Source organism: Glycine max, chromosome 13, assembly GCF_000004515.6.
Source record: "Glycine max cultivar Williams 82 chromosome 13, Glycine_max_v4.0, whole genome shotgun sequence".
Lineage (NCBI taxonomy): Eukaryota > Viridiplantae > Streptophyta > Magnoliopsida > Fabales > Fabaceae > Glycine > Glycine max.
In genome coordinates, this window is record NC_038249.2 from 7,827,311 (window position 1) to 7,891,408 (window position 64,098).

General features: G+C 42.2%; 1 protein-coding gene across 1 annotated transcript; it reads right to left on the bottom strand.

Moving 5' to 3' along the window:
- Positions 1-54,253: 54,253 nt before the first annotated feature.
- On the bottom strand, positions 54,254-60,748 carry LOC106794152 (linamarin synthase 2). Its single transcript, XM_041008588.1, has 2 exons — positions 60,127-60,748; positions 54,254-55,432 (listed from the first exon to the last, which is right to left on the bottom strand). Exons 1-2 carry the CDS (start codon positions 60,638-60,640, stop codon positions 54,492-54,494), a joined length of 1,455 nt encoding a protein of 484 aa, XP_040864522.1. The 5' UTR covers positions 60,641-60,748; the 3' UTR covers positions 54,254-54,491.
- Between the last annotated feature and the right edge of the window lie 3,350 nt (positions 60,749-64,098).

Genomic DNA, 64,098 nt, shown 5'->3' on the forward strand with positions numbered 1-64,098 from the left:
AGGCCCACAGCTCAATATGACACAAGAAGGTTCCACTACTTCGAGGCCTGGACCAGATATACGGATAATGTGCTAGGAAGATATATACTAGCTAAGAGGAAGGTACAAATATACCATATGGAATTGGATGAGTTCAAGGCTGAATTGGAGAGGCATAACTTCCATAAGCGCCTCACCAATTTTGCCGACAGCAGCATCGACCTAGCCTTGGTGAAGGAGTTCTATGCCAACCTCTATAGCCCCAAGGGGCCTTCACCAAAACAAGTCAGAATATGAGGCCACTTGATAAAAATTGATGCAGACAGCCTCAACACTTTCCTAGAGACACCTGTGGTATTGGCTGAGGGAGAATCCTTACCCGCTTACTCCAGATACTACAGGATGCCCACTGATATTAGAGAGATTGAGGCTGCTTTGTGTATACCCGGCGGGGGGTGTGTTTTAAATGCTGAAGGCCATCCAGGGAATATCCTCAGGAAAGATCTAACAACTCTTGCTCAGGTTTGGAGTGTTCTCTCATACTCCAACCTGGCTCCGACTTCCCACACCTCAGATTTGACTGTAGATAGAGCTAGGTTAATCTTTAGCCTAGTCTCTCAGATAGACATGAATGTAGGAGCTCTCATCTCTGGCCAGATCACATCTATGGCCCAGTCTAACTCTTCTAGACTTGGGTTCCCTGCTGTTATCACAACTCTATGTAGGTCCAGAGGGGTTGCTTCTGACAACCTGGTCTTCGAACGCTTGAGCCCGGTCATTAACTTGGCTTATATCAGGAAAAACTATTGGAACCCTGATGATCTGACAGTTATTATTAGAGGGGCCAGGAGAGCGAGGGCAAGGCCTGCTGAGGCTCCTTCCACATTTGCAGCTCCTCCTCCAGCACGTACCTCAGCAACTCCTTCTACCCCACCTTCTGCACGAACCTTTCACTTAAAGTTCGTAGACCACGTCTTTTCCAGTTTTTCCGAAGTTTTTCTCAAATAAACGTTGATGGTGACTCCGCGCGTATTCCTTTCTTGGAAGACGCACCCGTGAGTCATGCGTCGCCCTCCCGTCGAAGGGTAGGTTGCGACACGTAACGATCCTTGTTTTCTTTCCGTAATGTCACGAAACCTTAACGATTACGTACCCATCCCTTCTTTGGCTTCCGGAATGTCACGGAAATTTACGGATTGTGCATTAACACTTCCTTTTGACTTCCGGCATGTCACAAAACTTCACGGATTGTGCAACAATGCTTTTTTTTGCCTTCCGGCATGTCACAGAGCTTCACGAATTGCCTAACGATGGGTGCCAAGTACCTCGAAGCGGTCAAACGAGAGTCGCATCCCAACAAACGGGTGGTCCTCGGACAAAATTAGGGTATGACAATGTCCTCATCATCAGAGGGCTACACGTCCTCGCCTTTAGAGGACTACACATCCTTGCCTTCAGAGGACTACACGTCCTTGCCAACAGAGGGCTGCACGCCCTCACCTTCAGAGGACTACACGTCCTCACCTTTAGAGGAATGCACGCCCTCACCTTCAGAGGACAGCACGCCCTCGCCATCAGAGGGCTGCACGCCCTCGCCATTAGAGAGCTACACGTCCTCACCTTCATAGGACTACAGGTCCTCGCCTTCAGAGGACTACACGTATTGCCATCAGAGGGCTGCACACCCTCGCCTTCAAAGGGCTACATGTCCTAACCTTCATAGGCTACACGCCCTCACCTTTAGAGGACTAGACTTCCTCGCCTTCAAAGGACTAGCCGTCCTCGCCTTCAGAGGACTACACGTCGTTGCCTTCATAGGACTACACGACGTTGCCTTCTGAGGACTACACATCCTCGTCATCAGAGGACTAGACGTCCTCTCCTTCAGAGGGCTACACGTCTTCACCATTAGAGGACTACACTTCCTCGCCTTTAGAGGACTGCACGTCCTCGCCTTCAGAGGACTGCACGTCCTCACCTTCAGAGCACTGCACGTCCTCACCTTCATAGGACTACACGTCCTCACCTTTAGAGGGCTACACGCCCTCGCCTTCAGAGGATTACATGTCCTCACCATCAGAGGACTACACGTCCTCACCATCAGAGGACTACACGTCCTCGCCATCAGAGGACTGCACGTCCTCGCCTTCAGAGGGTTGCACGCTCTCGCCTTCGGAGGCCTACACGTCCTCACCTTCATTGGACAACACGTCCTCGCCATCAGAGGACTGCACGTCCACACCATCAGAGGGCTACTCGTCCTCGCCATTAGAGGCTACACATTCTCGCCATCAGAAGGTTGTACGCCGTCGCCTTCAGAGGGCTACATGTCCTCACCATCAGAGGACTGCACGTCCTCGCCTTCAGAAGACTACACATCCTCGCCATCAGTGGACTACACGTCCTTACCTTCATAGGACTACACGTCCTCGCATTCATAGGACTACACGTCCTCGCCTTTAGAGGACTACACCACCTCGCCATCAGAGGACTACACGTCCTCGGCTTCAGAGGGCTATACATCCTCACCATCATAGGACTACACGACCTCACCTTTAGAGGGCTACACGCCCTCGCCTTCAGAGGACAACATATCCTCAACATCAGAGGACTACACCTCCTCGCCATCAGAGGGCTGCATGCCCTCGCCTTGAAAGGGCTACATATCCTCACCATCATAAGGCTTCACATCTTCGCCTTTAGAGGACTACACGTCTTCGCCTTCAGAGGACTACACGTCCTCGCCAACAGAGGGCTGCACGCCCTAACCTTTAGAGGACGACACGTCCTCACCTTCAGAGGACTGCACGTCCTCACCTTTAGAGGACTACATGTCCTCACCTTCAGAGGGTTGCACGCCCTCATAATCAGAGGGTTGCACGGCCCAGCTTTCAGAGGGCTACACGTCCTCACCTTCATTGGACTAGACGTCCTTGCCTTCAGAGGAGTACACGTCCTCGCCATCAGAGCGTTGCACACCCTCGCCTTCAGTGGGCTACATGCCCTCACCATCATAGGGCTACATGCCCTCACCTTTAGAGGACTAGAATTCCTCACCCTCAGAGGACCAGACGTCCTCGCCTTCAAAGGGGTGCACGCCCTCGCCTTTAGAGGGCTGCACGTCCTCCCCTTTAGAGGGATGCACGCCTTCGCCATCAGAAGGCTGCACGCCCTCGCCTTCAGAGGGCTGCACGCCCTCGCCTTCAGAGGGCTACACGTCCTCGTCATCAGAGGACTACACGTCCTCCACTTCAGAGGGCTACACGTCCTCACCTTCATAGGACAACACGTCCTCACCTTTAGAGGGCTACACGCCTTCGCCTTCAGAGGACTACACGTCCTCGCCATCAGAGTACTAAACGTCCTCGCCATCAGAGGGATGCACGCCCTCGCCTTCAGAGGACTGCATGACCTCACCATCAGAGGACTACACCTCCTCGCCATTAGAGGGCTGCATGCCCTCGCCTTCAAAGGGCTACAAATCCTCACCATCAGAAGGCTACACGTCCTCGCCTTCAGAGGACTACACGTCCTCGCCTTCAGAGGACTACACGTCCTCGCCAACAGAGGGCCACACGCCCTCACCTTCATAGGACTACACGTCCTCGCATTCATAGGACTGCACGTCCTCACCTTTAGACGGCTACATGCCCTCGCCTTTAGAGGACTACACGTCCTCACCTTCAGAGGATTGCAAGTCCTTTCATTCAGAGGGCTGTACCTCTTCACCTTCAAAGGGCTGCACGCCCTCGCCATCAGAGGGCTGCACGCCCTCGCCTTCAGAGGGCTACACATACTCACCATCATAGGACTACACGTCCTCTACTTTAGAGGGCTACACGCCCTCACCTTCAGAGGACAACATGTCCTCACCATCGAAGGACTACACCTCCTCGCCATTAGAGGGCTGCATGCCCTCGCCTTCATAGGGCTACATATCCTCACCATCAGAAGGCTGCACGTCCTCGCCTTCAGAGGACTACACGTCCTCGCCAAGAGAGGGCTGCACGCCCTCACCTTCAGAGGACTACACGTCCTCACCTTCAGAGGACTGCACGTCCTCACCTTCAGAGGGTTGCACGCCCTCACCATCAGAGGATTGCACGGCCCAGCTTTCAGAGGGCTACACGTCCTCACCTTCATTGGACTAGACGTCCTTGCCTACATAGGACTACACTTCCTCGCCATCAAAGGACTACACGTCCTTGCCATCAGACGGTTGCACACCCTCGCCTTCGGATAGCTACATGTCCTCACCTTCATAGGGCTACATGCCCTCACCTTTAGAGGACTAGAATTCCTCACCCTCAGAGGACCAAACGTCCTTGCCTTCAAAGGGCTGCACGCCCTCGCCTTTAGAGGGCTGCACATCCTCCCTTTCAGAGGGATGCACGCCCTCGCCATCAGAGGGTTGCACGCCCTCGCCTTTAGAGGGCTACACGTCCTCGTCATCAGAGGACTACACGTCCTCTCCTTCAGAGGGCTACACGTCCTCACCTTCATAGGACAACATGTCCTCACCTTTAGAGGGCTACACGCCTTCGCCTTCAGAGGAATACACGTCCTCGCCATCAGAGTACTAAACGTCCTCGCCTTTAGAGCACTCCACGTCCTCACCTTCAGAGGACTGCACGTCCTCACCTTCGGAGGGCTGCACGTCCTCCAATTTAGAGGACTACACGTCCTCGCCTTCAGAGGACTACACGTCCTCACCTTCAGTGGATTGCATGTTCTCACCCTCAGAGGACTACACGTCCTCACCTTAAGAGGACTACACGTCCTCCCATTCAAAGGACTGCACGTCCTCACCTTCAGTGGGCTGCACCTCCTCACCTTAAGAGGACTGCACGTCCCCACCTTCAGAGTGCAACACGCCCTCGCCATAAGAGGGCTACACGTCCTAGCCTTCGGTGGGCTGCACGCCCTCGTCTTCAGAGGGCTGCACGCCCTCACCTTCAGAGGACTACACGTCCTCACCTTCAGAGGACTGCACGCCCTCGCCATCAGAGGGCTACACGCCCTCGCCATCAGAGGGCAGCACGCCTTCACCTTCAGTGGACTGCACGTCCTCAGCTACAGAGCGCTGCACGCCCTCATCGTCAGAGGGCTACACGTCCTCACCTTCATAGGACTACACGTCCTCGCATTCATAGGACTACACGTCCTCGCCTTTAGAGGACTACATATCCTCGCCATTAGAGGACTACACGTCCTCGCCTTCAGAGGGTTACACGTTCTCCCCTTCATAGGACTACACGTCCTCACCTTTAGAGGGCTGCACGCCCTCGCCTTCATAGGACTACATTTCCACGCCTTCAGAGGATTACATGTCCTCACAATCAGAGGACTACACATCCTCGCCATCAGAGTGCTGCATGACCTCGCCTTTAGAGGGCTACATATCCTCCCTATCGGAGGGCTACACGTCCTCGCCTTCAGAGGACTACACGTACTCGCCTTCATAGAACTACACGTCCTCGCCTTTAGAGGACTACAGATCCTCGCCTTCAGAGGGCTACACGTTCTCACCTTCATAGGACTACACGTCCTCACCTTTAGAGGGCTACACGCCCTCGCCTTCAGAGGGCTACATTTCCACGCCTTCAGAGGATTACATGTCTTCACCATCAGAGGACTACACGTCCTCGCCATCAGAAGGCTGCATGCCCTCGCCGTTAGAGGGCTACATATCCTCACCATCAGAGGGCTACACGTCCTCGCCTTCAGAGGACTACACGTCCTCGCCTTCAAAGGACTGCATGTCCTCGTCTTCATAGAACTACACGTCCTCGCCTTCAGAGGAACACACATCCTCGTCATCAGAGGACTACACGTCCTCTCCTTCAGAACGCTACACATCCCAACCTTCATAGGACTACACGTCCTCATCTTTAGAGGTTCTACACGCCCTCGCCTTCAGAGGACTACACGTCCACGCCATCACAAAACTACACGTCCTCGCCATCAGAGGGCTGCATGGCGTCGCCTTCAGAGGGAAACATGTCCTCACCATCATAGGACTACACGTCCTCGCATTCACAGGACTACACGTCCTCGCCTTCAGAGGACTACACATCCTCGTCATCAGAAGACTACACGTCCTCGCCATCAGAGGGCTACACGTCCTCACCTTCATAGGACTACACGTTCTCACCTATACACGCCTACACACCCTCGCCTTCAAAGGACTACACGTCCTCGCCTTCAGAGGACTTCACGTCCTCGCCTTTAGAGGACTTCACGTCCTCACCTTCAGAGGACTGCACCTCCTCATCTTAAGAGGACTGCACCTCCCTACCTTCAGAGGGCTGCACGCCCTCGCCATTAGAGGGCTACACGCCCTCGCCATCAGAGGGCAGCACGCCCTAACCTTCAGAGGACTACACGTCCTCACCTTCAGAGGACTGCACGTCCTTGCCTTCAGAGGACTACCTGTCCACACCTTCAGAGGGCTGCACGTCATCCCCTTCAGAGGACTACACGTCCTCGCCTTCAGAGGACTACACGTCCTCACCTTCTGAGGACTACACGTTTTCACCTTCAGAGGACTGCACATCCTCGCCATCAGAGGAATACACATCCTCGCCTTCAGACGACTGCACATCCTCGCTATCAGAGGACTACACGCCCTCGCCTTCAGAGGGCAACACGTGCTCGCCTTCAGAGGACTACACGTCCACACCTTCAGAGAACTACACGTCCTCGCCATCAGAGGGTTGCATGTCGTCGCCTTCAGAGGGCTACACGTCCTCACCTTCATAGGACTACACGTCCTCGCATTCAGAGGACTACAAGTCCTCGCCTTCATAGGACTACACATCCTCGCCATCAGAGGACTACACATCCTCGCCATCCGAGGGCTACATGTCCTCACCTTCATTTGACTATACGTCCTCACCTTTACAGGGCTACACGCCCTCGCCTTCAGAGGACTACACGTCCTCAAATTTAGAGGGCTACACGCCCTCGCCTTTAGAGGACTACACGTCCTCGCCTTTAGAGGACTACACATCCTCAAATTTAGAGGGCTACACGCCCTCGCCTTTAGAGGACTACAGGTCCTCGCCTTCAGACGACTACACGTCCTCAAATTTAGAGGGCTACACGCCCTCGCCATCAGAGGGCTGCACGCCTTCGCCTTCAGAGGGCTACACGTCCTCACCTTCATAGGACTACACGTCCTTGCCTTAATAGGACTACACGTCCTCGCCTTCAGAGGACAACACATCCTTGTCATCAGAGGACTACACATCCTCTCCTTCAGAAGGCTACACATCCTAACCTTCATAGGACTACACGTCCTCACCTTTAGAGGGCTACACGCCCTCGCCTTCAGAGGACTACACGTCCTCACAATCAGAGGACTACACATCCTCGCCATCAGAGTGCTGCATGACCTCGCCTTTAGAGGGCTACATATCCTCCCTATCGGAGGGCTACACGTCCTCGCCTTCAGAGGACTACACGTACTCGCCTTCATAGAACTACACGTCCTCGCCTTTAGAGGACTACAGATCCTCGCCTTCAGAGGGCTACACGTTCTCACCTTCATAGGACTACACGTCCTCACCTTTAGAGGGCTACACGCCCTCGCCTTCAGAGGGCTACATTTCCACGCCTTCAGAGGATTACATGTCTTCACCATCAGAGGACTACACGTCCTCGCCATCAGAAGGCTGCATGCCCTCGCCGTTAGAGGGCTACATATCCTCACCATCAGAGGGCTACACGTCCTCGCCTTCAGAGGACTACACGTCCTCGCCTTCAAAGGACTGCATGTCCTCGTCTTCATAGAACTACACGTCCTCGCCTTCAGAGGAACACACATCCTCGTCATCAGAGGACTACACGTCCTCTCCTTCAGAACGCTACACATCCCAACCTTCATAGGACTACACGTCCTCATCTTTAGAGGTTCTACACGCCCTCGCCTTCAGAGGACTACACGTCCACGCCATCACAAAACTACACGTCCTCGCCATCAGAGGGCTGCATGGCGTCGCCTTCAGAGGGAAACATGTCCTCACCATCATAGGACTACACGTCCTCGCATTCACAGGACTACACGTCCTCGCCTTCAGAGGACTACACATCCTCGTCATCAGAAGACTACACGTCCTCGCCATCAGAGGGCTACACGTCCTCACCTTCATAGGACTACACGTTCTCACCTATACACGCCTACACACCCTCGCCTTCAAAGGACTACACGTCCTCGCCTTCAGAGGACTTCACGTCCTCGCCTTTAGAGGACTTCACGTCCTCACCTTCAGAGGACTGCACCTCCTCATCTTAAGAGGACTGCACCTCCCTACCTTCAGAGGGCTGCACGCCCTCGCCATTAGAGGGCTACACGCCCTCGCCATCAGAGGGCAGCACGCCCTAACCTTCAGAGGACTACACGTCCTCACCTTCAGAGGACTGCACGTCCTTGCCTTCAGAGGACTACCTGTCCACACCTTCAGAGGGCTGCACGTCATCCCCTTCAGAGGACTACACGTCCTCGCCTTCAGAGGACTACACGTCCTCACCTTCTGAGGACTACACGTTTTCACCTTCAGAGGACTGCACATCCTCGCCATCAGAGGAATACACATCCTCGCCTTCAGACGACTGCACATCCTCGCTATCAGAGGACTACACGCCCTCGCCTTCAGAGGGCAACACGTGCTCGCCTTCAGAGGACTACACGTCCACACCTTCAGAGAACTACACGTCCTCGCCATCAGAGGGTTGCATGTCGTCGCCTTCAGAGGGCTACACGTCCTCACCTTCATAGGACTACACGTCCTCGCATTCAGAGGACTACAAGTCCTCGCCTTCATAGGACTACACATCCTCGCCATCAGAGGACTACACATCCTCGCCATCCGAGGGCTACATGTCCTCACCTTCATTTGACTATACGTCCTCACCTTTACAGGGCTACACGCCCTCGCCTTCAGAGGACTACACGTCCTCAAATTTAGAGGGCTACACGCCCTCGCCTTTAGAGGACTACACGTCCTCGCCTTTAGAGGACTACACATCCTCAAATTTAGAGGGCTACACGCCCTCGCCTTTAGAGGACTACAGGTCCTCGCCTTCAGACGACTACACGTCCTCAAATTTAGAGGGCTACACGCCCTCGCCATCAGAGGGCTGCACGCCTTCGCCTTCAGAGGGCTACACGTCCTCACCTTCATAGGACTACACGTCCTTGCCTTAATAGGACTACACGTCCTCGCCTTCAGAGGACAACACATCCTTGTCATCAGAGGACTACACATCCTCTCCTTCAGAAGGCTACACATCCTAACCTTCATAGGACTACACGTCCTCACCTTTAGAGGGCTACACGCCCTCGCCTTCAGAGGACTACACGTCCTCGCCATCAGAGGACTACATGTCCTCGCCATTAGAGGGCTGCACGCCCTCGCCTTCAGAGGGCTACGTGTCCTCACCATCAGAGGGCAACATATCCTCCCCTTCATAGGACTGCATTTCCTTGCCTACAGAGGACTACACGTCCTCGCCTTTAGAGGGTTCCACGCCATTTCCTTTAGAGGGCTGCATGTCATCAACTTCATAGGGCTACACGCCCTCACCTTTAGAGGACTAGACTTCCTCTCCTTCAGAGGACTAGACGTCCTCGCCTTCAGAGGGCTGCACGCCCTCGCCTTCAGAGGGCTACACGCCCTCACCTTCATAAGGCTACACGCCCTCACCTTTAGAGGACTATGTGTCCTCGCCTTCGTAGGGTTACATGCCCTCACCATTAGAGGACTACACGTCCTCACCTTCAGAGGACTACACGTCCTCACCTTGAGGGAGCTACAGGTCCTCGCCTTCAAAGGACTACATGTCCTCACCTTCATTGGGCTACACGCCCTCACCTTTAGAGGACTAGACATCATCACCTTCATAGGACTAGACGTCCTCGCCTTCAAAGGGCTGCACGCCCTCGCCGTTAGAGGGCTGCACGTCCTCCCCTTCAGAGGGTTACACGCCCTCGCCTTCATAGGGCTACACGCCCTCACCTTTAGAGGACTATGTGTCCTCGCCTTCGTAGGGTTACATGCCCTCACCTTTAGAGGACTACACGTCCTCACCTTCAGAGGACTACACGTCCTCACCTTCAAGGAGCTATAGGTCCTCACCTTCAAAGGACTACATGTCCTCACCTTCAGAGGGCTACACGTCATTACCTTCAAAGGACTACATGCCCTCGCCTTCAGAGGACTACACGTCCTTACCTTCGGAGGACTACACGTCCTCGCCTTCAGAAAACTACACCTCCTCCACTTCAGAGGACTACACGTCCTCGCTTTCAGAGGGCTACACGCTCTTGCCTTCAGTGGGCTCCATATCCACACCTTAATAGAATTTAAGGTCCTCTGCCCGTAAATGCTTAACCAAGACTTGCGCTCTCGGTTAAGGGGCCAGTAGTTTCCTTTTATCAGTTCCTAGGCCACCCCCTGATATTAGAGGGCGCCAACTGTGCGAATACAACCAGAGAGAGAGGCTATCACGCAGCTACTATGCATACCAGGGCAAGATTTCACCCGTGCCACTGCAAAGAGACGAGTGCGGATCATGCGCACCAACATGACCACTCTTACATAGATAATGACGTTGCTACTTAGCAACATTCTGCCCTGCGACCGCAATGCCGATCTCCCCCTACGGAAGTATCAGTTGGTTTTTGCCGTCCCAACATAGGTAAGTATGCATATGGCTCAACTAATTTCTGATGTCATCTATTATTTGCAGGGGTCATGCCCACAAGACACCCAGTGGACCCGGAGGAGCCCAACAGGGCCCTGGGGTTTCCAGCTCTAGTTTCGGGCCTCTGTCAGTCCTACAGGGTGCCCGTCCCCCCAGCAAGGTCATGCCATCGTGACATAGGTAAATATGCACTTCTCTCAACTGATTTCTGATGTCATCTATTGTTTGCAGGGATCGCGCCCGCAAGACACCCAGTGGACCCGGAGAAGTCTAACGGGGTCTTAGGGTTTCCAGCTCTGGTTACGGGCCGCTGCCAGTCCTATAGGGTGCTCGTCCCCCCCAACAAGATCATCAGGCCCCTTTTAATAGGGCTTTCATAGAGAAGTACTGCACCCCCAGGTAGGCGCAGGGCAAGGCATCACAGTAGTGGGTAACAGGCGCACCGCCACCATCTCTAGAGTTCACCTCAGCTCATCCACAAAAAGATTAGAGCGTTGCCTACGACACATGGTTGACCAGCAGGCGACCAAGTCCAAAGCAAAGGTAAGCAAGGTACTAGGTCCATGATCGACAAGTCATCACGTGTCCAGCTCAAGACGTTAAAGAAGCGCTACTAGGAGGCAACCTAGTACCTTTTAAATCTCTTCTTGTTGTTTGATCACCTTTGTTTCTCAAGTCATAGTAGAACACACCTAGTTGCGCATGATCCTAGGAATTTAAATAAAACAAGCACAAGCTCGGAAGGTAGTCATACCTCACAAAATATATATATATATATATATATATATATATATATATATATATATATATATATATATATATATATGTATATGTATATGTATATTTAGGTAGCAAGATACCTTGGATATGCATCTATATAGCAAAAATACCACACAAAAATATACATATGTTTAGGTAGCAAAATACCTCATGGAAAATAAAATAAAAAAGAGAAAAAAAGAAGAGGAAAGAAAGAGAGAGAAAAATAAAAATAAGTTGTCTAGCTAAAAAAACCAACATGCTTTTGAAAAGAGATAACTTCCTGCTTTTCTTTGTAAAAAGGATTCACTGATCATAACCAGTTTTAGAAAAAAAAATGTGTATGCACCTGAAGGGTGAATGCTGTGAAAATTTTCCTGAACACCCAAAATGGACTCGGATGAATGCATAAATTGATAAAAGAACATATTTTGGAAACACTGGGTTGACTAAAATAGAGAAAATCAATCCTGAGCCCTAGTATCACATGACCATAAAAATTTGATGCGTGAGTGTCCACATAGGTGCATGCATAACCAGTTTTGCATAAAATTTCCTAATCATCATTGTTGCATGTGTATCATGGAAATAATGTGGGAAATCCCCTTTACCCCCAAACCGCTGGCCAAAACTAACATATGTCATGTCCAACCTTTCTACCAGCCTTAAGCCAAAATCCCAACTTACCATAAACCTTGACCCATGGTGAGAATGTCAATCCTTGCCCTCGGAAGAAAGCAAAAAAGAAAGGAAATTCCCAATCAAAAGAGCGGGAGAAAACAAAAAGAAGAAAATTCCCAATCAAAGATTAAGAGAAAGCAAAAAAGAAAGAAAGTTCCCAATCAAAGATCGGAAGAAAACAGAAGAAATATATAGAAAGGTCTTTGGACCAGACAATATCTGAACAATACAGAATTGTCACCAAGTAAACAAGAGAAAGAAATGAAACCACGACCTAAAGTGGTCCTCTCCCTTTGATTGCCAACCAAAATCTTGTGCGCTAGCGACTTTCTCGCCCCGCACTAAACAAAAATAGAAAAGGAAAAGGCAAGAACACTCAAAGCCATATTCCCCACAAGAAAACAAACCATTCCCAAGAAAAAGTCCTATTGATCGATGATCACACATGTAATCTTTGATTTGATAGGAAATGATTTGCAAAATCAAGTCATGACATATCTATGGTTCAGAATTAGGATGAAACACTTACCCGTGTGAGATTGATACACTTTGAGTGATTTCCTTCTATTTTTGTCGGACCTAGTGTTTCCTCTACATGGTCGTTTAGAAACAAAATGCTAACATCCAAGATCTCATTTATGGTTATGAGAAAATTTCATCAGCCTAGTCTCCTTCCTCGGTAGACGCATTGTTTTTCATCAAAAAAGCATATGTTGCTCAAATCAGTTGGAAGTTTTGTCTCTTTACTAAAGCATGTTCGCATTTTAGTGAAGAGAACACCGAGATTATTTTAGTCTCACAGTTATCCAAAATCCAGAACAATGTAGGTCTGAGTTCCTCACCACAAATTGAGGATACGTAGGAGCAAGAGCCTCGCTTTTGTCGGCCGCCCCACAATCTAAACCTGAGGTCATGTGACATGCGGAAACAAATTATGGTCATGCACACACCTTTTTGCCATCCAGAGATGATCGAGTCCGATGGCACGCAGAGACAAATTATGGTCATTCTGCACCTTTGTCATCCAGAGGCGGCGGGCCCGATGACACGCAGAGACAAATTATGGTCATTCTGCACCTTTCTCATCCAGAGGCAGCGGCCCCGATGACATGCGGGGAACCTTTTGGTCCCGCACTTTTTTCACCTTTTGTCATCCAGAGGCGGCGGGCCCGATGACATGCGGGGAACCTTTTGGTCCCTCACTTTTTTTTCACCTTTTGTCATCCAGAGGCGGCAGGCCCGATGACATGCAGGGGAACCTTTTGGTCCCGCACTTTTTTTTCACCTTTTGGCATCTACAGGCGGTGGGCCTGATGACATGCGGGGAACCATTTGGTCCCGAACTTTGTTTCACCTTTTGTCATCCAGAGGCAGCGGGCCCGATGACATGCGGAGAATCTTTTGGTCCCGCACTTTTTTCACCTTTTGTAATCCAGAGGCGACGGGCCTAATGACATGCAGGGAACCGTTTGGTCCTGCACTTTTTTTCACCTTTTGTTATCCAGAGGCGGCGGGCCCGATGACATGCGGGGAACCGTTTGGTCCTGCACTTTTTTTTACCTTTTGTCATCCAGAGGCGGTGGGCCCGATGACATGCGGGGAACCATTTGGTCCCACACTTTTTTCCACCTTTTGTTATTCAGAGGCGGCGGGCCCGATGACATGCGGGGAACCGTTTGGTCCCGCACTTTTTTTCACCTTTTGTCATCCAGAGGCGGCGAGTCCGATGACATGCGGGGGAACCTTATGGTCCCGCACCTTTTTTTTCACTATCCAGAGACAATCAAGTCCGATAGCACGCGGAGACAAATTATGGGACAGCGAGTCGGGCGGTGGATGGAGATACCTTATGGCCATCCGCACCTTTCGTCGACCGAGAGGAACGAATTCGGCAGTATTAGGATGATGTTGGTCGTTCGGTGCTGACCATTTTCAAAATTTTTTGCAGTTTTTTTCACTCTCGTCGTCCGGAAACATTCAAGTCTAGCGATGCACGAAATTCTTCTTTGCTGGGCAGAGACGATTGGGTGCAATGGCAAAGGGAAGTGTCGCGGTTGTCCAACTTTGTCGTTTTCAAAACACTGAAGTTTATTGACGCTTCTGATGCCTTTTCTTTTCTTACTGAACAACAAGTTTATTGACCGGCCGAATGATGTTCCGCTCGAACGAAATTAGTGTCTTATCTTTACTTCCCTTTTATCTCCAATAAAAGACAAGTAAAGAGAGTGAACTGTCATACCCTAATTTCGTCCGGGGACCATCTGTTTGTTGGGATGCGACCTTCGCTTGACCACTTCGAGGTACTTGACACCCATTGTTAGGCAATCTGTGAAGTTCCATGACATGTCGGGAGTCGAAAGGAAGCGTTAATGCACAATCCGTAAAGTTCCGTAACATTCTAGAAGCCAAAGAGGGGACGATTGCGTAATCTACAAGGTTTCGTGACATTACGAAAAGAAAACAAGTATCATTACATAATTCGTAAAGTTCCGTAACGTTACGAAAAAAGAATCAGGAAAAAAGGTAGAGGGAGTGTATTTAGTAAATAGGGGGGTGCAAATAGCAATCAGGCCCACTTGGGCCTTCCAGGATGTTCCAACTGAAGGCAGTGCCTTCTGGTGGAAGCAACCCAGCTCACCTGGGCGGCAACCACCTCCCTCTTTTCAGCCCTCCTAGTATCTGAGATTCACTTAAAATTAGTGAGAAAAATTGTTTCCGTGAAGTAAATCCAAGCCGAGGCGCTTCCGTAATGCTCCCGAGACGTTTCCGTGGGCGATTTCGTGAAGACTTTCCACCGTTCTTCATCATTCTTCGTTCGGTCTTCAACCGGTAAGTTCCTGAAATCGAACCTTTCAATTCATTCTATGTACCCTTAGTGGTCCCCACTTGTTTCGCGTGCTTTTATTTTTATTTCGTTTGCTTTCCGTACCTCCTTTTGACGTGATTTAATCATTTATTTAAGTCATTTTCTCGCCTAATCAAAAATAAAATAAATTTCCACTGATCATTTGATGCAATCCTACCCCCCAAGGGTATTGGATAGAAGACTTCAAGAGGCTTGGGCTAGAGCTACTAAAGAAGGCCCTAGGGTTCTCATGAACCTTAGGGTAGATTTTTTAGCCCATGCGTTAAGGTTGGATCCACTCTTCTTTGTAAATATTAGAATAGGTTTTTCCTTCTTTTGGGCCTTGTATTTTGGCCATTCTATTAGTATAGGGTTTTAGCCTTGTATTTCACGGCATTTTGAGTAGTCTTTGTAGTAGGGACTTTTTTTTGTATTTTCATGTATTTTGTCAAGGAGGTGAGCTTAGTTTTTAGATGGGTGTGTGTAGCTAAGCTCTAGCATCTCAAGGAAGCTTCTCAATGAGGTGAGCTTAGTTTTTAGATGGGTGTGTGTAGCTAAGCTCTAGCTTCTCAAGGAAGTTTTCTCAAAGAAGCTTCTCAAGGAAGTTTTCTTAAGAAAGCTTCTCAAGGAAGCTACCTAGTCTATAAATAGAAGCATGTGTAACACTTGTTGTAACTTTGATGAATGAGAGTCTTGTGAGACACAACTCAAAGTTCAACTTCTCTCCCTTTTTCTTCCTTCAATTTCGTGCTCCCCCCTCTCTCTTTCTCTCCCTCTTTCTTTTCCTCCATTGAAGCATCCTCTCCAAGCTTCGTATCCAAGGCTCATCTTGGTGGTGAAGCTCCTTCTTCCATGGCTTATTCCCTAGTGGATGGCGCCTCCTCTCACCTGTTCTCCTTTGTCTTCCGCTGCATCTCCATGGTGGAAAATCACCATTAAAGGACCTCATTGAAGCTCAAAGATCCATCCTCCATAGAAGCCCCACAAGCAAGCTTCCATCAAGTGGTAATCAGAGCACAAGAGCTTCAAGTAGGTACTCCTTAAACCTCCATTAATTTTTTTCTTTACCTTCTCTTCCATTGTTGTTTCTTCATTTTTCTCCATGTATCTCCTCACATGTCTTGTTCTAAATGTTGTTAACATGATTCTTTAGAGTTTCCACCGATTAAACTTGCTATAGAAACTAGATTTGATTTTCTATGGTTCAAATTTCTTGTTCTTGTTCTTGAACCATGAATTGTGTTGAGTTTAGGTTCCTTTGAGTTTTGTCTTGTTATTTTTTGTGGCTGAAACCTAAACCATAAAATTCTTACAAAAATATTAAAGTAGAAGAAAAGCTCAAAAATCTAGAGTGACTTGTTCACCTATTGTAGTTTTGTCATAGAAGTCATGTCTAGTCATGAAACTTGTCACATAAGATTTCTTATGTTGTGCTGAATTTTATATTCTTGTTTCTTTGTCTAACTCATTTGTTCATGAGTGTATGAAATTATTTTAGCCTATTATTTGATTTGAGTCAAATCTTTCATGTTAATTAGTCCTTAACATGTTCATGCAAAATTCTTAGAGAGTCTTTGATTGTGAACCTTTTCTTGAACTTTTAGGTTTCCTTATGATTGTGTCTATTGTGAATTATGTTTTGGTGATTGAATTGCTGGCTGAAATGTTGATCCTAAGTGAATATTGAACTCCTAAAACTGTGGTAAACAATCCTAGTGAGTTCAACATACATAGGAAGGTTGAAAGTAAGCCTAAGGCAATCAATATACCATGCTTAAAGAAACAAATCGCTGGTACTGGCAGCTTGGACATACAAACTTGTAAAAATTACTGAGAATTGGTTACTTCGAATTTTGAGCTGAAATTTTTACTTAATTTTCTAGACATCTGGAAAAAAGTTATAAAAAATGAAACAAGTGATTTGGATAAAAGGAAAAAATACGAAAAATCACACAAGTTGGCAGGAAAATCAGTATCCAGAAAAAAAAAAGGTGAAAGGGAAGTGTGCTTGTTGTTTTGGCTCAAAATTTATTCTATAATTGGAAATTTCAATTGAAAATTAGTGTGAAGACAAGTGCCAAAGCTAGAGGTTTGTTGAGTCTTTTTTTCAGTTTTTTTACTCTACTCTAGAGCCATTCTAAGTTTCTCTTTGAGTCCTAGCTTGCTTCTATGTCCTTTTCATTGCCTTAATTGTTGAATAATCCTTGAAAAATTATCTTGTTAAAACTCCATTGGTTTAGCTTTCATTTCATTTTTTTTTGTCTTTGGTTATTGCTTGTCTCTTTGTTTCCTTGTTTGTGGGTTGCCATAGAGGGAATTGGAGGGAGGATTGGTGCCATCCCTTGAAGAATTTGAGTCCAGAAGCAAGGGGCCAACCACCTTAAGAGCTATTGGACTAAGAAGCACTCCAAATTGAGTGAATCACCAAAGAGAGAACAACCACCAAAATTGAGGACCGTTTTGTAATTTTGTAATTTGCAATTTACTTACCTTCATTGCTTTCAAGTTTTGTAACAAAAAGGCCTTTCATTGGAAGTGTGTTGGGAACCTCCAAAAGGTTACCAAACTTCCATTTGTGTGTAATAATTTTAGGCAATTTTTCCTTAGGATAGTGAGTGTTTTGTTGGGAACCTTGAATGTGGTCATCCAAACACTCTTAGGATTCGCCTAGTTTACATTTCTTGCTTACTTTCATAGCTTATTTCCTTTACCTTCCATTGTCAAACCGCCTAGATAGCTTTCCTTTTACCAATTAGTTTTTTTACCTTATCTTTCACACCTCTTTTAGTGTTTATTTTGGCTAGTTTCAACCATAGTTTCTTTTACCTTTTTGTTTTCAAACCTCCAACAAGAAAGAACCACAACTTATGAGCCAACATGAGTCATCATTCATCTAGTGTTAATGGCGAGGGTACTAGTCATAAAGACCCTTTATCTAGAATCTTAGATGAGTTGAGTTCCCTCAAGCTATGGAAAGAAAAACAAGAGAGAAAAGAAAAAGGAAAAAAAGAGTGGAAGAAATAAGTCAAGATGAAAGAAAGAAAATAAGAGAGGAAGAAAGAAGAAAAATAATAAAAGAAATGAAAAGAGAAAAACATGCCTCCTATAGTAGTCATAACTCTTGCAAGAGCCTAAGTGAAGAACTTTGTGAATATTACGAAGGAAGGCATAGGTCACATCTTAGACCTCACTCCCATAGAAGAGAAAAGGAAAGAAAGCCTCAAGTGGCTAACATTAACCTCTCATACTTCCATGGGAAGGACAATGTAGAGGCTAACTTAGATTGGGAAATAAGGGTAGAGCAACAACTTAAAAACAAGTCTACTTCAAAATATTATTAGCTCTCACTCTTATCCAAAGACAATAGATAAGGGCATCTTAGGGGTGACACCTTCTAAGCCCAAAGATGATAAGGGGAAGACAATAGAAAAGCAAACCCCTAAGGCTAGTATGCAAGAGAAGACTAGCTCTATAAAGTGCTTTAAATGTCTTGGAAGAGGATACATTACTTCTCAATGCCCCACCACAAAAACCATGATTATGAGGAGCCAAGACATTTATAGTAGCCAAGATGAGGCTACTACGTCACCTTCTTCTAGTGAAAGTGACGAAGCAAAAGGGGAAGAATCTAGTGAAGAATTCTACCCCCAAGAAGAAGGACAACCTTTAATGGTTAAGGAGGAGTGTAAGGAGGTAAGTGCCTCCTCCAAGAGGTTAGTTAAGAAGGAAAGTCATTTTGAAATAAAGAAAAATATTAAAGAAACTTCCCCTCTTAGACAACCTCTACATCTTCTCCTTTGTAAAAAGACACTTGTTAGCACTGCCACACCTCTTGGGCTTGAGGTTATTCCTCAAGTAAAGGAGTTGTTGGATGAGGGTTTGGTTCGTAAGAGCTTAAATCCTTGTGCTTTGTTGGTGCCCAAAATAGGTATTATTAGGCACCAAATCCCTACAATAAGTGATATGATGAATTTGTTGAGTGTTGCAACCCTCTTTTGTAAAATCAGTCATGCACCCAACGTCTTCATGATTCATGTACATAGGGACTCATTAGGTAGGTTTGTTCTTATTTTTGGTTTTAATACAAACTTAGGTTCTCATATGGGACACCTTAGGTTTGTTGTATTTTTTTGTAGGAATAATCAACATAAAAATACAGAAAAAGGTACGCTTTATTGCATTACATTCCTTAAGTTTTTAAATTGTGATCAAGGGGTTCCCACGAACCCTAAGAGAATAAAGGTCATTCCTGATTGGCCCACTCCACCAAGTATAAGGGAAATCTGGGGCTGCCATGACTTAACAAACTTTTACAAAAGGAAGCACCACTCATTGAGTTGGTGAGGAACCATGTTCCCTAGTGGGAAGATGTCCATGAAAGGAGTTTTCAGACCTTACCCTACTCTAACATACCCAACACCACTAATACATATGTTTTTATTCTTTTTACAGGTGTCGACAGAATGAGCCCAGAGTATGAAGAACCTCGGGATTTGAGGTCAAATCCTTTCCAAGGTGGAGGGGATGATGCAATCCTACCCCCCAAGGGTATTGGATAGAAGACTTCAAGAGGCTTGGGCTAGAGCTACTAAAGAAGGCCCTAGGGTTCTCATGAACCTTAGGGTAGATTTTTGAGCCCATGCGTTAAGGTTGGATCCACTCTTCTTTGTAAATATTAGAATAGGTTTTTCCTTCTTTTGGGCCTTGTATTTTGGCCATTCTATTAGAATAGGGTTTTAGCCTTGTATTTCAGGGCATTTTGAGTAGTTTTTGTAGTAGGGACTTTTTTTTGTATTTTCATGTATTTTGTCAAGGAGGTGAGCTTAGTTTTTAGATGGGTATGTGTAGCTAAGCTCTAGCATCTCAAGGAAGCTTCTCAAGGAGGTGAGCTTAGTTTTTAGATGGGTGTGTGTAGCTAAGCTCTAGCTTCTCAAGGAAGTTTTCTCAAAGAAGCTTCTCAAGGAAGTTTTATTAAGAAAGCTTCTCAAGGAAGCTACCTAGTCTATAAATAGAAGCATGTGTAACACTTGTTGTAACTTTGATGAATGAGAGTCTTGTGAGACACAACTCAAAGTTCAACTTCTCTCCCTTTTTCTTCCTTCAATTTCGTGCTCCCCCCTCTCTCTTTCTCTCTCTTTTTCTTTTCCTCCATTGAAGCATCCTCTCCAAGCTTCTTATCCAAGGCTCATCTTGGTGGTGAAGCTCCTTCTTCCATGGCTTATTCCCTAGTGGATGGCGCCTCCTCTCACCTGTTCTCCTTTGTCTTCCGCTGCATCTCCATGATGGAAAATCACCATTAAAGGACCTCATTGAAGCTCAAAGATCCAGCCTCCATAGAAGCCCCACAAGCAAGCTTCCATCATCATTTGAGTTGTAACATCTTATAATAAAATCCGACCGATCTTTCACGCCGTAACCACGTTCAAAACCAAAAAGAGGCAAAATAATAATATAATAAATGCAGAAAGAAGACATAAAAAGCGTAAAAAAAGGAAGATAAAACAAATTGAAGTCATATTTGCACACTTGATTAAAGGCTGCCGTCCCTTTTGACGGACGCGTGGGGTGCTAATACCTTCCCCGTGCGTAAATACAACTCCCAAACCTTTCACACTTAAAGTTAGTAGATCACCCCTTTTCCGGTTTTTTTGACGTTTTCCTCGAATAAACATTGGTGGCGACTCCGCGCATTTTTCTTCCTTGGAACATGCACCCGTGAGCCCTCACGTTGCCCTCCCGCCGAAGGGTAGGTTGCAACAATGGAATATGATAACGGACAAATGTAGGAACGATATGTTCATTATGATGCCATGAAGAGATGCTTATGCGATGCATGATATGAATGCATTTACAGGCACGAGAGCCCGAAAAATTATCTCTTATTACTTGCACATTCGGGGGCGTAGTGCCCCATGTGTGTAGTTAAGAAGGTGATATGGGCCTTCCGACTTCCCATGACAAAAGACGAGACCAGCATACAACGCATGCGTGACGACATGATGCAGATGTGCAAAAGCGCAACAGGGGGATGTACACAGCATGGCAATATCCTCAAATAATCATACAACAAAGGCGTACATGACATTTAGGTTATATGCATGGCAGTGTTTAAAAGGCACGCAGCGTGTTCACTTCGTGCCCCTATTTTAGGGACCTAAATGGGAGGAACTAAAAGGCTTTTAGCGATAATTCCCAAGGTGGTCATATCTCTCTTGATGGCTTCTAGAGGTATCATCCCCTTTGACAAACATATTGCGGCAGTAGGGACTACCAGCAACAATATGTTATCAAAGAGAAAAAACTCTAGATGAGGGTTCACTGTTATCAAGCAAGTCGGAGACCCAGCATGACCACAGATTCACCTCCACTCCTTATGTTCCCATGGACCCGGGAATAGGGCCCCTTTTCAACTCATCGTGTGTACAAATAGTGTTGGTGTTCGTGTGCATCAAATGAATAAATATCTATCTCATTCATACATTTCAAAAATACACTAAAAGCATCAAAGAGTTATATACAAGAACGTAAGAGAAATAAAAGGAAACCGACAAAAGAGGAAGTCATGATATTGCACGAGATTAGAAGGCCTAACTCTCTAAAAACAGTCCCCAATGGAGTTGCCAACTGTCGCAACCTACCCTTCGACGGGAGGGCGATGTGGGGCTCACGGGTGCGTCTTCCAAGAAAGGAAAATGCATGGAATCGCTACCAACGTTTATTCGAAGAAAACATCAGAAAAACCGGAAAAGGTGTGGTCTACGAACTTTAATCGTGAAAGGTTCGGGAGTTGTTTTTACACACGGGGAAGGTATTAGCACCCCACGCGTCCGTCACACGGGACGGCAGCCTTTAATCAAGTGTGCAAATATGACTTCAAAATGTTTTATTTTCCCTTTTTTATGTCTTTTTGTGTTTTTATGCTTTTTATGTTTTTTTTGTATTTTTTTGTGGTCGACAAGGGTGTTTCCCTCGCTCCTACGTATTCTCAATTGCGATGAGGAAATCAGACCTACGTAGTTCTTTTAGAACTAAACGTTGGTTAAGTTGTTTTGATCTTTTTCTGCAAGATCAATTTTAACCGAACAAAGGTCATTTAAAGCGTTGGACCATTAAACGATCTTTTGATTTTGAAAGAAGAGAAACGTTAAGGCGTTGGAGCATTAACGATCTCTTGTTTTTGAAAGGAGAGAAACATTAAGGCGTTGGACCATTAACGATCTCTTGGGGTGGTCAACAAAAGCAGGACTTTTGCTCCTACGTATCCTCAATTACGATGAGGAAATTAGACCTACGTAGTTCTAGCTAAAGCAATAAAGTTACATGTTGATTTTATGCTTTTGAACGGTCCATGTTAACCGATAAAATCAAAGAGTACCATTCAAGGCGTTGGACCTTAAAACGGTTTTTAGTGATTTTTGCGGACAAAGCTTGATTTGTGAGTTGATTTTAACCTTAGTTTCACTTTGGTTATTAGTCAATTTATTCAAGGAAACTTCCAAAGAAAAACGTCTGATTGATTTTTTGATTATTTTATTTCAAGATATTTTGATTATTTTATTATTATTTTGCCCTTTTTTGGTTTAACCGTGGTTACAGTGTGAACGATTGGTTAGATTTTACCGTGGTTACAGTGTGAACGATTGGTTAGATTTTGCTTTAACAGTGATTAAACGAAATTACAATGCAAATAATCAGTTGAAATTCATTTTATCATTTATTAGGCAAGATAACGGCCTAAACGATCGGTTAAAGCTCGTTAAAAACGGAAGAAAAGAAAACTAAAAGTGAACGAAATAAAGATGAAAGCCAACAAAACAAGAAATGAATTGAAAGTCTCGAATTCGAAAACTTACCGGTTGAAGAACGAAGAACGGATGAAGAACAGTGAAGAACGACAGAAAACCTTCACGGATTTGCTCACGGAAATGTCTCGGAAGCATTACGAAAGCACCTCGCCTTCAATTTTCTTCACAGAAACAATTTTTTCACCCATAAATGCTGAAATGCATAGCCAAGGGGGTTAGGGACCATTTGGAACAGCCTCCCTTCGCCTATTAATAGGAAAAGGGGGGAGGAGGTTGCTGCCTAGCTCGCGAGGCGAGCTGGGTTGCTTCCTCCTTAAGTAACCCGGCTTCCAAAATGCTCTGGAAGGCCCAAATTTGAAAATTTGAAAATTGTTATTTGCACCCCCATCTCGATCAGTTCACCCCCTTTTTTCGTATTTTACGAAAAAGTTACGGAAGCCCTACGGAAGCATATAGGACTTGACTTTCTTCTTTTTCTCTTCCTTCTCACCCATATTAAGTGAAATATGCTTATTTAGGATTATGGGAATTTTACGGAAGTTCCGAAAGCCCCAAAACCATTTTTTAACAAAACGGGGGAGGTGGTTGCCGCCCAGCTCACCCAGGCGTACTCGGCTCACCCAAGCGAGCTAGTTTGCTTCCAGCTTAAGCAAGAAAATGCCCAGAATCCTCTGCCCAGATTTGATAATTGCTATTTGCACCCCCTATTTTACTAAATACACCCCCTTTTGTGTTTTTTTATTGTTTCCTTTCCGAAACGTTACGGAACTTTATGGATTACGTAACGACACCCATTTTCTTTTCGGAATGTTGCGAAACTTTATGGACTACGCAACAATGCTCTTTTTGACTTTCGGAATGTTGCGGATCTTTACGGATTGCGCAATAATGCTTGTTTTGATTTCCGAAATGTTGCGAGACTTTACGGATTACACAACGATGGGTGTTAAACATTTTGAGGTGGTCAAGCAAAGGTCACATGCCAACAAATAATGGTCCACGGACGAAATTATTGTATGACAGGCTGCAAGCTTGATCAAAACAATTATCTAATCATTCCAATCCACTCAAATCATATAGTTGCTCATTCAAATCATTCTCAAACACTCATTTCATACAAAACAATCCACTGCATATCAATTTCAACCAATTCACTGTTCAAACACGCTTTTTGTACAAGCAAACAACTCAAAGTACTGAAATTTAAATAACTTGAAATTTAAAGAATTGAAACATACAAATTGAAATTTAAATGACTGAACATAAATCATAAAATAACTTAAATAAACTAAAATGTTCAAAATGCACAAATTTAAATGTCCTTCTCCTGTGGTTGCTTCTTTGCATGCTCATTAAGATCCAACATCTGAGCAGCTGGTGAATCCTGAGGGATAGGCTACTCTAGCTCAGATGCTGGTGTGGATGGTATGGCATCATCAAGTATGGCTGCTGGGGATGGCTTTGGAATCTAGTCTATGACAGTCTCCTCCTCTTCAGCCATGTGTACACCTGCATCAAAATAGAAGGGCTCATGAGGAGTGAGCTCATCCTCCCCTTTTGCTACTGTTGCTGCTGGCTTTTCTGGTTCAGGCTCCTGGGCTGCAGAGGCCCCACCTCTTCCAGAAGGTGAAGGCTGGGCTCCTAGCTAGGCCACCTGTGCATCAAACTCATCCATGCTCATGATGGATGGCAAGCCCAAGCCCTAAAGGCTCTGCATGATAATGGACTACCCCCTGTGTAAGCTCTAGAGCATGGAATGAAGCATTTATGGTGTAAATGAAAAATCTGAAGGTCCTACAGATAAAGGAGCTAGAAGTGGTAACTGTGTAGATGCAAGAGGAATAGCTTGAGTCTGAATGGGAGGTACTGGAGCTGTGGAAGAAGAAGAATCTGTTGTCTCTGGTGGTGCTGAAGTAGTGGGGACCTCTGATCTCTTACCTCTGGCCTTTCTTGGCCCTCTAAATGTCACTGTTGGATCATCAAGATTCCAACAGTTCTTCTTAATATATGTCAAGTTAATGGCAGGGCTCAATTTCTCCAGGGATCTAGAATCTGATTAGACTCCTCTAGCCTTGTATAGAGCTGTGATCAAGGTAGGGAATCCAAGTCTGGATGTATCATGTTGTGCAGTAAGAGAGATCTGGTGGGAGATGAGGTACCCCAAATTCATATCCATCTTCAAAATGATGCCATAAATTAATTTGGCTCTGTCCAATGTGACATCTGATGTATGAGAGGTAGGAATCAGGTTATTGAAGGAAATAACGCTCCATGTCTAAGCTAAGGTGGTCATGTTCTTCCTTAGTATCTTCAACGGCTGCCCATCAGCATTTAGCTCGAATCCCCTCCCTGGGATACAGAGCTTAGCATCCAACTCCTGAGGATCAGGCCTTAGGAGTGCAAACCTGGAATAAGTACACAAATTCTCCCCCTCCTCCAAAATTATCGGGGTCTTCAGAAATGTGTTCAAGGTATCCTCATCAAATTTCACTAGATGACCTCTCACCGTCACCTGCTTAGGTGATTTATCCTCGGGGTCATAGAGGTTGGCATAAAATTCCTTCACAATAGCAATGTCTATGTTGTTGTCAGCAAAATCAGTCAACTTCTCATCCCAGTGTCTTCTCTCGAGTTCCTCCTTGAACTCGTCAAACTCAGTGTAATAAACTACTACATTTCCTAGGCACCATAATATCTGTATATCTCTCCCAAGCTTCATGAGATGTGAACCTGGATCTATCATATCTGGCCTGGGTAGGTGTAGAAGGAGCCTTCCTTTTCTTAGATTCCATCTGCAAAATATAAGACAAAACACAAGAGATTAGCACAAGTCATCTTCACAAAAACATAAAAATAAAACTAAAATTTTGACTGGGCGCTTATCGTAGCCGGCTGAGCTTAGCGCGCCTTATGGAATTTTACTCAGGCGCTAAGCGCAGCAGACTGGTCTTAGACAGGGTTAAATTCAGAAATAAGGCATTGCTGAAAGAAACATTGATAATTGATGATTTAGAACAGAATTAGACGAAGTCTAGGCTAAAAATAGTAAAAATGCAAGTAAGTAAGATTGACAGCAGTAGGTAAAGTTGTTAAGTCTTTCTAACAAACCAGTTGATGTATATAAAGATGTTTCTCTAATCAATCATGCTTTTGTGTTCTATGTTGTAGCCTAAACTACTAAACCCCGATCCCTAGTTAGACTGAATCAATCCAAGCTTCATCCTCAGATCCCCCTTGTTGGACTAGGCTTAATTTAGACAGCCCTCCTAGGTTTAGACTAACTTAAACTAAGCTTTGTCCTTAGATGCCTCTTGTTGGACTAGACTCAGCTTAAATAGCTTACAAAATTTTAGACTAATTTAGCATAAGCTTTGTCCTCAGATCCCTCTTGTTGGACTAGACTTAGACCAAACAGAATTATTGTAACAACATATTTAAAACCAAAACTTAATCCGCAGATCCCTCATTTAAGACTAAGTTTCAATCCGGTTTCATTCAAGTTCTAAGGCAACAATACATTTCCCAATGCTAAAGTTACCTAACCAGGTGTCGCAACATGCCCTTTTGTGGGCGAGCGAGGCGAGACTCACGGGTGCGCTTTCCAAAGGAGGAAAGATGCGCGGAGTTGCCACCAACATTTATTTGTGGAAAACGTCGGAAAAACCAAAGGAAACCGGTCAAAATGAAAATTCTAAGTTCGGGAGTTGTATTTACGTTTGAGGAAGGTATTAGCACCACTCACGTTTGTCTCAAAGGACAGCAACCTATTTTTTAGAATTGAGGAAATTGTGTTACCTTAACTTTTATTTCTTTTTATTTTTTGAGGTCGACAAAAGCGGGGCTCTTGCTCCTACGTACCCTCCATCGAAGAGGAAGTCAGACCTACGTAGTTCTTTTTTAAGAGTGAATCAAGCGATTCTTTTTACATCAAGCTTGCAGCCTGTCATACAATAATTTCATCCGTGGACCATTATTTGTTGGCATGTGACCTTCGCTTGACCACCTCAAAATGTTTAACACCCATCGTTGTGTAATCCGTAAAGTCTCGCAACATTTCGGATATCAAAACAACCTATTTTTTAGAATTGAGGAAATTGTTACCTTAACTTTTATTTCTTTTTATTTTTTGAGGTCGACAAAAGCGGGGCTCTTGCTCCTACGTACCCTCCATCGAAGAGGAAGTCAGACCTACGTAGTTCTTTTTTAAGAGTGAATCAAGCGATTCTTTTTACTTGAAAGGTGATCCTTTTAAGGCGTTGGACCTTAAAAATGATCCTTTTTACTTAGTAAGACACTGACTTTAAACCCTTTTTAGTGACCTTTTTTGTGGACGAGCTTGACTAGGCAAATTGATTTTAGCCTTAGTTTCACTTTAGTTATTAGTCAATTCAATTAAGAATGAGAAATCCCAAAGAGAAAACGCCCGATTGATTTTTCGCTTCATTTTACTAAAAGGTATTTTTTGATTATTATATTATTATTTTACCTCTTTTTTTATTTCCAACGTGGTTACGGCACGACCGAACGGTCGGAATTCATTTTAACAGAAATTAACGGATATTACAAATCAAATGATCGGTGGAAATTTATTTTATTTTTTGATTAGGCGAGAAATAACTTAAATAAATGATTGAAGCACGTCAAAAGGGGGTACGGAAAGTAAATGAAAACGAGAATAAAAATACATGAAACAAAATAGGGACCACCACGGGTACATAGAATGAATTGAAAAGCTCGGTTTGGGGTACTTACTAGTTGAAGACCGAAGAAAACGAAGAACGAACGATGGATGTCGAAGAATGGTTGAAAACCTTCGCGTAATTACTCACGGAAACGTTACAAAAACGTTACAGAAGCGCCTCGGCTTGGATTTTCTTCACGGAAACAATTTTCCTCAACAAATTTAAGAGAATACGAAGTGCCAAGAAGGCTGAACCCCTTCCCTCTTCACTCCTCCCCCTATTTATAGCAAAATAGGGGAGGAGCTTACCACCCAGCTCGCCCAGGCGAGCAAGGTTGCTTCCTCCAGAAGGCTGTTGCTTCTGGAGGAAGAATCTGGAAGGCCCAAGTGGGCCTGATTGCTATTTGTACCCACCTTTTTACTAAATGCACCCCCTTCTATTTTTTTGGCGATTCTTTTTCCGTAACGTTACGAAATTTTATGAATTCCGTAACGATACTTATTTTCTTTCCGTAAGGTTACGAATCCTTACGGATCATGTATTTACTCCTTTTTAGTTTTCGAAGAAGTTACGGAAACTCACGGATTGCGCAACAACACCTCCTTTTGGTTTCCGCCGCATTACGGAATTTCACGGATCGCATAACCCTGCTTCCTTTTGACTTCCGGCGCGTCTCGAGACTTACATATTGTGCAACAAAGGGTGCCAAGTATCCTGAAACGACCAATCAAAGGTTGCATGTCATCAAGTAATAATCCCCGGATGAAATTAGGGTATGACAGTTGCCCCTCTTTACTTACCTTTTATCGGAGATAGGTGGAAAGCAAAGATAAGACACTGATTTCGTCCATCTCACCCTTTCTGTGATTAGTCCATGACGACTCTCGTCTCTTCTCCTTTTTTTTTTCTGCACAACACAAAACAAAATACAAACAACAACAAAAACAACAATAATATAATATACACGTTTGGCAAAGGAATCAATCGGGAAAATAACAAAGATCATATTTCCCAGTCAAGAGGGTCCGCACTTGATAGTGAAGAACACATTGGAGAATGGAGGATTGCACTAGAGGGTCCACACTACGCAATCATGAAGAATGGCTCCAAACTCATTGGTGGAGGATGCATGAACGAAAATGCAATTCATGGGGCTCCGAATAAAAGGCGAGGATGGAGGATTGCACTAAGCAATCACTACGCATGGCTCCAAACTCGTGGGGGAGGATCCATGAACGAAAACACAATTCATGGGGCTCCGAAAAAAGGTTGAGAATGGAGAATTGCACTAAGCAATCACTACGCATGGCTCCAAACTCGTGGGTGGAGGATGCATGAACGAAAACACAATTCATGGGGCTCCGAAAAAGGGTTGAGAATAGAGAATTGCACTAAGCAATCACTACGCATGGCTCCAAACTCGTGGGTGGAGGGATGCATGAACGAAAAAGGAAATTCATGGGGCTCCGAAAAAGGGTTGAGAATGGAGAATTGCACTAAGCAATCACTACGCATGGCTCCAAACTCGTGGGTGGAGGATGCATGAACGAAAACGTAATTCATGGGGGCTCCGAAAAAAGGGTTGAGAATGGAGAATTGCACTAAGCAATCACTACCGCATGGCTCCAAACTCGTGGGTGGAGGATGCATGAACGAAAACACAATTCACGGGGCTCCGAAAAAGGGTTAAGAATGGAGAATTGCACTAAGCAATCACTACGCATGGCTCCAAACTCGTGGGTGGAGGATGCATGAACGAAAACGCAATTCATGGGGCTCCGAAAAAGGGTTGAGAATGGAGAATTGCACTAAGCAATCACTACGCATGGCTCCAAACTCGCGGGTGGAGGATGCATGAACGAAAACGCAATTCATGGGGCTTCGAAAAAGGGTTGGTAGGACCGAATGGTCCACCGGGTTTTTTCCACCTAAAAAGGGAAAACATGCTTTTTGCAAAGAAAAAATAAATTATTTGCGAGAGCCCCACGTCTTAGAACAACAATATACTTATGCCAAGGGTAAGCTTCCTTGTACCCGAAAATGAAAGGAAGGATGCCAACTTTTAGCTTTTGAATGAACATTCAGGGGAAACATCAGGTTAAGCTGATACTGGGAATAAATCACTCATAGTGTATAAAAACTCACACAGGCAAGTGTTTTACCCTAATCCCAAACCATAACTGTACCACGACTTTATTTTGCACACGATTTCCTATCGAATCAAAGATCACACGTACGATCACGGATCAATAGGATTTTCTCGAGGGTAGTGTTTTTTGAGAGGAAACTGGGTGTTCCTGTCTCTTCCTTTTTGTTTATGTGGGGCGGGATATCGCCAGTCGAGAATGATTTTGGAGTTGCAATCTGAAAGGAAGAACCACCAAAAATGGGTTTTCCTTTGCCGACAGTCACCTACCTTGCCGAAAATTTATCTCGCTTGAAGAATTTTTGTTCTCTTTCTTTCATTGATCGGGAATTACTTTGTTTTCCTCCTTTTTTATTGTTCTTTTCTTTGTTTTCATCTTTTTCTTTTTTTTCTTTCTTTCCATTTCTTCCTTTTCTTTCTTTTCACTTCTCTTTCTCCATTCCTTTCTTTGGGAAATCGGGTTTTAGCATTCTATTCGCTCTCCCTCGAGGAGATGAGATTTCGTTGTCCTTTGCTTTGGGGGAAAGGACGAGGATTCTTTTGATAGGCCCAGGTTCAAAAAAATTCTAAGGTTGTGTCTCAATGGGGGCTTTTATCGTGGGAGCCCGATCACGATATCTGGGGTAAACAAATTTGGGTGTCAAGGTGTCGGTCTCGGGCCGAACTTCCATATTATTCCACAAGGCATGCGCGACAATGATGATTTGGAAACAACGTGCAAAATTAGTCATGACCACAGCCAGGTGGGCACTCAAGCATCCCATTTACGGCATTGTGATACTACGGTCGGGAATTTACACAAATAGACCCAACGTTTCCCAATTATGTTCTTTCATCAGTTCAATGAATTCATCCATTCTTATCTTGGCTATTCAGGAAAATAAACTCTTAGCGTCAATCCCTTGTTTCCAGAAGATATGTTTGCTCTCTACGAATGATTTATTCTTCCTAACCATAACATGTCGACCTTTGAGGTCTTCCTTTCTTTTCCTTTTTGTTTCATTTTTATATTCACAAAATCATACACCCATGGCCCTCTACGAGGAAAACCTTTTTTGTACATCTACATTCTTATACATGACAAAACGTTTTCTGTACACGTATTGGAACTCTTTCTCTTTACATCACACAGTCTATATACAAACCCTATTTACGTTCAAAGATTTTTCGTTTTTCCCAACACACACCTATGGTTCATACAAAAGTCTCTTTATATACACTCGTTGCTCACACAGACAAGGATTTCTTTTCACACATTATTTACACACACAAAAATCCTTCTATACACATTTTCCTTCTACATTCATATATGAGAAACATTTTTCTTTTTCTTTATATACGTAGACATTTATTCACAACGCTTCTTTCTTTTTATCATGATTTTGGTTCATTTCTTTTTATTTTGGACGACGTTCGTAAATGAAAAATTCTGCGCGATTCCGGATTGACAACAACTAACGTAACGACTCAAACGATATGTATGTACAAAACAAAAGTCAATCAAAACGAAACAAACGTTAGTCCCTTAGTTAAACAAAAATAAAATGATACGTAGCATGAAAAAACGGAAACATAAACATAACATAACATAAAAAAAGAAATACGGATCTAGGGATCTCCCAATCATGTGGCTCTGCTCCCTCCCAAGAAATCAAGCAAATCGGTCATCTCTTCATCCTCGCGGGCCTCATCTGCCTCGTCGGGAGCCTTTGCTGGTGCCTCTCCTGCCCGGGCCTCAGGCCAATCTCCGGGCCACACGACCTCTGCCCTGAACTGATCCGGAGTAGGGCATGGAAAAGAAGTAAAACCCTGGCTCTGCAGGCTGAGGCTCAACTGGTAAAGACAGTCATGGGTCTGTACATGCGCCCGATGGTTGGCCGCCTGCTGGCGAACCAAATGCCGTAAATACTGCTCCGTATCAAATGATCCAACTGGGCCAGCCTGATGAGGTGTTGGCGCGTCTGCGGCCTGTGGAGCATCACCCTGGGCCTGTCTCTGCATGCAATACTTCTCAATAAAAGTCCGGGTGATGGGCGGCCGAATCACCTTGCTAGGTGCAACGGGGACTCCGAACGATTGGCAGAGTCCTGTGATCAAAGCGGGAAATCCCAGGGCCCTGTTGGACTTATCCGGGTCCAGAGGGTGCCTGGTAGGCATCATACCTGCAAATAGATAGATGGCATCAGTGATCAACTGAGCCACGTGAATACTCATCCGTGTCAGGATGGCGTACACCAGCTGACACTTTGGCAGGGGGAGGTCGGAATTATGATCGCTAGGCTGGATGTTGCTGAGCAGCAAGGTCATCCAGATATGGGTCATGGTGGTCATGTTGGTGCGCATGATCCGCACTCGTCTCCCAGCAACAGTTCGGGCAAAATCCTGCCCCGGTATACACAGTAACTGGGCGATGGCCTCCTCATCAAACCCATCGGCCTGGTTCCTCCTCTGGCCATACTCGCACTCCTGGCCCTCCTCCAGCACTAAAGGGTATCCCAGGAACTGGCTGAGGGCATCGCATCAAATGGGATCCACTGACCCCTCACCCAGGATCGCATATCTCGCACACCCTCCTCTATAGGCCAGGCATTGGCATAAAACTCGAGGACTATGTCTGGGTCGAACTTGGCCATGGGGGTAACCAGCGATGCCCACCACCGGCGAACTATCTCCTCCTAGAAATTGGTATACTTGTCGTCCCTGAGCTGGACACGTCGCTCCCGGAGAAATGACCATCCCTTGATGGCCTCAAAGCGCTGCTGGTGCTCAGCGCTCCTAAAACGATGACTATCATATTCGGGAGTGGAACTGGTTCCTTCAGCCGCTTTATCCTTCCTGGATCTCTTTGAGGCAAGCTTCCTTGGGGCCATTTCCTGCGAGAACAAACATTTGGAAGTTAGTTTTACAAGATAATGCTTATCTTAACACAAAAATGACATGTTAATCCCTCTGATTTTAGAACGAACTCATGTAATCTATTTATGCACACGCGTATGTATAGAATATCCTACTATTTATATCAACATACAAGGACATCCAACACATTCTAATTGTCATACCTATATATGCATTTTTGAAAAGAACACACATTCTCACGCTCAAGGCATTGCGTCAAAATTTACACTTAATTATGTCCTAAACATTTGCTATTAAAAAACTACCTACGCACACTTGAAATATATATCATACAAATTTTTATTGTTTCACTCACATTTATTTATATGCATATTGGAAAGCTAATTATATCCTGCACACACTTGCATTCAAAAGGGAATTCCACACTATCACATATTCATTTAGGAAGATAATCATTCACACTTTGCTAGGAATTTCATGCCCCTTATATTTACCCATATATACACACTATTGCAAGGTGTTTTCCATGCTACCTCTATGCAAAGTATCAAACATGGGGCAGCCCAAATTCGAGCAAAAACTCCCACAAGCAAGTCCTAATTTTCATGCTTTTCTAATTCTAAAACCAAAATTTGGGTTCTTAGCCATGAGTATGTTTCCTTGCATCGAAGCTACAAGTTTGGGTTCCTAAGCTTGGAATTGCATTTGGGCACCTATTATGAATCTCCTATGTTGTCCCTACATATATAAAACAGTCCCACCATCCTAATTTTACAAAATCATATTCATACATCATTGGGGCATTTCACCAAGCACTTGGTGGGCGTACGTTTAGACATAAATTGCAAGAGAATGGGGGCAATGTGGCATGCCCCATTGCTTCAGAATACAACATAGGCCTAAGGCCTTCTCTCACAAATCCTCAACTCAACAAATCAAGCATAAGAGCAACCCAAAACTGCCCCACAAATATGAGCACGTTCTCACAATTTATAGCACCAAAAGATGAAGAAAATACACCAATGGGAAGCTAAACAAAACTCAAGGATTGAATACTTACTTGTTGGAGTGAGTAGAAACACCAAAAATGAAAGCAAAATGCAACCAAAAGTGGCTTAGGGGAGCAAAAACCGCAAGCCTTCGTGAGTTCTCTCTTTTGAATGAGGGGGGGGGGGAGTTTTTGGGTACAAAAATGTTTCCCTCCCTCGTTTTTATATTTTGGGTGCAGGGGTTGCTCGCCCAGGCGAGCTAACCTACCATTTTTTTTAAGGGGAAACATTTAACCATGCCTCCCCCTCCCCCCTTATGGGTTAGCGTTTGCCTACTTGAACCTACTTAAGTTAGAATTAGGCGTCGATTACTTATTTAAAAAAAACAATAGTAAAAAATACTGTGAACTCAAAGGATACTGGGTTGTCTTGCAGCGATGTTCTCTGCTTGCCCAGCGCCAGGAAGGGACAACGATCGGTCGGTCATGACCCTATCCTCCATTTGCATCCGTCCCTAAGTACCTGCAAATAGGAAACAAACCCTGTGCGGCCAATCGTGACCGGGTCATTATCTTACCCTGGTTGATTTCTGCCGTCAACTCGTCTTGACTTCTGACCATGGCCTAAGATGATTCTGCCCCTGTTACCACAAGATATGCATGTGGATGTGCATGTATGAATGTTCCTAATGCGATGATTTTCTTAGTGAAGGCCAGTTAGGTTCAATTTTAATTAAGCATTTGGGGCACCCCATGAACCAAGTGAAGAGGACTCGGTTTAATACAAACTAAAACAAAGTGTAAGACCAAAGTGAGGACTAAAGCCTCACCCATCTTCTCTTTTTAAAGAAACAAGACAAATACAGTGAATGGGAATCCCTAGGGGAAACCCATAAGAACGAGAAAAACTCAAAAATACAAAAAACATGCAACGGTCCTCTCGATTGCCCCAGACTTCAAGCGTAAATATCGCTTAACGACATCGGAGTTCACGGCGAGGATAGTTCCTCGCCATCCATGTTGGTGAGTATCAGAGCACCCCTAGAAAAAGCTCTTTTCACCACAAAAGGTCCTTCGTAATTCGGGGCCCACTTTCCTCGATTATCCTTAACAGCGTGGGACATCTTCTTCAGCACAAGGTCCCCCTTGTTGAACTTGCACGGGCGTACCTTCTTGTCAAACACGTTCTTTATCCTTCGTTGATATAGACGCCCATGGCTCATGGCCGTCAAACGCTTACCTTCAATAAGGTTGAGTTGGTCGTAGCGTGCTTGAGCCCATTCTGACTCTTCTAGGCCTGACTCTGCTATTATCCTCTGAGAAGGAACCTCTACCTCAAACGGGAGTACTGCTTCCATCCCATAAACCAAGGAATACGGCGTTGCCCCAGTAGAAGTTCGTATCGAGGTTCTATATCCGTGCAGGGCGAAAGGCAACATCACATGCCAATCTTTGTATGACACCGTCATCTTCTAAACAATCTTCTTAATATTTTTATTTGTAGCCTCTATAGCCCCATTCATCTTTGGCCGATAAGGGGTAGAGTTATGATGCTGGATTTTGAAATCCTCGCACATTCCCTGCATCATCTTGTTGTTCAGATTGGTACCATTGTCAGTGATGATCTTCCTAGGGAGCCCGTATCGACAAATTAGCTCCTTCTTTATGAATCTGACTACCACACTTCTCGTGACATTAGTATAAGAAGCCGCTTCGACCCATTTGGTGAAGTAATCTATCGCCACAAGAATGAAGCGGTGACCATTCGACGCTTTGGGTTTGATGGCCCCAATGACATCTATTCCCCACATGGAAAAAGGCCAAGGGGCGGACATAACATTCAGAGGATGTGGCGGAACATTGACATTGTCCGCGTATGCCTGACATTTATGACACTTCCTTACATGAGCGCAGCAATCGCTTTCCATAGTGAGCCAGTAATAACCGACCCTAAGGATCTTTCTGGCCATAGCATGCCCATTGGCATGTGTCCCAAATGAACCCTCGTGGATCTCCTTAATCATGAAGTTCGCCTCTTTGGCATCTATGCATCGTAGGAGGGTCATGTCGTAGTTTCATTTGTACAGGATGGTACCACTTACAAAGAAACCAGTAGCCAATCTCCTCAACGTCCTTTTGTCATTGTCAGAAATCCCGGGTGGGTATTCTTTGTTCTCGACATATTGTTTGATGTCGAAGTACCACAGTTTCCCATCCCGCTCTTCCTCTATTGCATAAAAATATGTCGGCCTGCCCTGAGATCTGAATTCGATGTACGGCAGATCCCCGTGTGGGGCAAGTTGAAACATGGATGCCAGGGTGGCTAATGCATCAGCCATTTGATTCTCTTCCCGAGGTATGTGGTGGAAAGAAATGTCATCAAAGTACTTGGCTAACCTCAAGATGTGAGTTTGATAGGGTATCAACTTCGGATCCCTAGTTTCCCATTCTCCTTTCAACTGGCGTATCACCAAAGCTGAGTCTCCATATACTTTGAGTAGTTTTACATCAAAATCAATGGCCGCCTGAACCCCGAGGGCGCATGCTTCGTACTCGGCCATATTGTTAGTACAATCAAAACCTAGCCTAGCCGTGAAAGGAATACACTGATCATCCGGGGATACAAGGACTGCCCCTACTCCATGGCCCAAAGCATTAGATGCCCCATCGAAGCAAACAATCCATTTGTCTATGTCCTCGTGCGTCCGCTTATCTTCGAATAGGGCCATGATATCTTCATCTGGGAACTCAGGGTGCATCGGCCGATAATCCTGGAGGGGTTGCTGGGCCAAATAATCTGCCAAGGCGCTTCCCTTTACCGCCTTTTGGGTGACGTAAACGATATCGAATTCAGATAATAATACCTGCCACCTAGCGATTCGTCCCGTGAGGGCCGATTTCTCAAAGATGTATTTCACGGGATCCATTTGGAAATAAGCCACGTGGTATGGCTGAGCATGTACTGCCTAAGCCGATGTGATGCCCATACCAGAGCACAACATGTCCTTTCCAGCATTGAGTAATTCATCTCACATGCGGTAAACTTCTTGCTTAGATAGTAGATGGCTTACTCCTTTTTCCCAGAATCATCGTGCTGACCCAACACGCACCCCATAGACTCGTCCAACACGGTCATGTACAGGAAAAGAGGTCTTCCTGTTACAGGTGGCATGAGCACCGGGGGGTTTGCGAGACTCTGTTTGATCTTCTCGAAGGCCTCTTGGCAGTCAGTGTTCCACAAGACTGCCTGGTTCTTACGTAATAGCTTGAAAATGGGCTCATAGGTAGGGGTGAGTTGCGAGATAAATCTCGTGATATAATTCAACTTGCCCAAGAAACCTCGAACCTGCTTCTCCGTGCGTGGTTCCGGCATTTCAAGGATGGCCTTCACTTTCTCGGGATCTATCTCTATCCCTTTCTGACTTACGATAAATCCCAGCAACTTCCCCGATTTTACCCCAAAGGTACATTTGGTTGGGTTTATCTTCAGTTGGTATTTTCGCAACCTTCCGAACAGCTTACGTAGATTGACGAGGTGTTCGCCCTCAGTCCGAGATTTGGCAATCATGTCATCTACGTAGACCTCTATTTCCTTATGCATCATGTCATGGAACAATGCCACCATGGCACGCTGATAGGTTGCCCCAGCATTCTTGATCCCGAAGGCCATCACTTTATAGTAGAATGTCCCCCATAGGGTGACGAAAGTGGTCTTCTCTATATCTTCGGGTGCCATCTTTATTAGATTATACCTCGAGAAACCGTCCATAAACGAGAAAAGGGCGAACTTAGCTGTATTATCTACCAATACATCAATGTGTGGCAGAGGAAAATTGTCCTTAGGACTGGCTCGGTTTAAATCCCGATAGTCTACACACATTCGCACCTTGCTGTCCTTTTTCGAGACCGGGACAATGTTGGCCACCCACTCCGGGTATCGCGCCACAGCTAAGAAACCCGCATCGAATTGCTTTCTTACTTCTTCTTTGATCTTCAAAGACATATCGGGTCTCATCCTTCGTAGCTTTTGTTTAACTGGGGAAGACCCAGGATTCAACGACAACTTATGCTGCACAATGTCGGAGTCCAGACCGGGCATGTCTTGGTATGACCACGCAAAGACGTCTTGATATTCTTTAAGAAGGGTTATCAAGCCTTGGCGAATAGGTGCGGTCATACTGGTTCCCACTTTTACTTCTTTCTTTTCCTCTCCGGTCCCTAAGTTCACCAGTTCGGTTTCTTCTTAGTGAGGCTTCATTTCACGTTCTTCCTGAGCGATCAACCTCTCCAACTATGGTCAAAGGACATCCTCTTCCTCTTCTTCGTTCATCATTTGGCTTACATCTCGGTCGAAATCGATCGTCAAACTCTCATTGTTAGGATCCTCAAAGAATCGACCCTCATATCTATACCAAACAAGACAAAATAAACAAAAACATGCAAAATGATATGAGAAAAGGTGGAACTGCAAGAACAGATGAAACAAGATCTCTTTGTTTATTTAATAAGGTAGGTTTTACAAAACAAAAGAAAAAGGGAGTCTATAGGCTCTAATTACATTGAATCAGCGGTGTAGACCTCTGACTGGCTTATCACGCGCCAGTTCCCCACTTGGGAATCGGGATGGCATGGTTGCACGAAATTTGGCGGGTCTTGAGGGAACTCCTCTCCTACTGCGGCCACTTCTTCCTCGAACACCATTCCGGCACTGGTGAAAGATTGGCTAAGACGGTCGGGCCATACTCTGTCTGCCCGAAATCTTGACGGCACATTCCTCCTCCCCGGCATCCCGGGTTCATACCCCAATCCATACTTGTACGGATTTCCCTTAACATCGACTACGTCGGCATTCCCGAGGCCATCCTTACCTAGACCCATTCTGGGCTTAAATTCGTTCTTGAGCATAAATCGGGCCACCATTATGGCCGCGTTGGAGAGAGAAGGTAGCAACGAACTTGGTTCCACAGAGGCGCAGCTTACCACCTCGAAGGATTGGAAAGCCGTTTCCAATGATTCTTCCGCCGCTTCTACGTATGGTGCGGATGAGGGGCAGCTCACCAACATATCCTCTTCACATGATACTATCACCAAAAGTCCACCCACCGCGAACTTCAATTTCTAGTGAAGCGTTGAAGGGACCACTCCCAGCGCATGAATCCAAGGTCTCCCTAAGAGACAGCTATAGGCGAGATTTATGTCCATCACTTGAAACACCACATTGCAAGTGTGGGGACCTATCTGAATGGGGATGTCAATTTCCCCCATCACTTCCCGTCGAGTACCATCAAAGGCTCGTACCACCATCGAGCTCGGTTTTAAACGTGACGCACTAAAAGGAAGCTTTTCCAAAGTGGTCTTCGGCATCACATTCAAACTTGATCCATTGTCGATAAGTACCTTTGCGACAACATGTAGAGCCTTGTTGTGTCCTCTCCCCTCAACGGGAATCTCTTCTTCTGCAAATGCAATGTAATTATTGGTGGTTATATGATTAACGATGTCTTCAAAACCCTCCACTAAGATATCGTGGGCTACATGGGCATCGTTGAGGACTTTTATCAACAGCGCACGATGAGGCTCAGAGTTTATGAGCAGTTCAAGCAACGGGATCCTTGCTGGAGTTTTATTTAGTTGCTCGACTACCTTAAACTCACTTTGTTGGATGAGGCGAAGGAACTCATGAGCCTCTTCCAAAGTCACTGTCTTTCCTTGAAGACCCTCCTTCTTTTCAGCCCCTTTTATCACTGGAGAATCCACTTCTTTCGAGGGGGTGGCTACGTCTGTGGGCTCTTGGACCATGGGCGCTTTCCCCTTCGAGGGCAACTCCGCCGAGTGAGGGGAAGCGAACACCCGACCACTGCGGGTTACGCCACTGAGGCCGGTGATGTTGGTCACCTTGGCTGACAGGGAGTCAACTTCGGTTGCAACTCTCTCCCCGATCGCTGGAGGGGTATACTTCCACGGAACGGCCTTATTGCTTTGATATGCAAACGGCGTCGGCTTGGGCGTTGTCCGGGGGTATATGGGTGTGGCGTCGGTCCCTTTCCTAGTAAAACATATTACTAGGGCCTTGGGGGTTAGGGGAACCTTCTTTTCTTCCAACTGCATGCAAATATGTGGTTCCTCCTTCCCTCCTTTGGACACTTCAAGCTGCCCCCAGTCCATGAGCCGCTGAAGCAATTCTTCCACCGCGGGACAGGTTTCCATGTCGTGTGACTCCCCGAGGTGAAACAAATATTCGTCCCTTTCGTCTCCACCATGGGAGACCATGCTCGCCGCTTGCAGTGATTGGTAGATGAAGCGTCTAGAAGTAGCCACCTCTCCTAATCTCTTTGCCCGCGATCCTCTTCGATGGCGTTCACGCTAGCCCCTCCATGACTAGCTAGCGGGTTGGTTTTAACATTTGGGCCTTCCTCATGAAACGATAGCCAGTCGGCACTAATCAAGTGCTGCACCTTATACTTGAACGGGATGCAGGAGTCAATGTTGTGTCCGGGAGCTCCACTATGGTACGCACACTTGGCACCCGGGTCGTACCACTTGGGGTAGGGTGGCTGGAAGACCTTCCCGGGTATGGCCACCACCAAATGATTCTCCAATAATGAAGGCCATAACTCGGAGTATGCCATGGGAATAAGAGAGAAGTTATCCTTCGGGTGTGGGCACTGCGCATTATTATAGCTCGTGCTGGGGGCTGTATTATTGATTGGTCGGGGTGTGGTTGGAGCTGTTCGTTGGGCCGGTGTTCTTTCTATCGCGGGTGGTCCTTTCACTTGAGTCGGGAGGGAACTCCCGGCTCGGATTGAAAAGTTCGGGGGGTTAGGCTGGTATAAGCTTTGGATATTTTGGGGTGCTTTCATCCACGTCGGGGCGGTGGTGACCGCGTGGGTATCTCCTTCCTTTTTCCTCGCGCCCACCACTGGGGTTCTTCTGTTGTTATTGGGGGCCGTGTTGGAGGCATATTCGAACTTTCCTTTTCTCAGTCCAGATTCAATTCTTTCTCTGGCGAAGACGAGATCCGCAAAGTTAGCTGGCATGTAGCCTATCAGTTTTTCATAGTAGAACGTAGGCAACGTATCTACCATGATTGTGATCATCTCCCTCTCCGTCATGGGCGGGACGACTTGGGCTGCGAGATCCCTCCACCTTTGGGCATATTCCTTAATGGACTCATGTTCTCGCTTGGTCATACTCTGAAGCTGGTTCCGATCGGGAGCCATATCCGTATTGTATTGGTACTGCCTAATGAAGGCAGTCGCCAAGTCTTTCCATGATCGGATCTGGGAAGCTTCCAGATTGGTATACCATGCCACAGCCGCTCCGGCCAAGCTGTCTTGAAAGAAATGGACCAACAGTTTTTCGTTCGCAGAATACGCCCCCATCTTCCGGCAATACATCCGAAGATGCCCTTTCGGACATGTCGTCCCTTTGTACTTATCGAAATCCGGTACTTTGAACTTGGGAGGGATGACGATGTTAGGCACGAGACATAGGTCCGCTAAATCCGAGAATGGGTAATTGCCGAGGTCCTCTACTGCTCTTAGCCTCTCTTCAAGCACATCAATCTTTCCTTTATCTTCTGTGAAGGGAACGGATTCCTTTACGGGTGCGGGTGAAGATGGGACATGGGGGACTATATTTGGTTGAGGTAATTCATGGGGGGATGGATCCTTGAGGGGAAGCAGAGGGCCTAGATGGGTATCTTCTTCATCGTCTTCTTGCATAGGGTAATCGGCATAAGGAGGAAGTTTCCCCTCGAAGGTAGGGGCTTGGCTCACATCTTCCGGAGCGGCACGGGGAGTGAAGTCCAGAGGCAAGCCATAAGGGTAAGCTTGCGGGCTGTACTTCCGACCGAACACCGTCGGGTTTCTATCTCGGCCCAAGTTTATTGTGGGCTGTAGCACTGGTTCCGCTTCTCTAACAGCATTGGAGGCGGTTGTCGTGGCATTATCCTCTAGAGTTTTCTGGAGTTTTAGCATGGCCTCCGTGATAGAAGCCATTTGATCTTTTAAGGCCGATAGATCGGCCTTCATCTGCTCTTGCACGCCCTCTTCATTATCCATTTTTCTGGATCGAGTGTTATAGGGGTGCCTTTGTGCTTTCTTAGTTATGGTGAATTCCCTAAAGAAACAAACAACGATGAGCATGCCACCAAAACATGAATATGAAAATGAATGATCGGAGCACTTGGATTCACCCCAAGGTTTTTTAGATAACGTGATGAGTTCAGAATTTCTCATTTTATAAAAAGAACAAATCTTTCATCTAGCCAAGATTATACAAAGGTGTTACAAGAGAACCTAACGGTTTCTAATTATATGGGCCATCAAATCTATCATGTGTTGACAGTAATTGATTAGCCCATAAATCTCCTCGGGGGTTGTACACAATTCGGCCATGGCTTTCGCTTTGGCTAATAGTCGTGGGAGGTCTTGACTTCCATTCAAGGTCAAGGCGAACCTATCCATCCACATAGTCACTTCTTGATGCAATGCATCAATCACCCTTCCTCTTGCTTCTTTTTCGGCGTACACTTGTGCAAAATCCTCCACTAGCTTTTGTTCATGGGTCACAGACTGGTTCAACTTTTCCTTGTACTGCCTTATGATAGCTAGCATGCTTTGTTCCGTGGCTTCCAAGTGTTGAGCCAAACTCCTCTTGGACCTTGCGCAAGCAGCTAACTCTTCTTTTAAGATCATGTCGTGCACCTGTGACCGGTCTCTTTCCTTTCTTCGGAGCTTGAGCTCATTGTTGCTACCCCACAAAGCTCCTCGGAATTTCTCTCGGCCATGTTCCTCCTTGCGGGCCCTTTTGGTTTCTTGTTCAAGGGCTCTTGCAGTGGTCGCGTTTTCCTCTCGTAATTCGGTGCACTCCTTCCGGATGTGTGTAGCAGCTGACTTGAATTTTTCTTTGGCGGGTCTTGCCTTCCCTAGCTCTAATTTTAGAGCTTGGACTTCCTCATCTTCCTCCGGAGCTTCGAAGTTCTCCTCATCGATAACTTTCAATTTAGAGAGCCAATCTAACCCTCACGTGTTAACTCTTAGCCATCCATGATAACCACCGATGACGCCATTACGGATGCCTCTAAGCTCCTTGTCTTTTCTCAACAGACTTCTCCACGCCTTGTGGACTCTTTGTATCACCTTGAGACTTTGCACGCCTAAATCCATCACAAGGAAAGGCGAGAGACTTTCTTCTGTTGGCGCTCCCCTCATGGGGTACCCTAGCTGTCTTATGGCAAGTGCGGGATTATAGTTAATTCAACCCCTTGTCCCTATCAATGGAACATTAGGGTAGTCCCCACACGAAAAAAGAACTCCCTCCTTGCCTTCCTTCCATCGAGAAAACCAATTGATTGCACTACCTCCTATCCCAGCCAAGTGTTGGTCCCAATTGACTCTTCTTTTTTCGACACACGAGCAATAACTTTGAAGCGGACACAGGTGTCTTATGTCTTGTTGGAATAGGTGTGAAACCAACCACACACAGAGAGCGGGTAAGCAACATACAATCCGTGTGCTGTTTTTCTCGCACCTTCGATCAAAGGTATCAAATAAGTTCGCCAAGATAGCCACCACTGGACTCTCCTTGCTATGGTGATATGCAAGGAAAGCATCAATTGCGGCCAAGTCCACCAAACCATCCACATTCGGAAAGAGGACAACCCCAAAGATCAACAGAGCTAGTATATCCACAAACGGGCCCCACTTCTCTTGGCTCGCCATATCCCTTGCCTTGCCTTCCAAGTATTTCCGCGGCAGGCCTACTACGTTGTTTCGAGTTTGCTTCAAGCGGTCCAACTCTTTTGACGAATCTCTGACCACAACTGCAATCTTACTCAAGGAAGGAAGAAACCCGGAGAAAAGATACGGTTTTCTTCCCCCAAGAGGGCATCCTAATATTTCCTCAAACTCTTCAATAGTTGGTACCATTTGGAAATACCCAAACGTGAAGCACCTCAACGACTGATCATAGTATTGGGCGAGGGATACGACAGCTTCCGTAAATACCTCCGCTGCGGTCAAATCTAGAATCTTTTTGTACACTTTGCGGAAGGCTTGCCTTTGGAGAGGTCCCATCAATCGTCCCAATTCCTTGAGGCTGGTGACATCTAGACCCTTAACCTTGACTTGATAAAACCTTTTGCCGTTTTGATTTGTCCCCATCATTTACCTAAAAAAGGGGTGGATCAAGACTCCGATATGAATGATGTAATGCGTATGCATGAAACAGAAAGAAAATAAAACAAAGGGGAATATACATATACGAGACTACAAAGATCCACCTTTTTAATGCTACGTTTTAGGCATCACGGCGCCTCAACGTAAGTATTAAAAGGTTACGCATTACACTTGAAGAAACTAGCAAAACTATATATAGCGCTATTTGCAGAGAAATGCATGAGAACAAATGGCACAAAGCGTGTTTGCTCCATGCCCCTAACTGGGAACCTATAGGACAATATCTAGGGGTCTCTAATCACTACCCCCCAACAATTCATAACTCACACGGCTATTTTCTAGAGGTATCATCACTCAAAATAATAATATTGCGGCGGTATGGTGGATCTTTGCAGTCTCGTATATGTATATTCCCCCCGATATGAATATAGTGTAAAGATTACTTTCACTATTATCAAGCAAGTCGGAGAGCTAGCATGATGATAGATTCACCCCCACTCCTTAGATTCCCATGAACCCGGGTATTGGGCCCTTTTTTTTTTACTCAAACCCGTGGGTGCTTAGAATACAGTGTAAAGAATGCGAAATAGACAACAGTTATTTACATTTTACACAGTTCAATAAATGCACACACAAGGTTTCATAATTCCACAATTCCTTAAAATAGGCCTAACTCACAAAAAAGTCCCCAGTGGAGTCGCCAACTATCGCAACATGCCCTTTTGCGGGCGAGCGAGGCGAGACTCACGGGTGCGCTTTCCAAAGGAGGAAAGATGCGCGGAGTCGCCACCAACGTTTATTTGTGGAAAACGTCGGAAAAACCGAAGGAAACCGGTCAAAATGAAAATTCTAAGTTCGGGAGTTGTATTTACGTTTGAGGAAGGTATTAGCACCTCTCACGTTTGTCTCAAAGGACAACAGCCTATTTTTTAGAATTGAGGAAATTGTGTTACCTTAACTTTTATTTCTTTTTTATTTTTTGAGGTCGACAAAAGCGAGGCTCTTGCTCCTACATACCCTCCATCGAAGAGGAAGTCAGACCTACGTAATTCTTTTTTAAGAGTGAATCAAGCGATTCTTTTTACTTGAAAGGTGATCATTTTAAGGCGTTGGACCTTAAAAATGATCCATTTACTTGATAAGGAAAACTGAGAGGATAAACCTTTAAACCCTTTTTAGTGACCTTTTTTGTGGACGAGCTTGACTAGGCGAATTGATTTTAGCCTTAGTTTCACTTTAGTTATTAGTCAATTCAATTAAGAATGAGAAATCCCAAAGAGAAAACGCCCGATTGATTTTTTGCTTCATTTTACTAAAAGGTATTTTTTTATTATTATATTATTATATTACCTCTTTTTTTATTTCCAACGTGGTTACGGCACGACCGAACGGTCGAAATTCATTTTAACAGAAATTAACGGATATTACAAATCAAATGATCGGTGGAAATTTATTTTCTTTTTTGATTAGGCGAGAAATGACTTAAATAAATGACTGAAGCACGTCAAAAGGGGGTACAGAAAGTAAATGAAAACGAGAATAAAAATACATGAAACAAAATGGGTACCACCATGGGTACATAGAATGAATTGAAAAGCTCGGTTTGGGGTACTTACCAGTTGAAGACCGAAGAAAACGAAGAACGAACGATGGATGTCGAAGAACGGTTGAAAACCTTCGTGTAATTACTCACGGAAACGTTACGGAAGCGCTTCGGCTTGTATTTTCTTCACGAAAACAATTTTCCTCAGCAAATTTAAGAGAATACGAAGTGCCAAGAAGGCTGAACCCCTTCCCTCTTCACTCTTCCCCCTATTTATAGCAAAATAGGGAAGGAGCTTGCCACCCAGCTCGCCCAGGCGAGCATGGTTGCTTCCTCCAGAAGTAATAGCCTTTTGGAGGAAGAATCTGGAAGGCCCAAGTGGGCCTGATTGCAATTTGTACCCCCCTTTTTACTAAATGCACCCCCCTTCTATTTTTTTTGCGATTCTTTTTCCGTAACGTTACGAAATTTTACGAATTCCGTAACGATACTTATTTTCTTTCCGTAAGGTTACGAATCCTTATGAATCATGTATTTACTCTTTTTTAGTTTTCGAAGAAGTTACGGAAACTCACGGATTGCACAACAACACCTCCTTTTGGTTTCCGCCGCATTACGGAATTTCACGGATCGCATAACCCTGCTTCCTTTTAAAATGACTTCCGGCGCGTCTCGAGACTTACATATTGTGCAACAAAGGGTGCCAAGTATCTTGAAACGACCAATCAAAGGTTGCATGTCATCAAGTAATAATCCCCGGATGAAATTAGGGTATGACACTAGGCACACAAATGGTTGATCAGACCAAGAGCATACAAAATTTAAGCACTGAAAGAAGCATTGAACACAAGAAACACAATCAATTAGATATTAAAGTAATTACATCAGCTATTCTTTAGAAATCCCCAACAAGGGTGTGTGGAAGCAAAGCTTACAAGCTTATTTTGATGATGCCAAAGACTCAAGTCAAGAATCAAGATTCAAGCAAGTTTCAAGAACCAAAAAGTCATTCAATCAAGATTCAAGTGAAGATTCAAGAGAAGACTCAAGATATGCAAGAACCTCAAGAAAAGCATCAAGATAAGTATAAAAAGAATTTTTCAAAGAAAAGATTGAATAGCACAATTTGTCCAAAAGAATTTTTCAAAGAAAAATCTTTATCAAAGTTTTTACTCTCTGGTAATCGATTACCATAAGGCAGTAATCGATTACCAGAAGCCCAAAACAGTTTTATAACTGTTTTACAAAGTAGTAATTGATTACCATGGGCATGTAATCGATTACCAATCTTTTTTAACATTGAATTTCAAATTTCAAGAGTCATAACTTGTGATAAAATATCTTCAAAATAGTGTAATCGATTACACAACTTTTGTAATTGATTACGAGTGGTTTTGAATGTTGTATTTCAAACCTCAACATGAAGAGTCACAACTTTTGATAAAGTAAGCTGTGTAATCGATTACACCATTATGATAATCGATTACCAGTGACTATTTTTGAAAAATAAATTTCCAAGAGTCACGACTTTTAAGGTGACTGGTTTTTGAAGAAATAGCCAAGAGTCACAACTTTTAAAGTGACTAGTTTTAAAGAAAGTCAGTTTTGAAGAAATTGCCAAGAGTCACAACTTTTAACATTGATTCATTCAACCAGATTTCTTAACTTCTTTTTAAGAGATTTTGTTCAACACTTGCTTTGTCAAGAAAAGTTCATTGGGAAAAAACTTGTGCTATTCTATTTTCCTCTCCTCCTCCATTCTTACAAAAAGCTTTTCAAGAGACTCACTCTTGGTGACTGTTTTCAAGAGATGATCTACTTGGTTAAATCACTGGACACAAAGGAGTAACGTCCTTTGGGGTTCATTGCAAGAAGTGGAATTTGCTTCTTGGTTAAATCACTGGACACAAAGGAGTAATGTCCTTTGGGGTTCATTGCATGAGGTGGGATTTACCTCTTGGTTGTAATCACTGAACACAAAGGAGTAACGTCCTTTGGGGTTCATTGCAAGAGGCGGGTTTGTCTCTTGGTGTAAACACTGAACACAAAGGAGGGAAGTCCTTTGTGGTTCATTTCTTGTAAATGATTTTACAAGGATAGTGGAAATCTCAAACGGGTTGCTTGGGGACTGGACGTAGGCACGGGTTGTGGCTGAACCAGTATAAATCTGGTTTTGCATTCTCTCTTTCCTTAATCTCTTTTACTTTCTATTGTGTTTATATTTCTTTAAGTTTACTTCTCCTTATTTGTTATTCAAGTAACTTGTTAAAAAAGAAATAATTGAATCTAGGGAATAATAATGAAAGAGAAATTTTCAATTAGGAATAGTCAACGAAAACTTAATTCAACCCCCCCCCCTTCTTAATATTTCTGAGGTCGCTTGTCCAATAGGATGTTTAGCAAGCCATTACCAAAAAACTATAACAATAATGAGATTACTAAACCTTGGTATCTCTGCAAAAGTTGTTCATCATGCTACCTCCAGAGCTCTATTCCCAAAATAGGCACTATGGTGTGCTCTGGAATTCTCTGCAAAGGTGTTGTTAAAATTCTGTGTAAATCATTTGCCTGCCCTAATTCTGCACAAAATAGGCTTTAAATAGACTCCGAATCTGTGACGTTGCGCTTAGCGCCACCCACGCCTTTGCGCAAGTAAGTGGATTTGAGCTTAGCGCCAATCGTGCGTTGAGCCTGCTGAGGACAACTGTTGCGCTTAGCGCACTGATCTCGTGCTTAGCACGCGACCTTGATATTGATGTCGGTTGAGCAACCAACTATTGTTTAAATCCCTCCACCTTTTGATCAACTCTTCCTTCCTCAGCTTGTATTTCCATTCTGCTTTTAGTCCTCACAGCCTTACACTCTTCCTTAGGATTTTTCTTCGTGTTTGCTGTAAAACTGCTTGATGGTCTATCTGCTAATTGCTTCACAAGCTGGCCCACCTAGACTTCCAGATTCTTGATAGCAGACTCTGTGCTCTTCTGATTAGACATTAACACTTGCATGAATTGAGCTAAAGTTTCTTCCAGCTTCGTGGTTCGGTCATAGAGACTAGGCATCTGCTGTTGTGGCCTTGTAGATGGACCACCCTGGTCTCTGTTGAATTGGTTACCAAGGTGATTTTTCCATTGTCTTTGCTGTTGATACTACTGGCTATTCTGAAATCCAAAAAATCCACCTGCATTAAAATTGCCTCTGGGCTGATTCCTCATATAATTGACTTCATGAGCTGGTTCTTCATTGGGGATATAGCAGCCAAAATTGTGAGCTCCACCACAGATGGCACACCGTGCAACCTGCAAAACAGTAGATGGTAAAGATTGCGTAGAATGTATTTGAGTTGGCAACTTACTTAGTGTTTCAGTCAATGCTTCCAATTGCTTGGACAATAACTTGTTCTGTGCCAACAAAGCATCTTGCGATGTAAGTTCCAGAAGACTTTTCTTTGTTGGTACGTGGGCTCTATCTTTGAGAATAGCAATGTCACTTGCAGCCATATTTTCAATAAGAACCATGGCTTCTTCGGGGGTCTTCAGCTTTATCTTTCCTCCAGCTGAAGCGTCTAATAGCTACTTGGACTGTGGCCTTAACCCATCAATAAAAATGTTGAGCTGAATCGGTTCGGAGAATCCGTGAGTGGGTGTCTTTCTCAATAGACCACAGAATCTTTCTAAGGCCTCACTCAGGGATTCATCTAGAAATTGGTGAAAAGAAGAAATGGTTGCTTTTCCTTTTGCAGTCTTAGACTCCAGGAAATACTTCTTCAAAAATTTCTCAACCACTTCATCCCAAGTCTTAAGACTGTTGCCTTTGAACGAGTGAAGCCACCTCTTAGCTTCTCCAGACAATGAAAATGAAAACAAGCTCAATCGAATTACATCTTCAGGCACACTAGCCAGTCAAATAGTATTGCATATTTCAATGTAAGTGGCTAGGTGTGCGTATGGGTCTTCATTTGGTAGACCATGAAATAGATTATTTTGAATCAGTTGTATCAGAGAAGGAGGATATGTGATTGTTTGTGCCTGAACCTCTGGCCACGCTATACTGGAAAAGAATTATGGCATAGTGGAACTTGAGTAATCTTCTAGGGTCACTCTTCTTGGCTCTTCATCCATAATAACTTCTTCAATTAAATCTGTATGAGATTGCTTTGGAATAGGAAAGCTAGAAGACACCTCGGAAGATCGAGGTTCTTCTTCTGGAGTTGTTGCTGCTTCTAAATCCTGCAAAAAATTTCTAATTCTCTCTGCATTGCACCTCCTGCAAGTAGCGTTAATCTCCAAATCGATGGGGATCAAATCACCTGCAGTAGATCTTCTTTGCATACAAGAGAAATAGAACAACAATTATCCAGTTCAAAAGAACAATAAAATGTGCAGTAACTAAAATATGAACAAAAAGAATCAATGAATCAAACAGAAAATTATAAAGCAATGCCGCAAAATTGAACTAAACTCTTCTAATGAATTAAGTTCCCCGGCAATAGCACCATAAATACTTTGTTCATTTTCCCATATGGTTCCTTTTTCAATAATTCAACAAATATATTCAAGGGAAATGAAACACTGGAAAGCACACTGGGTTGTCAAGTATTTAAAATTAAAATGGAGTGATCCGAGTATCGAACTTAGGAAACTTGCTTATTAGACAGAGTTTTATTCAGAAGTAAGGCATTGTTGGAACAACGTTGATAATCGATGGTTAAAAACATAAATAAACTAATTCTATGGTAAAAACAGTAAATGCAAGTAAGTAAAAGTTGACAGCAATAGGTAAAAAGTGTTGGGTCTTTCTAACAAACAAGCTTATGCATATGAAGATATTTCTCTAATCAATCATGCTTTTGTGTTCTATATTGTAGCCCAAAATACTAAACCTCGATCCCTCATAAGTTTAGACTAATTTAACCTAAACTTCGTCCGCAGATCCCTCTTCTAAGACTAGGCTTAACTTAAACAGCATTATCATAACAACATATTCAGAAAACCAAAACCCCAACAATCCATCCCTGGTAATATGGTTATTCAATCTTGCTTCTATCAAGTTCTAAGGCAACAATACATTTCCCAATGCCAAAGTCACCTAACAGTACACACAATTGGGTGATCAGACCAAGAGCATGCAGTAATTAAGCATTGAAAGAAGCATTGAACACATAAAACACAATTAATTAGATATTAAAGTAATTACATCAGTTGTTCCTTAGAAATTCCCAACAAGAGTGTTTAGCCAGCCATTACAGAAAAACCCTAACACAAATGAGATAGAGAGTACAAAATAATTGTTCCTTACACAAGAAGGGGGATCCCTCCTCCTCTTCTCAGCACCTCACAATCACTCTACAGCTCACTAATCTCTCTCTAATTGAAGAACCCTAGGCTTATCTGCAAAGTTGCTCCTCTTGCTGCCTCCAGAGCTTCTATCTCGAAATTAGCACTGTGGTGTACTAGCTATGGAATTCTGTACTGCTTGCTAAAAAAATTGTGTACCCTAATTCTGCACAAGAAGGGCTTTAAATAGGCTCTGAATCTGCGGCATTGCGCTTAGCGCGAGTTAGTGGATTTGAGCTTAGCGCCAGTCATGCGCTGAGCCTGGCTAAAGACAATCATCGTGCTTAGCAAGCAGATCTTGCGCTTAGCACACAGCCTTTCTATTTATGCCCTGCCAGATTCTTCTATCGTGCTAAGCGCGCTGAAGCTGTGCTTAGTGTTGGATGCGCGCTGAGCCCAAATGGTGAGCTAAGCGCAACTGCCACTTTTAGCACTTCAAGACTTAGCCTTTTTTAACCTAAAATTGAACAGATTTCATCATTAAATCAAATGGAAAATATTGGGGAAACTATACAAGTTTTGGAAAATGTTTTCCATACAAAAGTTAGTCATATAAGACAACTAACAGGTATGCCGCAAAATGTTTTCCCCTCAGCGGCATATCCGAGGTGAGGCTCAAAGTCGACTAGATTATGGTCTTGGGGTGCCTCATGTGCCTATCCGAGGTGAGGCTCAAAGTCGACTAGATTATGGTCTTGGGGTGCCTCATGTGCCTCCCCCATGGGTTGAGAGACATTGATATTCTCGTTAGCACTGTGTTCAACAATTGGTGGTGTATAGTTGGGAGGCAAGCTGTATGGTGGGAAAGAATTCTTTCTCTACACAACATGGGGACTACCTGTACTTCCCAATGCTTCTCCTCCCTGACCTACCATATCTGAGACTGGAGGATTTACTTGATTGAGGCTCGATGAGTGAGTTGGGTCCACTTCTGTGGCGATACTTGCAGCAACAACTGTAGTCGCGTTGACCTCCATCATTTGTTTTCATACTCATCATGCCTTCCATCATTGTGGCCATTTGCCCTTTCATGGCCTCCATATCGACCTTCATATGTTCCTGTACGTCCTCTATTTCACTCATTACTCTAGCTCTGGCACGCGTTCGGTAAGGACGTCGTAAAGCGCGTTCTTTCCTTTTGATAACTATAATTACAATTTTGATTTCAAGGAAAGAATGCAATGAGAAATGCCACCAATGTGAAAAGAAAAATAAGCATGGATGTATGTGAATGATGCATTGTCGAAGTATTGCAAATTTTACACAAGACATTCAGTAGAACATAAGGTTGAATCAATCCAGATTTTCATTAAAACAACACTGTTTGTCACATATTGTCAAAGTGAAACTGGAAATAAAATATGGACATCAATAGTTCTTAATTTTTTTGTAAATTATTTAGCTCAATCGTGTGTTGGCAGTAGACAAAGAAGCGATGTAACTCGATCTATCTTCTGCCCCAACTTTTGCAAGTTGGTTACTTCCATACTTGACCTTGACTTGATGAGCCTTTCCTCAAAAACATGTGCTTGGTTCAACCCCATAATCCAAGGAATAGAAATTTTGATTGTCAATACTTCAAAAACGTATCATGGAGATGAATGACTAGGGCATACTTATGCTATGCATGGCAAATACGATTATGAGATCGACATGAGATACCCAAAGAACCATCATTTTCTAGTTAACCATGCATTAGGTACCATGTTCACATGATTTTCAATCATTTTTTAAGAGAAATGAGTGTATAATCCCAACATGGTTGGTTTATAGCCATCATCATGGTACCCAACACATGTAACTAAGAATGTGGTGTAAACTTCCATGCTTCATTGTGACTTTCTTTTGTTCTTTTTTTGTTTTTTTTTTTTTTTGCAGAGGAAAATGCAAGGATCATGCATGAGTGAACATAACATGTGAACGATGAAAATAGAATCTGTGCAGTTGGCAGAACATAAACATGCTAAATGAAGATTTATGACAATGCAATGACTTATGCAAATGCAATGCATGGATATGACAAATGATAAATGCAGGAATGATATGTCCATTATGATGCCATGAAGATATGCATTTGTCATCATAAAAAAGGGGGAGATTGTTAGGTCTGGACGACCACACGTCTCATCCACGTTAGATTTTGATATATAACAATAAGTATAAATTATCGATATTCTAATGAGTTTTGACAAGTAGACAGGATTATTATGTTAAAAGCATTTATAGCATTAAATATTGTCCATAGCTATAGAGAGTATGATCAATTTTAACCTAGTGTCCAACATGATATATTCAGTGAGCGTCTACTCTTGTGCATATTAGTGTAACACACTGTCTTAAGAAAAACTCATGCTTCCAATCTCAAAGACTGAGTATCACAAAAAAAAGGAAGTGTACATGTATTGTTTTATTCAAATTCTATTTACCTCTCTTACATTTGAATAACGAACGTTGGAATTTAAGGAAAGGATAAAATAGAAGAGAACAAAAGGCTTCTGTGGAATATTTCCTTGAAGGTCATTTTCAAAGCAGACAAAAAGCACATGGCGTTGTCTGTACTTCATATAAAATCCTCATCATTTAGAGCTTGACACGTCGCCTCATTCTTCTATGTGAGACAATGATCCTTTCAAGATAACGACATGGATCATATGACAGATACTTCACTGAAGTCTTTAAACGGATGTCTCCCTCAATGAAGCAAGTAATGGAAAAACGAGAAAGAAATAGAACAAGAACGCAAGAAAAATACTTAAAGCAAAACTCTGCTAAAAACACTAGACGATATACATTGTTTATCCTATGCAAAGCAAAGTAGTTTTGTATTTGTGCTTAACTGTATATTCACTCTTTGAGTGTTAAGAATACTTGTATTCATTCAAACATTTGTTTGTGAAAGCTAAGAGTAGCTTAGCAATAAAAAATACTTGAGTTCTTAGATTCAAAGGGAGTCTAAGAAGATCCCAGAAGTAGTGTTAATAGTAATTGTAAAGCCAAGAGTGACGGGTTAGACTGCTTGTTTTGTAATCAGTTTTGATTAGCAGAACCTTTTACTAGTGAGTAAAGGAGAATTTGATGTAGCTCAGGTTGAACAAACTAGTATAAACCAAGTGTTTCTACTTTTCTACATAATAGGTTTATTGTGTATTCTTATTATATTTTTCATCGTTATTTTATACCAAGTGTTTATTTGAAAAACTGTTTTAAGAATTTCTTATTTGTCTCTGGATGACCATACTATTTTTTATCCTCAGTGGATGACTAGTGCTTAACACAGTATTATCCATATTATTCCTGTTATCGTGAAATTCTTTTATCTTTGATATACACAGTATTCAATCCCCCCCCCCTCCTTTTTTTAGTGTGTTTCTCACAGTTTCACTTATAAGCAATCTTGTATGTATCGCCTAGTCTAGTCCTTTGTGCTAGAATTTGTCTTCTATCCAATAGAGCATCCAATTGTGTCTAGCAATGTATCGTCCAATCTGTTTAATTAGTTATTAGATGGTTCAGATAACAAGTTTTCTTTGCAGCCATCTTTTGTTATTTCTGTTTCAGCCCGTTACACCCCTATATAAGGAAGTTAGTTAGAAGGGTTAAGTGCAACTAGAATGCAAAATCCAAACTTTGTAATATCATGGCTATGATCTTCAATAATAACAATACCCTTTTTCTTCGCATGTTACAATATCTATTTTCTTCTTCCTTAATTTGAATTCGTCTTTCTGAGTCTTAAACTCATCATATATAAAACTAATAAAGTAAATCATATCCTTTGTAACAATCATGGATGTTTACATAAAGAGTTACAATATTAAAATTTTAGTACACATGACATGATAAATATAAATGGAAAAATTTTAAACTAATAGTAATTAGGCCAAACCAATTGCATCATGTTATGACCTTACCATCCCATTATAACTTAAGAAAGGTATTTTTATCTAACTAATAAACCTTAATACACCTGATTATAAAATAAGGACTTAAAGAACACTGTGATGAAAAACCTCCTTTATTAACTTATAGAAATCATTGTAAGATGATCCTCCAACATCAGTAGCTCTTATTGCTTTCTTCTTCCACTCTAAGGATTTTTGTTTCATTTCCATTCCCTTTTCTCCCATCATCATTTCCTTCACAAGCTTTGCTATCTCTTCTCTCCTAACATCATGGTTAATTTCCATTCCGATTCCCCAAGTTGTGCATGCATACTTGCAATTTGTTTGTTGCTCGGCAAAGAAAGGCCAACAAATCATAGGCACACCTGCAGATATACTTTCAAGTGTAGAATTCCAACCACAATGGGTTAGAAAGGCCCCAACTGATGGATGAGAAAGCACTTTCTCTTGAACACACCAACTTGTTATATATCCCCTGTCCTTGATCGCATCAAAGAACTCTTGTGGCAAAGATATAGATTCACCCATTACTACATCTGGCCTTATTATCCATAAGAAATGTTGCTTGCTATTTGCTAGTCCCCAAGCAAATTCTTTCAAGTGATGCTCTGTCATCACCGTTATACTTCCATAATTAACATATATGACTGAGTTAGGTTCCCATTTGTCTAGCCATGCTAAGCATTTTGAATCATTTTTCCATAAACTTGATCCACTAGCCTTGAAGCCCTTTTCTTTCTCAAGAAAATGCCTATCAATCAAGTGAAGTGGGCCAATGTTATATATGTTAGGGTTCTTGATCCTAAGGACATCAATGGCTTCTCCATCTAAGTCTTGGAATGTGTTAATGATGATTGAAGATGATCTCAAAGTGTTTCGTGCCTCAGAACCCAAGAAATCAAACATAGTATCATCCAAAGTGGTCGTTCTGATAAAACTTGGAAGGTCTTTGAGTCTAATATCCTTCATTTCAGAAATCCAATTTAAACTCTTATCCAAGGTGCCATCAATAGCAAAATTTTCATCTAAAAAATTGACAAATATAAGTTACACAAGATAACTTTAACATTTATGTACCAGAAAGATAAAAATGTAATATAAGCATATAATTTACTTCGAGAGAAACACTCATGAAAAGGAATCACTTAACAACATAATGATGATGAAAAATTAAAACAAAAAAATCAATTAACAACGTGTCTGTCGAAGCAACTAATTAATATACATAATTTCATTTTGATATAACGAGAATTGTTTTTTACCGGTATTTGTTCATCCTACATAATATGTACTTGGCTATATATCTATATTTGCCTCCATTACTAGTGTTAGATAGGTTCTGATCACAAGGAAGACACTTATGTGACACCCTTTTCTATTATTATTGTTCACTTATATACCTTATGGCTTATATTTTGGTAACCTCCCATATAATTTTCCATAAGTTATATATAACGAGAATTGCTCACCAAAATAAAAAAAAAATAGTGTATATTTGTTAGATTAATACATTTTTTATTAAAAGCAATTTATAATTAAAATTTCTCTTATAGATATATTTAACTAAAAAATATTCAAAATACATGTTTTTTTTATTTAAATGGAAACTAAATATATGGCAGTATTGAGTATGTTAGACAACGATGTCAAATAATGCTCTTAATGAATATGTTGTTCCTTCAAAACATTTTTTAAAATTAGTTTATTTATTAATTTTTCATAATCCTTATATTTAACAAGTTGTAGTTTTAGTCTCATTAAGGTGGGCGATGAATAAATAGATATAAAAAAATACATGTTTTAAAATACATGTTTTTTAAAAAAAAAAATCGAAACTAAGTATATGGTAGTATTTGAGGAGTTTTAAGAACTAAAAGTAAAATTTGTATTTTAGTTTTCATAGACTAAAAATAAAACTAATAAATTAAATCAAAATTTATAAATTTAGAGAAAAATATGGCCAAGCTAATTTTTAATGTATCAAGTTTTAAAGAATGGTAAGAAGTAAATTTAAAGAAAACTTATTTTTATATTTTTTTTATACCTGTTTCTTCATCACCCGATCTGATGAAATAGAAACCTAATCTAAAGGTACTTTTTATGTATATTTATTTTCGTATTTTAATTATTTTTAACAAAAACTATTAACATTATACTTTTTTATATAATTTTTTATTCTAAATTTATTTATTTATTTTTGTTGTTAAAATAAAATATTAACATTACGGAATTTAATACTATCTTCTTTTTTGTATACCGGATTCTTTTAACTACTAACATCCTTTAAGAAAGTTTATTAATTAGATAATCACATTAAATTTTTTAAAAAAATTATATTATATTTTTAAAAATTATCCTTAAAATTACGAGCCTCATCATTTCACTTTTTTCACTTAGTTACATTTTACATAAATAATTAATTAATGTGTGTTAGTCTTCTTTTCTAATCCTAATAAAAGAGAATGAATTTATCTTATTACTAATTTATAACATTTATTGTAATATAATTAAGAGTATTTTTGTCAAAAATTATATAACCTAAAAGACAACATGGAAAAAGAGAGACAAACAAATTTAAAAAATTAAAGAGTCTTAAATTCAGAAATGGAGGTAGTATAAAATTTTAATTATTTTTAATTAAGATTAAAACAAATTCTAAAATTATTTAATATTTTTGCAATCATACTATTGCCGAATAATTTTGTAAATTTTTTTAGGAAATAAAGTGAAAATTTTGTCATTATAGAATCAAAAAATTCTTATACATGCTTTTCCAATGCAAAAAAAAAATTAAATAATAGTAAAATATCAAAATGGAGAACATTTTTATATTTTTTTTGTCACCCAAATTATAAAGAAATTGTTTGTTCCCAATGTTTTCAAATAATCTAAAGATATTTGCTGCAGATTGGTTTTATTCTTATGATTAAATAAAATTTAAAGGTTTTATTTATATGTTTTATGATTTTTTTAAAAAATTTGAAAAATTCAAAGTCAAATTTAAATTAAAAAATACACTTAAAAAATAAAAAAGGAGATGAATAGTACCCACTTCGATCGAGTTACAATAATAAAGTGTTTGAATAATTTACATGTCATAGATTCAATAGCTTGTTATTATTCACGAAAAAAAATTCTTTATTTTCTATTACATGATTAAATTAATTTATTTTAAAAAAAATTAATCAAAATTTATTTAATATTATTATTTTTACAATTATAAATTATCATGTTTAATATTTTTATTTAAGATCATATAACTGAAAGCTCATAATTAATAGAATAATATTTTTAAATATCATATTTAATATTTTATTTAATTAATTGTATAAAAAATGTACGTTAATTATATACTAAAACATTACTCTTTTATTGATATATTTTCGGTGAATTATTGATTTATTTTGATACAGGTTAAGTTATTAATTCTTTCCACATAAAGTATGTAACATGAACACGGACTTAGCAAAAGAGAAACTTGAGGGCATGTTAATTGGTGAGCATTGAGCAACCGTGTTACGGAACCTGTGCAAGTAGGGACGGATCAAGAAAGCGATTAAAGGGGGTTAAAAAAATTTCATTCCTTTAGAATATCTAACTTTTAATAGTTAATAAATTAAAAAAAACTATTTATTATTTTTACACTAAAATTAAAATTAATTTTTATTTCAAATGATAATAATTTTATTGATTATCATAAAAACAACAAACACATAATTAATTTTATATAATTTTATTTTAATTATCATCTTAATCATTATAATAATAATAATAATAAAAATAATTAATTTTACATAATTTTATATTAATATATATATATATATATATATATATATATATATATATATATATATATATATATATATATATATATATATATATTAAGGATGGAGGTCAGACCCTCTCCATCTATCCCTGTGTGCAAGCGACTACTTAATTATATGGGAAACCTGAAGGGTACGGTGCATCAATTAGTGGGGCTCACCGCAAATGGACACCTTCCACTATTGGTACGTTCCTAATTTCTATTGCATTATTATTATGATTTCAGTGATCATGTGTTTCATTTTGTTGAACAAGACCACGGTCCACGAGTGCTTCTAATTCGTTGGAGCATATATTAATTTCACTCGTAATTTGAAACTCTATGATTCAAAAGAATTTTGTAAAAAAAATCAAATGCAGGTTGCTCCCATATATTGGTTCTCTTACATATAAACACAATGAACATGTGTATTTTATGGTTTATGTCAAAATATGTGATATTACTTTAATTTATTTTAAATTTGCATTTATTAAAATTTGAGAGAGAAAAAGATGTATCATTACATTCTAAAGTTTTTTTTTTTCCAATGTGATCTAGTGGCAAACTTTCTTACATAATAAATTTAATAATATATTTTTTAAAGTAAAATATCCTGATAATTGAAATTACAGTTTAAGAATAATTAGTTAATTGTTAATTTTTTTAAAACATTAATAGTGCATGACAATTAAATTCTTAATTTTTTTTTTGTTATGCGACTTTAATTATTTATTTGTTTGAGACTTATATTTTTTTTCCGATAACGAAAGTTATATTTTTATATAAACATTTTAAGTTGTTTTTAATTTATTTGAGAATTAAACAAGTAGACACTTTGAATATAATAGTGGTTAGAAACAATTATAGAACTCCGGAAGATTTAGAATTTGTATGCGAAGACTAACTTGGAACTTATATTTTTTTTTCTTATAGTCAATTCAACTAAAAGACTTAAATAGGTATGTATTCCTAATATATAGTCGAATTTTAAGTTTGATTTCTAATAAAAATTTTCTTTTCGTATGCTTCTAAATATTTTAAAAAAATTATTTTAGATTCCTATTTTCTGTTAAGTAATTATGTGTTTATTAAATCTTTGATAACACGATTGTGACTTAACAATCATTAGTATTTTTGTTTCAAAATTAAATTTCAATTTTCTGATGATAATTAAAGTAAAAACATAAATAAATCAAACATTGAAAATCCTTTTCTGAATCATCTAATAGTCTTTAACCTACCTTCTTCTCCTTCAACTTTTATTTTCCAAAACAGGTCTCAATTTATTTTTTAAAAGAAAATATTTCAAATCAATTAAAAAAATCTCACAAACATTATCATTCTTCCCAAAATCCCAGATTTTATTTCTTCAAACTCACCGAAATTTAACATGCAACGTACGTGCACGAAGAGCAATTTCAGTTTTTGACTGATAAAAAAAAATACATATATATCTAAACATTAAATTATTGCAAAGATGTAGTTATTGAGGTGGTATTCCCCATATATATGTTATTCATGAAATGGTGTATTAAAAAATACTAGTAGTTTTAAAGATGCCATGTTGTATTAATTTTGAAAAAAAATGACATTAAAAAAGATATTCTATTATTTTTTAAAAGAGCAAAATCTCTGTCCTAGAGTGCCGCAAATATTTTAAAAAGAAGTTATCTAATTTATTCTAACTGAAAATGAGATTACATAACCTATCTTATGTGATTGGTGCAATTGGCTTACGTATTATGGTATTATGATTGATTCCACGTATTAATTGCAGAAATAAGATGGGTTAGGGTTGCTTAACGCCATTTTTAATTAGAACAAATTTTACAATCCCGTTAAAAAAGAGGTAAAACAAACATAAATATTATATGTCGAGGAATGGAAATCAAATAACAAAGAGACAGCGTGCACCTTTGAATGGAAGAATGCCTCTTTTCACCAGTTCCTCGAATTGCAAATATCCCACAAAACCACACGCTGAGGCTGTCCAAAGTTGAACCTCTTGTATACCCAAATCCCTTGCGACTCTTCCAGCAAATCCCATAACCCCATCAGCAATGATGCAACTAACCGGAGGCATTTCAGGGGAAGAAGAGTTCAACTTCATCACCAACTCTTTCAATGGACCATAACAAGTTTTCCTAGTAGAATCGCACAGTGCTGGAACATCCTGAGTTGCATCCTTATCCGAAGGCGGCAAGCCATCGGGTATGGTCTCAAATTTGAAATCAGGGAGACCCTTAACAAAGTCTGGTCCATGGGACTTGACAAAACGGTTGTGGTTGAACTCAGTGTTCACAAAGGTTATGTGGAAACCCACACAATGAAGGAGTTTGGCTAGTTGCATAAAGGGGTTTACATGGCCTTGTGCTGGAAATGGTACACATACAACATGAGGCTTTTGGATATGAAGTAGTGAATCCATTTCTTTTCTTTTTTTGTATGTGGAGTATCAATTATGGGATATATGTTGTGTTCAAATAACAATTTTGTTCACAAAAATACAGAATATGTGTGAAGGATAAGGCCGTGTAGTATGGTCATTATATAATGTCAAGAATTTGTCCACCGTACGTAAATATAACTTACTCTTCCTCGATCGGCGTTAGTGACCGTCAGCACATGGCACAGAGTGTAATTTAAAATATTATATTAAATAAAATATTCAAAATGGCGTAATCATAGATGCTATTTGTCATCGACTCATTGTAGATTCACGGGACAACTTGCAAAAATATCCAAGACCTCTGGACCACCCATCAAATTCAGAGGAGATGCTAGGTGCACCCCGCACTTAAAAGTAAAAGACAAAAATGTTCCTTAATTTTTTTAAAAAACTTTTGCGTACCCAGAAACCTTTTTTCATGCCATGATTGTGCTTTCTCCTTCTTCCGTCTGTTCTTCTTCTTCTTCAGCAGCCCAGCCCTTCTCCTTCGAGTCCCTGTGTCGTTCTTCTCCAGCCCTGTTGATTCAGCGTGCGTGGTGGTGTCTTCTTCTTCTTCGTCCCCTTGGTTTTGCGCGTTTCGTCGGCATTGTCAAGGTAAGTTGTGTTCTCCCTCCCCGTGGTGTCCTTTGCGTTTCTGTTTCCATTGTGGTTGGTGTACATTTTCTATGGCTTCTTTTGATCCGCATAGCCTTTGAGTTGATCCGCACTAGACATAGGTTAGGTGTAGATGATCCGCATAGCCTTTGAGTTGATCCGCAGTAGACAAATGTTAGGACTGAGATGATCCGCAATAGTGTTAGAGATGATCCGCAAAGATTACGCATGAAAGAAGCTGCATACGGATCAAGTTGATCTGTAAGCTTCTTGCAGATCAAGTTGATCCGCAATAAGCATACGGATCAACTTGATCTGTATACTTATTACGGATCAACTTGATCCGCAATAAGCTTGCGGGATCAACTTGATCCGCAATAAGCTTGCGGATCAAGTTTTAATTGTAAAAAGTGGCAATTAGGTTATAATTTATGAAAAATGGTTTTTATTAGGGTTTAGGCTTATTTTTGAGGCATTTAGGCTGAAGTAAAGTATGACTGAGTAATGAAATAAGTTTGATGAAGTTGATATTGGTTTGAAATTTGGTTTTGAAGCTTTTTGGTTTGTATTGTATAATGCTTGTTTAAGATATTTTGGCTGGTGTGAATTTATATTTTGAAGGTTTCAATGATTGACTTATACTATGTATTGCTTTATTACTTTAATTGTATCATGTATGCTAGTGAATAACAAATTGACAATAGGAACACAAACTATTAAGTTGTAGCGCTAGTTTGATGTCCCTGCCTTCTTTCATTAACCAATGTCTAGTTTTGCTGAAATCTCCCTACTTCAGGTGTTTGGAAGCCCTTAAATTTAGTCTTTCATTAGAATCCCAAAAGCATGGTAAAAAAAACTAGAACCCTCTAAACTCTCATGAGTTATGCAATTAGACAACAATTTCTAATGGTGCTTCTCATATGCCTAAAAGCAATAAACTAATTTGCTTCAAAACTTCCTGAAATTCTTGTATAATAGATCATTAACCATAAAACAGAATCATAAACTATCTTAGTAGTAGACTAGTAGCCAATTAGACAATTTGTTTTTTTTCCTACTCCAAACGTTCGAATTTCAAATTTGTGTATGTGAAGCACTAGCAAATTGACCAAATTCCAAGTTCACGCACACGCCAAATAAGTATTGGTCAAATAAAACATTTTGGTCACTCACTCTTTCCTACTCGCCCCCATTTATTTACACACTCCTCCAAACCCAACGATTCCATTACCAAGTCTTCTTCAAACTGGTCAATCATTCCAAAGTCCAAACCCAAACACAAAACACCAAATTTCTCAAACCTTCCCCTTCAATATAAAACCCCTAGTTTCAAAACCTCTCCCAAACCAAACCAAATCAAATTTCCAAAACCATACACACAATTTCCAAATCCTCCTTCAAAAGGGAGTTCAAAACATCTTCCGAACCAAAACCACACTCAAAGTTTCCACTTTCCAAATCCTCCTCCATAAAGGTGGCTCAAAACATGTTCCAAACCTAACAAAATCCAGAACTTAAAAAAAAAAACCACACAAACACACTCATAAAATTTCTAAATTTTTCCTTGAGAAGGGAAAATGCAAAATACCCTTTGAACAAGTTAATATTGTGATGAATTTGTGTGGTTTAGTGATGGAATTTGTGGTAGACATTTGCAGATCATGGTTAGGACTAGAGGCTTAGGTCGTGCCTTAGGTAGGGTTATTGGCAGAGCTCTGGGAAGAGAGGATCGTCATGATTCAGATGATGCTCCCCAGCGGTGAAGGCCTACCGCATCGGCATGTAGGCAACGGGTTGTTGCTCCTGCTACTGAGGATGACCCTGTCATTGCTGTAGACGTACATGACCCTGTTGGTGAGGATGACCCTGTTGGTGATGCAGATGAGCCTATGGTAGCTGCAAGCGCTGGTGCAGACGTATATGCACCTGGTGCAGACACTGGAGCAGAGGCTGGTGCAGATGAGCCTGAGGGATTTCCAGGTGGACCGAACGACCCATCAGTGCTTACCGAGTATGCTGAGCATGTTGCAGCCAGCGTATGGACCAAAGAGGTATTTATAATTTTCAATTTAAGTTATTTGTTAAGTATGTGTTATTATTGAAATTTGTGTTCCTTTAAAATATTATGTTAATAAATTGTCTGTTCCTTTATACTTCAATTCCAGAACATCCTGAGTTGAAGTTATCCTCCCATGGGAGGAAGGTGCAGAAATTAGGTAGGTCTGTCCCTACAATTGAAGGGCTAGTTGTTGGCACAGGACTAAGTCCTTTGATCGCGTGTTCAGTAGACACTGGTGATCGGAGACTTATATCCTCGTTTGTGGAGAGGTGGCACGGGGAGACTAGCAGTTTCCATCTTCCCGTGGGGGAGGTTACCATCACCCTGGACGACATGGCACCTCTTCTTCATCTGCCCATCATTGGCAACTTCCATACCTTCCAGCCTCTGCACGTCGACGAGGCGGTGTTGATGTTGGTTTACTTACTATTGGTCTCAGCAGATGCAACCAGGGTCGAGACAGGACATTGTCATGGACCATACGTACGCCTATCTTGGCTACGAGATATATATCAGTGCAAATGTCAGGCCAAACATTGGACAGCTGCAACTCGTGCCTATCTTCTTCTTCTTCTTCTAGGTTGCACTCTTTTTGCTAACAAGAGTGAAACCCATGTTCGTGTTGTCTTCTTAGATGCTTTACGTGATTGTTCAAAGTCCGACAAATGCATCGGATCGCGCAAGTAGTATAAAATGGTAAGAACCGAGTATCAAACTCTCAGGGAACTTGTGTTACTTGGTAAAGCTACTTCAGTGAATATGTGTCTAGTATAAAAAGAGATGT

Coding starts and splice junctions, on each gene's coding strand:
- LOC106794152 (XM_041008588.1), bottom strand. CDS start 60,640: ATGGATTCACTACTTCATATCCAAAAGCCTCATGTTGTATGTGTACCA. Junction 55,433..60,126: donor AGGCATTCTTCCATTCAAAG/GTGCACGCTGTC, acceptor TCAATTTTTTAG/ATGAAAATTTTGCTATTGAT.